The 54,517-nt window shown below is 33.6% G+C and overlaps 7 protein-coding genes across 10 annotated transcripts; 4 read left to right on the plus strand and 3 right to left on the minus strand.

Moving 5' to 3' along the window:
* The first annotated feature begins 3,062 nt into the window (after positions 1 to 3,062).
* LOC109021094 (RNA-binding protein 38-like) lies at positions 3,063 to 13,371 on the plus strand. 2 transcript variants are annotated; one of them, XM_035682759.1, is made up of 8 exons: positions 3,065 to 3,801; positions 4,094 to 4,217; positions 4,850 to 4,979; positions 10,205 to 10,241; positions 10,363 to 10,600; positions 11,513 to 11,623; positions 11,710 to 11,808; positions 12,870 to 13,371. In XM_035682759.1, exons 1-6 carry the CDS (start codon positions 3,571 to 3,573, stop codon positions 11,608 to 11,610), a joined length of 858 nt encoding a protein of 285 aa, XP_035538652.1. In that variant the 5' UTR covers positions 3,065 to 3,570; the 3' UTR covers positions 11,611 to 11,623; positions 11,710 to 11,808; positions 12,870 to 13,371. The 2 variants fall into 2 exon arrangements, with proteins under 2 accessions (XP_035538653.1, XP_035538652.1); XM_035682760.1 differs by having other exon boundaries at positions 3,063 to 3,801; positions 11,513 to 11,808.
* Positions 13,372 to 25,066: 11,695 nt separating this feature from the next.
* LOC108984949 (SWI/SNF complex subunit SWI3B) lies at positions 25,067 to 29,213 on the plus strand. The gene is made up of 6 exons (XM_018957060.2): positions 25,067 to 25,476; positions 25,605 to 26,035; positions 26,782 to 27,189; positions 27,857 to 27,995; positions 28,432 to 28,559; positions 28,786 to 29,213. The coding sequence occupies exons 1-6, from the start codon at positions 25,164 to 25,166 to the stop codon at positions 28,969 to 28,971; spliced, it is 1,605 nt and encodes a 534-aa protein (XP_018812605.2). The 5' UTR covers positions 25,067 to 25,163; the 3' UTR covers positions 28,972 to 29,213.
* Positions 29,214 to 29,805: 592 nt separating this feature from the next.
* LOC108984941 (psbP domain-containing protein 3, chloroplastic) lies at positions 29,806 to 32,378 on the minus strand. The gene is made up of 9 exons (XM_018957051.2): positions 32,111 to 32,378; positions 31,904 to 32,013; positions 31,761 to 31,826; positions 31,158 to 31,238; positions 30,994 to 31,076; positions 30,831 to 30,906; positions 30,520 to 30,638; positions 30,366 to 30,410; positions 29,806 to 29,971 (listed from the first exon to the last, which is right to left on the minus strand). Exons 1-9 carry the CDS (start codon positions 32,335 to 32,337, stop codon positions 29,945 to 29,947), a joined length of 834 nt encoding a protein of 277 aa, XP_018812596.1. The 5' UTR covers positions 32,338 to 32,378; the 3' UTR covers positions 29,806 to 29,944.
* Positions 32,379 to 34,867: 2,489 nt separating this feature from the next.
* LOC108984947 (AT-hook motif nuclear-localized protein 10) lies at positions 34,868 to 40,522 on the plus strand. Of its 2 annotated transcripts, none has more exons than XM_018957058.2 (6): positions 34,868 to 35,035; positions 35,618 to 36,166; positions 37,025 to 37,077; positions 38,369 to 38,500; positions 39,488 to 39,649; positions 39,928 to 40,522. In XM_018957058.2, the coding sequence occupies exons 2-6, from the start codon at positions 35,650 to 35,652 to the stop codon at positions 40,168 to 40,170; spliced, it is 1,107 nt and encodes a 368-aa protein (XP_018812603.1). In that variant the 5' UTR covers positions 34,868 to 35,035; positions 35,618 to 35,649; the 3' UTR covers positions 40,171 to 40,522. The 2 variants fall into 2 exon arrangements, with proteins under 2 accessions (XP_018812603.1, XP_035538687.1); XM_035682794.1 differs by lacking the exon at positions 34,868 to 35,035 and adding an exon at positions 35,371 to 35,527.
* A 318-nt stretch (positions 40,523 to 40,840) lies between these two features.
* Positions 40,841 to 43,958, minus strand: LOC108984948 (short-chain dehydrogenase/reductase family 42E member 1). Its single transcript, XM_018957059.2, has 5 exons — positions 43,687 to 43,958; positions 42,926 to 43,268; positions 42,225 to 42,496; positions 41,800 to 41,996; positions 40,841 to 41,399 (listed from the first exon to the last, which is right to left on the minus strand). Exons 1-5 carry the CDS (start codon positions 43,874 to 43,876, stop codon positions 40,965 to 40,967), a joined length of 1,437 nt encoding a protein of 478 aa, XP_018812604.1. The 5' UTR covers positions 43,877 to 43,958; the 3' UTR covers positions 40,841 to 40,964.
* A 1,320-nt stretch (positions 43,959 to 45,278) lies between these two features.
* Positions 45,279 to 46,613, minus strand: LOC108984946 (heavy metal-associated isoprenylated plant protein 28-like). The gene is made up of 3 exons (XM_018957055.2): positions 46,339 to 46,613; positions 45,972 to 46,044; positions 45,279 to 45,755 (listed from the first exon to the last, which is right to left on the minus strand). Exons 1-3 carry the CDS (start codon positions 46,342 to 46,344, stop codon positions 45,559 to 45,561), a joined length of 276 nt encoding a protein of 91 aa, XP_018812600.1. The 5' UTR covers positions 46,345 to 46,613; the 3' UTR covers positions 45,279 to 45,558.
* A 2,178-nt stretch (positions 46,614 to 48,791) lies between these two features.
* Positions 48,792 to 52,670, plus strand: LOC108984950 (increased DNA methylation 3). 2 transcript variants are annotated; one of them, XM_035682932.1, is made up of 3 exons: positions 48,792 to 48,955; positions 50,170 to 51,119; positions 52,037 to 52,670. In XM_035682932.1, exons 2-3 carry the CDS (start codon positions 50,186 to 50,188, stop codon positions 52,270 to 52,272), a joined length of 1,170 nt encoding a protein of 389 aa, XP_035538825.1. In that variant the 5' UTR covers positions 48,792 to 48,955; positions 50,170 to 50,185; the 3' UTR covers positions 52,273 to 52,670. The 2 variants fall into 2 exon arrangements, with proteins under 2 accessions (XP_035538825.1, XP_035538826.1); XM_035682933.1 differs by lacking the exon at positions 48,792 to 48,955 and adding an exon at positions 49,650 to 49,693.
* Positions 52,671 to 54,517: the final 1,847 nt, after the last annotated feature.

The raw sequence follows: 54,517 nt of genomic DNA on the forward strand, positions 1-54,517 counted from the left end.
GGGTGTCAAATCGTGTTAACGGATCGTGTTCGTATCGTGTCAAGATATATATATTATATTATATAGATTAATTTTAACTCGATCTGTTAAGCTTATCGTATCAAAATCTTAAACCATAATACGATCCAATAATATAACGGATCGTGTCGTATCAACCCGTTTTGACCTATTTATGTAAATAAATTGAAACAAACCTAAAATTAATCTCTTTAATCTAGTTAAGTTTAACATAATTTTATATAAATGTTAAAATCATAATATCTATAAAAAATATAAAACTAACTACAAATCTAAAATTACAATCTAAACAATAAAAATATCGAAATTAAAATCCTAACAATTTTATTTTTTAGGTATAATGATATAATTATAATTTTAACTTTCTTAACGGGTCATAACGGGTTGACTCGTTATCAACCCATTAAGCTATCGTGTCTTAACGGGTCAACCCGTTTTTATCCGAACCCGTTAAGGGTAAATCCTAACCCGCTTTTATCGTGTCGTGTCACATATTGACAATCCTAGTTGGACAGGCTTGAGTAGTGAGTTTATACGTTTAGATGAAAGTTAAAATTTAAATAAAATAAAATAAAATTATATATTATGTTTTGTGTAAAAATTTAAAATAATTATAATAATTAAATAAAATGAATTGAATGAATTTTTGTATTCAAATTGAAAATTTTGCTCTCTTTCTTTAAAATAAATAGTTAAATATAGAATTTATATTATTTTTTTAAATGGTAGACTTTAAGGTTGCGTTTGGATGTTAAAGTGAGTTGAGTTAAGTTGAGTTGAGATGATAAAATATTGTTAGAATATTATTTTTTAATATTATTATTATTTTAAAATTTGAAAAAATTGAATTGTTTATTATATTTTATGTTGAGATTTGAAAAAATTGTAATGATGAGTTGAGATGAATTGAGAGATGTTTGTCATCCAAACGAGAATAGACAGTACTTACACAACTTAAGACTGTATATAGTATATCCTATTAATTGTAGCCCTTTTTTTTTCCCTCATTATCTGATCCAATTACAAAACTAAAAAAAAAAAATAATTCTTAAAAAAAAAAAAAAAAGTCTGATAAATTTATTTGTTGTCACATTCAATACAATACAATGAAGTCGAGCACTTGTGATGTCTGAGTTGATGAGCATTGGCTGCCAGTTTCATGGAGGAAAATAATGAATCATGCCACAACCTGCATCGTCCAGAGTAAGGGAAGTCCCTTTCTTGACTATGCTTACGTGGACAGATCCCATTCCTCTGCATTATCCACTTTCTCGTTCTGATTTTTCTCTTAAATTATAGGAAAATGATATTTTCAAATCTTAGATTGTTGTTAATTTTTTTAAAAAATAAAGTGTACATTTCAAGACTCTATCTATCTAACATTACTCTATTATTATATAATTTTTCAACAATTCGGACCTTTTTAAGGATTGATTTAATTACACAAAATTAAATTATTTTATTTTATCTTATATCATATAATTATTATAATTTTTTAAATTTTTACATAAAATATCATAAATAATTTAAATTTTAAAATAAAAATAATATTTTATTTAACTTTCAATAAAATATTTTATTTTATTTAATCTCCACGAGATCTTAGAATTCGGATTCGGTTAAGTTCAATGCCAAAGAATTGGTGGAGATTCATAAATAGACGAGAGAGAATCCAAGTCATCCAGTGACATAACAAAACAGACTATTTCATTTTCCTCCCTTTTGTCGCTCACGTTTTTTTTTCGAATAAATATTTCAAATCTCTTAACACTTTACGTTTTACATTATTTTTAATTTTTATTATTTTATCAAATATTTATTATATGAATAATGAATATAAAACTAAAAATAAATTTAAAAGAATAAACTCAAAAAAAAAAATTTAAAAATTTAAAATTTAAAAAATTTAAAAAAATTTAAAATGTGAAGTATGGTAGAAGTTGTGTAGTAAAACTCTTTTTTTCTACCAATCCGTAGAAGTTTATAAAAGACAACCAATTAGAAATAGTTACGCTTAGTTTAGATAATAAATTATTTTAATTTAATTTATTTAATTATTATAATAGTCTTTAGTGGTTTTATATTTAAAAGAATTTATTTGTGAGTGAGTGCGGGGGACACACTCCACATCGTTAACATGTAACATCTCATAGATATTAAAGTTACAAGAAATAGGAAAAGAAAAGGAAAGTGATTTTTTCGTCAAATTCGAGTTAGGTCCATTCATACCTCTCTAATTAATGATTGTACTTATGTTTGTTTGTTTCATTTAATTCGAACAAATAATTGGAAGTTCATCCATTTATCTCAGTGCCATCTCCTTTCTTAGGTCTTGCAAGTTACACACGCGACGTCTCTTTATAGTAGTAGTAGTAGTAGTAGTTAGCCTTCAATATCTATGATACGCCTAAAACAATATATAAATATATATATATATTAGTTAGCCTTCAATATCTATGATACGCCTAAAACAATATATAAATATATATATATATATATTAAGTTGGTGTGGATTGTCTAATTTAATATGGATGGTGCTACGTACCGATTGGAGCTATCCTTAATATAATTATTTTTATTTTTATTTTTTTATATATATATTTTTATTTTTAAATATTTTTTAAAAAATTAAAAATTAAAAATTAAAATATTATTAAAAAATATTTATTTAATCACTAAATAAAAAAAAATTTAAAAATACAATAAAAAGTTTTAACAGTAATATCGAATTATAAGAATCAACGGTGTGAGAATATCATTTTCTTGATTTTCACCAGTTATTTTCCTGTATTTTTTTTTACGATAATTCTTTTCAAATTAAATATTAAATTCATCATTTAACTTAAAGCATAACGATCAGGATTAGTTTTTCAAAATCGAAGATCGTAAAGGGAAATCAAATGCCGTAATTTTTTCTCAGGACGAGAGAAAAAACCAAACCTAAAAGATGATTGGGTCCCACATCCTGAACCCTCTCCGAACTAGTTGTCGGCTACTGTTTAGAAATCTCCAAGACAAAAATGGGTCCAACTTTTTTCCATTCTCTCTCCTCCCTCTTTCAGTGCAAATCGATGACTCTCCTCCTCCTTCACCAACAATGAAAAAACTAAAAGAAAAAGAAAAATCAAAATCAAAATTTAAAACCCTTCCTCTACTTCCGAGATTCGTTTCTTTTCCCTAGGGTTTTCTTTTCCCTTTCTACTTTCTTTCCGCCTTTTTTTTTTTTTTTTTCCTTCCTGTAATTTATTTTTGTCATTAATTCTTTAGGGCTTATTCCCTCCCTCACTGTGCTCCTCGATCTCTCTTCCTTCTCATTTAAGATTAGCTCCGCCTCCTGTTTCTTGGATTCCTTCAAAAAGTTCTATATGGGATTCCAAGGATATCTCGTCGTAATCTAGGGTTTTTCCGTGTTTTCTCTTTTAATATGTGGCTTTGTGTTTACTGGGTCGACTTTAGTATCAATTAAATAGATCTCCCTTTTGTCAAGAATCTTGGTCTTTTTTATCTGAATTTGAATTGGGTCTCTCTTTTTTAAGTTGGAAATTGTCATTCATGGCTTACCAGCCGGTGCCTGGTCCGGGCTCGGGATCGAGTTCGGGTTCTGGGTATCAGTTCTTGAACTCCCCCTTCGGTGATACTACCTATACGAAGGTGTTTGTTGGAGGACTAGCCTGGGAGACGCAGAGCGAGACTATGCGACGGTATTTCGAGCAGTTTGGTGAGATTCTAGAGGCTGTCGTGATCACCGATAAGAATACCGGTCGATCAAAAGGCTATGGTTTTGTGAGTATTTATTATTTTCAGTTTCTGGCTTTTTATTATCTTCCATCTTTCATTTGAAAAAAGAGTATTATAGTGTCGTAGATGTCCGTTATAGTCGTTGTTCTTTGACGATCCCGGGATTGATCCAAACCGTCTGTATGCCACTTCATATTTGTAAACTTGAGCTGTTAATATATGGTTGATCGAATTTATTGGTATTATGTATCGTTAGCATTGGTCTGTGTCAATGGGGGAGTACTTGTTTGACTACTGAGTGACTTGGTTTTCCTTCGTATTTACATGGAGGGTTTAGGTGACTTTTCGTAACCCTGAGGCTGCTAGCAGAGCCTGCGCTGATCCGGCTCCAATTATTGATGGCAGGCGGGCAAATTGTAATTTGGCTTCACTTGGACGGCCTCGGCCTTCTATGCCTTATGGTATGATACTTTTGCTGGAACTTATCTTATAATTTCTCTGTTTATGATTTCCTGGCCAGGTCATCTTTTTAGATATTTGACGCAGGTTTGTTTGCTTTTTTTCCCAATAATATTGTTATTTTCAGAAGGTTAATGACCATGTATGTTATCTGATATACTTGAAAACTTTGCCAATCTGATTAACCTTGTGCCAAAAACTTTGCCAATCTGATTAACCTTTTGCCAAAGTCTTATCTGAATTCTCCCTCACGCTCAACTTCTCCAGAGTTATGAGGTTTTTCCTGATAACTTATTTTTGTGCATAGTGGTCAATGTAATTGAGTTTACAGTTTTCTACAAAGCAGCTATGCAGATGGGTTCATTCCTTATTGGTTTTATGGTGTTGAGCTGGTTTATTTGTTGGGGCTCGGGCAATGATAGTTTACATGCAATTTGTGTTGCCATGTCAAAGGTGACTGTATTTATGTTGAAGCGATCTGTTTATAAGCTTCTTGTATGTTCATGAAGTAGCAACTTCTAGTGTGATTATGGTGCTTTCCATCTTGCTTCATGTCTTTGAATCATCTATATCAATTAGTCCACTTAATTATTATTATTTCTTATGTTTTGATCCTTGCTTTTGTTTATTATAGGACGTTTGAGACCAGCAGCCCCATATTCTGGAAATGTGCAAGTTTCTCGAGGGGCTTACGTTGGAAGTTTTGGCTACCAACATCCACTCTCTTATGGCTACCAGCATGGGTTAATGTATCCTCCTTATGGGTAAGCAGTGAATTTCAAAGGGAATAGTCAGTTCATATTGGATAGGTTTGAATGTGAAGTTTGAACTCGTTATTTATTAAAAAAACTATAGTTTTTCCTTTTTGATATATTCAATTTTCAAACCACATCTGGGCCAATACTCCAAAGGACCTGTTAATTTTATAACTAGAGTGGAATCATTATAAAGGGTTTGAGTTTCTTCCTCCCAAAGCAATGTGGGATCTCATTCACCACTTTTCTATACACAATCCGTGTATTACGAGGTTAAGTGAAATTTATATTTTAATTTGAATTCCTTGACACTTGAACGGCAATGCTTTGATGGATATTTGCGTAACACCACCTTTCTGGACAGTTATGAATGCCACACCATAACATTTCATAGCATCAGGTATTAAGAGAATCCATAAACTTTGAAACCTCAAAACGTAATGAAAAACTTGTTATTAAAATCACAATATCAAATGCTGCAAACTTAAAGAAGCATATTGTAACGCTCTACTGGAGGCCCAAACCACATCTAGGCCCTACACCAAAAGGATTGGTTAATGGTACAATTGGAGTCCCATTGGGAATCGTTATAATAATCAAGATCTTCGCCCTCAGCAATGTGGGAACCGGCACCACCTATACTCATAATTGAGTATGGGGTATCACACATGCTAAACAAATTCCTTAGTTTCATCTTGTTAACGTAAATCAAATCCTAAATGCTGCATTGAACACTTGTTAAAACTTGGCCAGGTTCTGGTCTCTATTACTAGTTTTGGCCTGCGTATTCATCATCATTACCACAATAACATGACATTTTATTACATAAAAACAAAATGGGTTGAATACTCAATAAGTAAACTCGTCATTTAAGCAAGATAGAAACACGCAATATTCAAATACTCAAACCAACATTCATAGATATCATGAACCTTTTTACTTTAATCTCTTGGCTGGCCAACACTCTTTTACACCTTGTGTGTAAAGGTTGACGATCTCAAGGATATCGGTTTTATTCTCATGGCCATAAATGGAACCGCATTTAGGATAGGGTGGTTTTTTTTCTTTATAAGTATATTTAGGATAGGGTTGTTTGGATTGAGAGATCCTCTCAACTCATTTCATCTAATCGTTACAACTTTCCCAAACTCCCACACAAAATATAATAAACAATTCAACTTTTTTAAATCTCAAAACAAAAATTATATTAAAAAATTATATTGTAACAATATTTTATTCAACTTTCATCTCATCTCAACTCACTATCCAAACCTCCCATAAGAACATCCCTTGATAAACTAAGTGCACTTAGGCGAGCCATTCCTGTTGGAGCATACAAGATGGTTGCTCCTGCACCATTAGCTTGAGTACCATTGCACATCAGTCACGAGGCCAAGAAAATGTTTGAAAACCTTTTAATGCATTCATAGAGTCACTTCCTTAATTCCTTTCCCCTTTCCTTTGCTTCTCGTCAGTCAAAGTATTTATAACATTACCTATCACATACTGGAAACATGCACCCAAAATCATTTGTATTCAAGCTCTTCTTCACACATATTATTTTGGATGCATAAAGGGGGCTACCAAAAAAAGGCCACGTTACATTGTATTACTTGAAAAATTTTGTAGGAAAACATGGCATTGACATTTTGAAGAAAGTAAGGGGATGTTCATCTCTACTTATGTTGCTTCTTTAGATTGCAAACTATCAACACTCTTTTTTCAACCTAGAAAGGAAAAAATTCACAGCAGTTATTATTATTCGTTTTTTACTTTTGCCAAGGCTAGAATTTCTTTCTATGCATGTTTTCCTAAATGTAATGAGATCCGTTTTTATTTATTTGATTCTTGTATTTTCAATGGAATCAACACTTTTGTCCGTGGACGATCACATCAAACCTAGTTGGTTAACTTCTTCCTAACGTAGTGAGCATTTGGCTTGTTTTCATGCATCCCAATGTGCTAAATCTAACATCACTCTCCTCCAACTATTTTACAAATAGGTAGTTCCCTAAAAAGGTTACATGGTTTCGCGTGCTTGAGCTGTGAAGGCTTCTGTCCACTACTACACATTCAGCCTCATGGCTTAATGATGAAGGGACATGTGCTGGAATTTCCAGCAAATATACACCTGTGTTCTTGGTGACTTGTAAGGCCCTCTAATATGTGATTTGTATGTGCACTTTGTAGGGTTTAATGACACTTAAGGGCCTCAGATTTGGTCCTAACTTAGGCTCTAACAGTAAGCCTGAAGACCTCAAAATGTTACCAAGTGTGTGTATGTGCATGGCCGTGCAACCAGCCTTGTGATTGTGACCTCATAACTCCCAAGATTTTGCCTACATAGGAGATTTGAGTCATTGGTGTTAAAACTACGTTCACCAATTCTTAATGAAGCTGCTAGGGATTCCAAATAACAACCCTTTTTTTTGTCACAGTGCTTTAGAATTCTTTGCAGTGGCCATTCTCACCCTTAACTACATCTATGTCAAATTATACCACATGTGAAATGCATCTCTCTTGAATTCAATTATGTTTATATGTCGTGATCATGCCAATATATAATTTTCAAACTAAAATGCACAGTAACCAATTTGTGTCATTCTTGAACAGCATGTATAAGTTTTTCAAAACATTATACACCCAGTGTACTTGGTTATGCCTATTAATATTAAATTATTAATAAATTTTTACTTATAAAAAAAAAGTTTTTCAACAATTGACTTCAATTGCTTTGTACTCTTAGGTGAGGTTTGGATAGTGAGTTGAGATGAGATGAAAGTTAAAAATTGAATAAAATATTGTTAGAATATTATTTTTTAATATTATTATTGTTTTGAAATTTGAAAAAGTTGAATTGTTTATTGTATTTTGTGTGGGAATTTGGGAAAGTTGTAATTATTAGATTAGATGAGTTGAGATGAGTTAAAGCCATCTTTGTATCCAAACCTAGCTTATTCTACAAAATCTTTTGACATGCAAATCTCATAGAGACTACATATGACACTACAGGACCTAAAGGGAATCATTACCTAGAGGATCTTAGCTATGCACTATAGGAATCATTCCACTTGGATTTCCTTGATTTGAAATTGTTCTTTGCACCTTCTAGCCTTAGAAGTTCTCTGTGTAGACATTCAGAAACAACTTTGCACCTTCTAGCCTTAGAGTTCTGTGTGTAGACATTTAGAAACAAGAAGGACAAGTTAGAATCACAAAAGATTAGAAAATTTGAAATTAAAATGGATGATCATTGAAACTAACTCTGAATTTAACTTAGAGGTTGCTTGCAGCCTCTAGGATCCGTTAGGACTGTAAATATTGTGTTGTTAGAGGGTGAAGGAAGTAGAAACTTAGGGTTAACACTATATTCTAATTGCTGGAACAGAGACATAGGTGCCAGCATTTGAAAGAGGAGAAAAAACTTATTTTTAGCTACCAGGAAGTGGCCGTAGCAAGAAGAAAAGGAGTTGTATACTGGGGTTTTGAAGTTAGGAGTCTCTTATTTGGATAGCTGCATCAATTTTTTTTTTTTTTTCCGAATTTGAGAAGTACCTGGGCTTATGCCTATTTGTCATCAATAATTTTTTTCTTTTTTTAAGTAAACAATTGTATCAATAAGAATAGGTTTAGCCCAAGTACAGAAGATGGTATACACGAGGTAACACCTATCTAGGAAGAAGAAAAGGAAACAAGAAGGTCATGAAGACTAAGGCCATTAAAATCTACAGCTATGGCCCATAAAAATAATGTTCTAACAAAGAGTGATCTAAAGTTCCTCTAGAGAGCATTCCTTGTCTTCAATAACATTCTTATTTACTGATACAAAAATAAACAAATAAAACTGAGAGATGTTGCTTACGTATGGCTGCTGCAGACCTGGAGGATGGTCTCCTATGCCTTCTGCTGAGTTTCTTGATGAACAACTTAGGGTAAAGTAGGCTGAGGCTGGTGGCACATTTAGGAGAAAGAAGGGCAGACCTCTTGGCAACACTTGCCAGGGTTAAAAAGAACATGATGTGACAGGTAGCCCTAATTTGATCCAGAATTCTGCATCAAATCAGGAAAATTGTTAATGGAGTCGGGGATTTCCTGGAGCTCCATTTTGATTTTTAATTAGGAAATTTTTTTCTGTACTTAAGGGAGGCTCGACAGAACTGGTGTTAGGGCTCTTAATTCTGGCCTTAGAGCTGTTCCAGTTTAGGGAACTTTCCTATTCCCATACCATTCCTTTTAGGTGTCAATTTCCTTTAGAAAAATACTCCTACTTTCCATATATATCACTGTCAGCAATTAATTCAATGAATTAACACCTTAAAAAAGTCAAAGAGAAGCTGAAATTTTCAAATATACGAAATTGCACAAATCAAATGAAATATGAAAAAGCCCCTAGATACTCGGGTATGACAAGTTGCATGAGTGCTTTTTTCCCTCTTGTTTAGATGTTTCACTTGGAGTAGGCAAAATAACTAGTTGGTTCGAAACTGAAAAGTTTGCTTTCATTTTTTTTTTTTGGCTAGTTGCCTTGACGAATGCTTGTTAGTTTTTTTTTTGTCGGTTTATTAGTTTCGCACATGGGCTCGTGTGGACACACTCATGGTTGTCACTAACCATATAATTAAGCTATTGTCATTGGGTTAATGTGCACTATAAGCTGAAAGTTTTTCCACTTATGCCCAATGCATGCTTGTTGACGTTTATTCTTGGTTTGCTAGTGATGTTGGAATAATTAGTGATCAATTTGTCCAATTAGGTACATCCCCTAAGCAACTACCTTATATTTTGTTTTTTCTATTGTATTGTAAATACCAATCACAAGATCACATGAATATGGAAGCAAGAATAAACAGTATTTCCTTGGGAAATCAGGGTTGTTTTCATACACCTTACAGTGATGTCACATGTGATTGGTAATTGAAGGAATGCAAACTGTGGTAGTTTCAGAGGATATGCCTCCCAGCTCAATGCTAATTAGGCAGGCAAGAACATGATAGGGCCATTGGTTAAGGACCCAAGATCGGGTTCCTAGTTTCTGTATTTATTGATTTTTTCCTTGGGCCTGCGTGAGATTGCTCTTGATAGAATAGGACCGCATTAATCTCTGGTTAACTGGGAAAACCTTGGGCATTTCGATATATCAATGGTGTTATACGTTGTTCATCTCACGTGTCAAGGTTTGTGCATACAAAAAACCTGGTTTGGTGGTAGTTTTAAATTTCATTTTTATCCTGCAGGTATCAATCATATGGACCTGAATATGTCTATCCACAGGTCAGCATTGCTTCATAAATTGCAGCAGTAATCAAAACCTAGACCTTTTATGGGTTACTTGAAGTGCGAGTATACTGTGTTTTTCTTGCAATAATTTGTCGTGTCATTTTTCCTTCTGCAGGGTGTTTACAACCCTTATGCTGGTCAGCATTACCTTCAGATTTATGGTGTACCTGGGACAGTTAATACTGGAGTTTATCCTTATGGGCAATTGGGTCAAACTATTCCTGGTGGTCATGGTTATACGGCAGTGACCAGTTATCCTGTGCCAGGTCACCAGGTAGTACAGTTTGGTGGACCTAGTGTTAATACAATGACAACTTCACCTATGCCTACTATTCAATCACCGTATCCCACAGGTAGTTTTTGTTTCTTTGTTTTTTTAGTAAGTATGAAATTTATTAAGAGTAAGCTAGGCAAAGACAGGTTTTATATAAGAGAAGACACCTAGTTAGGAAGAAATAGATGCAAGGAACTCATGAACATTATGATGTTGAAATCTATTGCCATCGTCCAAAGAATAGTCTTTGTTCCTTTACACGTGAATAGCCACTTGCATTAGGCTAAGAAGACCATGAAAAAATAGTCTCTGTTTCTTTATGCTCTCAAATGTCCAGAAAGAACATCTTTGGACCTTTTTTGCGAAACAATTATTTATTGATCCTCCCAACGGTTCCTCTATTTCATGCAAGCCTTCTTGAAGAACCTCTCAATTGTAATGTCAAGTCTTTAATGCTTAATTCTGCATGCTGCCGTAGAAATCAAACAGTTCAAAAAACTGTATTAAAAAAAAAAAAAACTAGAAATTATTATGAAAAAAAAAAAATTAGAAATCAAATGATATGCCACACCTTTTGTTGATGTGAATGTATCAGTACCAGCCCATAAGATTGGGAAAGCAGGATGCAAATAGTTGTAGAACACCATGAATTGATGCAATTGTTTGATTGGAATCTTGGGAATCAGTTTAAAAAAGATCCAGGGTGAAGTTATGATTCCCCGAAAATGGTGATGGATACAGCACTAAAATTAGACTTATGATGAATAGATGAAATAAAGGTGTGTGGAAAGATCAATGATTAGAAGAGGAAAAATGTATGGGGGGTTATGTCTAGGAAAGAAAAAAAGATGAAGAACCGAGGCCACAAATCACGTCTTCCACTCTCGACGCATCAGTGGGGAGAACCTCAAATTGAATTTTTCCTTGTAGTTTCTCTTCAAGATCAACATGTTGGACAGACTTGACTAGGGAACGTCATTGGTTTTGTTAGGTATGGCAGCACCTGTTGCAGCACAACCACAATTTATAGTTCCTGCTCCTTCTCCTCAGTATATGCAAGGTAGCGGTTCAGACCAAACGGCTGGGTGAGGGGCTGATCAAGGTGAGTGCCACATTGTGGGGTGGACACTCATGCCTATCCTTGCTATTTGTATGATATTATTGTTGGAGACTGTTGTTTGCTTTCAGGTATCCTTAGATTGCAGCAGGACTAAGAGCAGCGGAACTGCTACTTGAGTGGCGGGCTTCGGATCTAGCCTTGCAAATTATATATTTTGCATTCTAGAGGTACAGATTTGATATTTATTTATTTATTTATATTCCCTTCAAAATTTCGTCCTCAGTCTTGTTATTATGAAATAGTGGAGAAGACAAGCTTGCACGGGACCAGGGTTTACTCTACAGGGATGGGTCCGTAGGGACCTGCCTTGGAGAGGTTCCCTGGTATTAAAAAAAAAAAAATAGTGGAGAATTAGAATGCATCATTTCTGCTGGGGTTAGGGGTGAAAACCGACTGTATCGGCGCGGTTTTGGGGTAAAACCGACGCCGACAGATAGTTTATTTTTGGGGGAGGAAACCGGCCGAAACCGATCGATGGGGAGAAAAACACCGGCCGTCTCGACACCAGCAATTCTCTGGCGGTTCACGGTCGGTTCATCGGCGAGTTTTGTCTGAGAGAGTAGAGAGAGAGAGGGGATGAAAAATGCGATGCGTCACTGGGAAGAAGACGCCCGAGGAAGAAGACGACCTAATTTCAAAACGACGCCGTTTGGTCTAATACGTTATGAATAAAACGACGCCGTTTGGTTTAATACAAACGGCGTCGTTTCAGTTATGTTAAAACACAACTACAGACTTAAAACGACGCCGTTCCACTTAAACTTAAGTGGAACGGCGTCGTTTTGAATACAGAATATATAAAAAAAAAATAACATTTCTTTAATCGGCCGGTTCAGCGGTTTGAACCAGGTTCGAACCGACGCCGAACCGGCCGATATCTGTTTATACTATTTTCTGCTGCACGCCGACCGGTTCTTCACCGGTTTCGGCCGGTTCCAAGCTCCGGCGGCCGGTCTGAGTCGGTCTAGGTCGGTTTATCGGTTTTTTGTACAGCCCTAGCTGGGGTGGGTTAGATTTTTCTATAATTTTTTTTTTTTTGTCTCGTTCACACCTTGATTTGAATGAGGTTCTCTTCAGCCCCACCTACATTGTTTTAGACTGCAGGACTTGATATTCCAGATTTTACTTTTTTCTATACCGAGAGAATAAAAAATATTCCAAAATTGCACTTGATCTAATTTATGTACTTATGGTGCAGGTGGTCTTATATCACTCTCATGTTTTGCAGGTCATACATAGTCATGCTCACCAGAGAAGTCAAATGTTGAGTCGCTCCAGATGGTGGAGAAAGGATTTGGAAGATGCGGGCTGCTCTTCCTTTGGATTATTTTTCCCTAGTGTACTTAAAAACCCACATATAATGTCTCTGCTCAAGTTGAGTAGGCAGTCATGGATTGATGGGTGCTAGAATCGGTTTCTAGCAGCCACGTAGGAATAAACCTGTGTAAAAATCATCCTCATTTAGAATCAACATATGATTCTTTTGTAGTCTAGTCCCTGCATTTTGGGTGTATAGATAGTCTCTGGTGTTCTGTTTGGTGTTGGGTCCATTGTATTAAAATGTGATTCGAGTTCTGTGCATATTAGTGCTAGGATTATTTTATTTTATTTTATTTCTTTTTGTTGAAAATTCAACTCCTGCATCTTGGATGATTTTGAGAGCCTGGCTTCAAAACATGGAAGCTGCAGGTATCTATCCTATTTAAGAAGAATTCTTGTGTGTTTCCTAATAGTCGGTTTTATTCGAAGGCCAGCCTTGGAACAAGATTTTCATACATATTAGATTACTTATTCATGTTCATGCAATCATCCCTTTCTCATGATTTTTTTTTTTTTTTAAACTTAATTTGTAACTGAGTCAATGTTTACTTAGTCCTGGTGAACTGGCTGCAGAGTGGGTAATTTTTAACTCTCTTTAACCGATTTTGCCCATATTTTAATGTCCATGACTATGAGTTTGGTGTCTTTGTTAACTGTTTTTTGGAGAACTATTGATAATGCGGCATAATTACCTTGTCGGACGATGTCCTCTCATTGTTTCGTTGTTCTTTTCTGGCATCGAAAGGGGCATCATAGATCTTGCATATCTTCTTTTGAATGATCCACTTTTCTTCTTGATTCTGCATCTTTTTCTTATATTTTAAGTGGCATTACTTCATGATATTTGTCTTAGAATTCTTTCAACGTGATATGCCCTTCTATATATATATATATATATATATGAAGAAACGTCCAAGGGACGTTTGCCCACTGGAGACAAAATATATGGTCATTATATATATATATATATATATATATATATAGATAGAAATAAAAATAACATAATTGTATTATAAAAAAAAATTATATTTTCTTACAAATTCATGAAAAGGAATTTACCTAAACAACCAGATAATATAATTTCAACCAATAAATTTTAAATTTTAAATCAAACATCCTGAATACCACTTGAAAAATCAAATATTTTGGATTGAATTTTGCTAATCGAACTTTCAAATCGTTTTAAAGACTATTTTATCGTTGTATGCCCATAACATAGCCGAACGGGAAATATTTGTACAGAAAAATAATAACATATAAATTATTAAGAAATTGAAATTATAATCAGATTTTATTCTCAAACTCAACATTAGTTTTAAAGTCGTTGACAGTTTGATGTTTAAACGAAAATTTGTTTAAGGAAATATAAACAAAATCTAAAAGTTGACAAGAACTTGAGCACTAATAATCTTTGTTGTATTAATCATAACGAAAATTAATATTATTACCTATGTTGTATTAATTATAACGAAAATTAACCTTATTTTCAAACTCATGTAAGTTCATTCATGCATATTTAATTTTTGCGACAAACAAAACAGCAAATTGTGCAACACAACTAATAGTCATGCACTTTAAAGCAAAAGAAAATATACACATTTAAAAAAATTAGAGTGCATATTAAAATTTCAATATCATATAAATTCCAAATAAAAAATTGCATTAAATACTAAACCAAAAATAAATAAATCAAATATTTACAGATCTGAAAATTTCCAAAAAAAAAAAAAATATATTACATAAGATAAATAAGACCTCACAAAATGATTCTTAAGAACAAATGAACAATTACATGGAGGACAAAAAGATATTAAAAAATAAAAAGATCAAACAAAACAATGGAAAGCTTAAAAAAAAAACCTTAAAATTAAATAACAGAGAATTCTAATTCTTTCATATTTACATAACAACACAACCTTGATACTTTCATGTTCACATAACAACATTTGATAGTTAATATATAAAAAATTCAAACAAAACAATGGTTAAGGTTTTTCTATCAAATTGTTAATTCCAATACAAAGAACACAAATGAAGAGGATTTTCATCAAATAATGGAATAAGACCAACTTCTTCTTTTATTTGAAGATTATCACTGCAGGCAATTACACTAAAAAACTTCATCATCTCATGAAAACTCTCATCATCTAAATTCTTTTTTTTTCAGAACAAACAGAATAACAAATGCTATCCTTTATTCGATTGCAATAAGATATCACACAATAACCATAACATACAAACCAAAGCATACACCACGCACCATCCAACTCATCAAACTGTTAATCTCAATACAAAGAACATAAATAAGGAGGATTTTCATCATATCATGAAATAACACCATAACAATTTCCTCTTTCATTTGAAGATGATTACTACAGACAACTATGGTAAAAAATTTCATTATTTTTTGAAAACCCTCATCATTTAAATTCTTTTCTTTTGCATCAAATAGAATGACATGTCAAAATATAAAAACTTTAAATTGCTACAAATTACAGAACAAAAAAAACTTCAAAAAGAAAGACAGCAAAAAATCACAAGGGAAAAAAACCTAATATTACAACAAAAAATACACAAATGAAAAAAATATACAAACAAGGAAAAAAAAAAGACATCACATAACCAATATAATAATAATGAGCAATGAAATACAAAAAAAAAAAATCTCGTGTCTCATACATGACGTTGCCATCAGAGTTGATTACAACAAGTGAAATGCATCAAAACACTCACTTAAACCGACATTAAAAAAAAAAAAGCTTTAAATCTTAAAAAAAACAAAGCGGAATTATCTTTCATGGTATAGCAAACGAAAAGAATTTATATATTTCTTCCACAAACAAACAAATATTATCCATTAAATGATAAAAAGATCACAGTCTTTTAAAAAATAAAAAATCATACATTTCATCAAAACTTCTACAAAAAAAAAAAAAAAAAAAAACACCACAAACATGGGACGCCCGGACAAAAATCTACTTATCTATTTTCAGAAGAACGAAGTGCATCATCGACAATGGAAAAATAACAAAAAAAAAATGCAAGTCTTAAAGCAACATAAAAAATGCCATAAAAAAAACACAAAAAACAAAACAAAACCACCACAAAAAACAAATCAAATCAAATCTTCAAACACGGTAAATAGAATCCAAATCACAATAATGTTAAATAAAACTCCACCCAAACCCTGATTGCTTTCTGCATAAAGTACCACAGACTGCAATATGGTCATCCAAGTGAGGATTACCTTACCATATCGATGGGGTCCCATTAAAGCAAAACCTACAACCCCTTTAAAAAGACTAAATTATTCCTATATAAACAGAAAAACACAATGCTGCATTGTACTTGAAAAAAATAACTTCACACAACTCAAACTCCACAAAACAAAATGAATCAAAGTTGAAAAGAAAGTCCTTTAAAGAATTAAACCAATCAAGTACATAAATTCAAAGAGAAGCAAAAACCAACAATAGAATCACAATATATAAAAGTATTTTCATTAACAAATAAAAATATAGAATATGTCTTTTCTGGTCCATAGTTAACAATTATATTTTCTATAGTTACTACAGGAAAATATATTTATAGTACATGTTAGCATCCAACAATGGCTTTTTCTGTTACGTTATTCCCATCCTTTGTAAATCCTCAAAAAATGAAGAAGTTAAAAAATGCATGAAACAAAAAACTAAACACATAAACCCATAATATCCAAATCCACAACACAACCCAAATTCCTTAAAAGAACTAAACAATTAAGTGCATAAATTCAAAGAGGGAAAAAAAAGTATGAACAGCTAAATAAAAAAATTAATGAAGCATAACTTAAAAAATGCATGAAAGGAAAAGGCAGAGAGAGAGAGTTAAAACTGAAGAATAAAGAAAGAGAGATATAGAGAGAGAGAGAGAGAGAGGGTTTTAACTTAAAACCGAAGCAGTCAAACGGACAAAAAGGCTAAAACAGAAGGATAAAAAGGAGAAAATACACAAAAAATGGGCAGCTATACAGACGAAAAAAATCATTGTTCATAGCTATCCACACTTATTATATAGAGTATAGATAAATTAATAATCATATGTTATAACGAAATAATTGAGAAAAACAAACCTTAAAGTAAAACTCCAATGTGAATACTATTGTTAGAAACTCTCTACAAAAAAATAAACAAAAAGTTAATGTGAATACTATTGTTAGAAACCTTCTACAAAAAAATGAACAAAAAGTTAATGTCACAAAATGAATATATTCACAATAAAAAATAATAAAATAATGCAAACAAATTATAAAAGATTGTAAAAAAGAGATAACAACCTGAAATAGAGACCAAAACCAGTTAGTCAAAAAGCGAAAACCAGTTAGTCATCATAAAATTAAATGAAAAATACAACAATTTAATAAAACAAAAATAATATAAAACAATTATATACAGGAAATCTATTTATTAAAATCAGTTCCATACTATATATTAATTTTATAAATGCAGTTATAAAATTATAACAAAAAATCACACAATGAATATATTAACAACAAAAAATAATAAAATAATGCAAACAAATTACAAAAAGTTGTAAAAAATGGGATACCAACTTGAAATAAAGACCAAAACCAGTTAGTCGAAAGGCCAAAACCAGTTAGTCATCATAACATCAAATGAAAAAGACAACAATTTAATAAAATAAAAATAATATAAAATAGTTATATACAGGAAATCCATTTATTAAAATTAGTTCCATACTATATAGTAATTTTATAAATGCAGTTATAAAATTATAACAAAAAATCACCAAAGATTTATACAGAAATGAAAATAATTTACAAACACAATCCCCAAACTAAATAGCTCAAAAAATTTACATGTAGTGCAAGAAATTAATAACATACATGTAGTGCAGAAAAACTACAACATGCAAGCAAATAACATACAAAAGGAAATCAAATAACCAAACATAAACTGACTTCCATCTAATTACACAACAACAAAAAAACCACCGACACACAATATGCAAATCTACGGAAAAAAAAACCCCATCAAGCATAAATATATATATATATTTTCAAAAATATTTGAATAACAAAAACAAAGAATAAAAAATAAACAAAAATAAAAAAAATTTACAAACACAATTCTCAAACTAAACAGCCCAAGAACTTTACATCTAGTGCTGAAAATTGATAACGCACATGCAGTGCAAAAAAAGCCAGAAAAACCACAACATGCAAGCAAATAAAAAATTAATAGTGCACAAGCAGCTCAAAAAAAGTCACAAAAATCACAACATGTAAGCAAATAACATACAAAAGGAAAGCAAATAACTAAACATAAACTGGCTTCCATCTAACTACACAACAAAAAAAAACCCTGACACAACATGCAAATCCACAAGAAAAAAAAAATCCATCGAACATTTAAAAAAAAAAAAATCAAATATCTTTTTTTTCAAAAACATTTGAATAACAAAATCAAAAAATAGAAAATCAAATCCACAGGGAAAAAAAATCAACAAAGACAAATCCAACGCTGCGAATAACAAACACGAAAAGAGAGAACCCAAACTCAAAGAACTCACAACATGCAAATCCACAAAAAAAGTCATCAAACAACCCAAAAATTCAATGATAGACCATCAACGAAGAGAAAAAATAACTCATGATATGCACATCCACAAAAACAAAAAAAAAAACAAAAAAAAACAACAACAACAACAACAACGAAGACAAACCCAATGCTACAAAGCAAATCCACAACCAAAAAAAAAAAGGAAAATGATTTACCTACAACACATTTTACAATACATTGTACAACAATGTGTTAAATGAGGGGCATTATTGTAAAATCATCTTATAAAAATAAGATGATTTTACAATAATACCCCTCATTTAACACATTGTTGTACAATGTGTTGTAAAATGTGTTGTAGGTGTATCATTACTCAAAAAAAAAAACCCATCATACAACCAAAAAAATTGAAGACAAACCATCAACAAAGAGAAAAAAAATAACTCACAACATGCACATCTACAGAAAAAAAAATCAACGAAAACAAACTCAATGCTATAAATAACAATCCCGAAGAGAGAAAACTCAAAAAAGAGAACTCACAACATGCAAATACACAAAAAAAAAAAATCATCAAACAACCAAAAAATTATATATTTAATAACGAAATCACAAAAAAAAAAACCATCAACGAAACCAAAAATACGAAAAAATAAACAGCAAACAACATAAAAAAATAATAATAATAATAAAAAAAAAAACCTAACAAACCCATGGAAAAAAAAATATTTTTTCGCAAAAAACACAAAAACCCACAACATGCAAGCCTGCAACATGCAAATCTAAAGAAAAAAGTTGATGTTTCCATAAAAAACAAAAAATCCACAACATGCTAATGCGAAGAGAAAACTTTATTTCCTCCCAAACAAATAACACCCAACATGCAAACTCATATGAAATCTCCAAATGAACAACACCCAAAAAAAACCCAGCAAACTGTTGTAAAATCTCCAAACCAACAGCATTGAAAAGGGAAAAAAAATCGAAAAAAAAAATCAGAGAGAGAGCGCCGCTTTCAAAGAAGAGATGAGCCGTGAGAAGACGACCCAGATGCAGACAGAGCGTCGCTTTCGAAGAAGAGAGAGCTTTTGAGAATGGAAAAAGCGCAGAGAGAGAGTTAAATCGAACAATAAAGACACACATATATATATATATATATATATATATATGGTTTTAAGTTAAAACGGAAATATATATCTTGGGATAGGAAAATATAAAAATAATAAAATACTCCGAAAGACCAAAATAGTCTAGTTAAACTGACAAAAATACTAAAACAGAGAGATAAAAAGGAGAAAACACATAAAAAATGAACAGCTGCACGAAAGACGATAAAATTATTGTTCATGACTATCCACACTTATTATATATAACATATAAATATAAATATCTACCTATTAATTAAAAGTGTCTATATGTGTACCTTTCATTATTGTTCATCAACAGTAATGAACAGTAAAGATTTTTTTTTCTTCTTCGCATGTTTTTTTTTCGCATATTCTATTACTGTTCATCAACATTAATGAACAGTAAAAAGTTTTTTTTTTTTCCTCACATATTTGTTTAGTTTTTTTTTGGTTTTTCCGTGTGAATGCCAATGTGTGACGTAATACCACAATCGTGCGTGGGGAATGAGAGAGAGGAAGAAAGTAAAAGTGGAGAAAAATATTAGTTTTTGGATTTTAAATTTCAACCCTTCATCTTTAATCTTCAGATTTAATCTATTGGTAGAAATTCAAATATTAATTTAAACTAACATAAAATAGATAATTAAAATATAAATATTCTATCATACACTTAAAATTAAATTAAATTTATATATATATCTGCCTATATCTTAAAAGAGGTTATCCTATTACTGTTCATCAACAGTAATGAACAGTAAAGAGACTGTGTGGTTTTTTTTTTCGCATATCCCTATATTGTTCATGACTGTTCATCAACAGTAATGAATAGTAAATATATATTTTTTTTCATGTTTGTTTGGTTTTTCTGTTTCTTATTTGGTTCGTTTGTGTGAATGCCAATGTGCGACATAATACCACAATCGTGTGTAGGGAATGAGAGAGAGGGAGAAAGGAAAAGTGGGAAAAAATATTGGTTTATAGGTTTTAAATTACAACTCTTCATCTTTAATCTTCAGATTAATTAATCTAACGATAGAAGTTTAAATATTGATTTAAACTAACATAAAATAGATCATAATTAAAATATAAATATTCTATCATACACTAAAAATCAACTTCAATTTATAAAATACTAATTTTTTATCATTAAATAAAAGATAAAGTTTTACTGAACATTTTTAAGAGAATAATATTATATCATATATTAAAAATCAACTTTAATTTATAAAATACTAATTTTTCATCATTAAATAAATGATGAAATTTTACTGAATATTTTTAAGAAAAAAAAATTATCTAATTAATTTAAATTTTTAATATAATTTAAATTTCATAATAAATGATGAACATAAATAAATAATAATTTTATTTTTATACATTAGATTATTTCAATTTGACAGATGTGGCACCGCTAGTATATATATATATATATGCACCATACGTGAGCATGATGATGCTATGCGTATTGAGCTAGTATGGGAATCTGGTATGTTTGTTGTCTGGGACATTGTCATCAATATCAAATGGGGGGGATTGTTCATAAATCTTGTGGTCCTGTTATGGATGATGATGGTGTTGACAACTTGACATTGAGCGTGCATTTCCACGTATACGTGAGCATGATGATGCTGTGCGCTTGCAGCTTACCGCTGCAAGTGACGCTAGTACAAAACTAGTATTTTTTTTTATTCAGTTTTTTATTTATATTTATTTATTATTTTTAAATATTTTTAAAAAATAAAACATATATATATATCAATATACTTAAAATTATTTTTTAAATAAAAAAAATGACAAGGGGATAAAGTTAAATCATGTGTGTTTAGATATTGAAATGAGTTGAGTTGAGTTGAGATAATAAAATATTATTAGAATATTATTTTTTAATATTATTATTATTTTAAAATTTAAAAAAATTAAATTATTTATTATATTTGTGTTAGAATTTACAAAAATTATAACAATTAATTAAGATAAATTGAGATAAATTTGAAATCTAAACTCTTAGCGGTTTGGTTGGGACGGCAGGCTAGCTTTATTGTTGTTCATTTTGTTTGCGGTGTCTCACGGATAATTTTGTGACGTGATTGGCTGCTCTAGTCATTCTCTTTCTTTTTAGGCATTGCGTGACGTTTGTCTTTATTGAAATGAGTAATACTATATGTAATTATAAAATATGTAAATGTTATATAATCACTTTAAAAATAATTAAAATTTATTATTTTTTTATATAGGTATGTATTTATTTATTTTTTTTCAAAATAATTATATGATACTTTCGTACTCACGACTATAACTATTATTTCTCTATTAAAATTTCATATATATATAAAAAAATTCTATACTCCATTTTTACAAAAGAAAATGTATTTTTCAAATAAGAAAATATATTTACAATTATGAATTGTACAAACGTGATCATTTAAAAAAATGAATAAAATATGAGACCTACATGAAAAAAATTAATTTTTTAATAATAAATCCTACTCTTTTTCAAAGTAATTATGCGGCGTTTACGTACTTCAAGGTTATATGTAAAATTACTCTTTTAAAATTGGAGTTATTTTATTTTTTTATTTTTTATAAACAGAGTTATTTGATTCTTAAATCAATATGTGAAGTACACTATTTATATTACTTGAATAGAAAATTTTGATTTGTAATATTTAAATTTAAAATATATATTTCAAATTAAATTATATTGTGTAAGCATTTTATTAAATGTATTCTATATATCAACTTGATAATAAAATTTTTATTGTTCAAAAGATGCTTATAACTCTTTTAATACAAAATATATTATAGTTATTTATACAAACTTTTAAATTATAATGCCTATTGTGTTCGAGGAGAGTTTCGCGTATGTTAAACTACATAATAGTTATTTTTATCAGATTACAGTTGTGGCCTTCACTTGGTGCGAAGAGATATATGCTTGATTCATGTTCTTTAATTTGAATTCTGTATTTAAATATAGATTCTTCTACATAAGTTTAAGGTTCTGTTTGAATAGTAAGTTGAGATAAAATAAATTGAAATGAAAGTTAAAAGTTGAATAAAATATGGTTAGAATATTATTTTTTAATATTATTATTATTTTGATATTTGAAACAATTGAATTGTTTATTATATTTTATGTATGAATTTAAAAAAATTTTAATGATTAGATAAAATGAGATGAAATACTTTTATTATCTAAATGATGCTTAAGTTGATCTTTGAGGTTTGAATCGTTTGATCCCTAAGAGAGCCAAACTATAACATAATATGAATGTGAAGCTATTTCAATACTCACCTTATCATTATATACTGATAAATGAGTTCAACGACGGAAATTCAAAGATTATTAAGGCCCTGTTTGAATGTAGAAACACTCAACTCATCTTATCTCATCTCATAATTATAAATTTATCAATTTTTCATGTAAAATATAATAAACAATATAACTTTTTCAAAATTTAAAATAATAATAATATTAAAAAATAATATTTTATTCAAATCATTTTATCTCATCTCATTTAATCTCATTATCAAAATCAGCGCTAAAAAAACAAAAGCATTTGACCATTTTGTGATATGTATATAAATTAGGGGTGCTACCCGCCCACGCATGGGCGGGGTCACACCCCACCATTGGGATGCGAGGGTAGGGTCTCCCACCCTGATGCTAGGGGGTTGGGGTAGACTCCTCATTCGCCCCACCCCCGCCCACTCCAATAGTACTTATGGTTTATTGGGCTAAAAAATTATTCTTAGGATCAAAAGTAACCAAAAATATTTTTTTTTACCCAAATTGTAAATTTAAACTTGTAAATATGATCATAATTTAAAAACAAATAACATATTTTTCAAATTTTATAGTGCATATTTTGTACAAGTTATAGTATGAGATAGTGTGACCTTTATATAGGGAGAGAACAAGGCAATACAGGTGTCTCACTTAAGCAATGTGAGATTCTTGTTTTGCCTTGTCATAGTATGTATATCACATTGCTTAAATGAGACACTTGTATTACCTTAATTTCCTATATAAATATCACACTATGACACACTATAACTTGCACAAAGTATTAAGTAAAAATTATACTTAATACATATTACTATATTTATATATGGTAAAACATTAAAATTATTAACATATATATTTATATAAAATATATGTAAGTAGGCGGAGCAAGGGTTGGGGGCAGTGGGGCAACCCTAATATAAATTTTATATAAGTTTTAAGTTTATCTAAGATTTATATTATTTTAAGATGGAAGGTTGAAGAAATATATAAATATTAAACAAATACCTAATTTGTTAAGGTCTTGTTTGGTTACATAGATAAGATAAGAAATATGTGAGTAATAGTACGATAATTTGTGAATATTAGTGAAATAGTTTGAGTTAAGATGTTTTATAAAGTTTTAGAAAATTAGAGAGGAAGAGTTAAATAAAAATATTATAAAATAAAAATAATTTTATAATATTATTTTGTTTTAAGATTTGAAAAAATTAAATTATTTTTTATATTTTATTTGAAAGTTTTGAAAAATTGTAATGATTAGAAAAAAAAATTAAAAATTTGAAATTAAAAAGTGTTTGCATTTGAATGTTGAGATGAGATGAGATGCGTTAAAACCATCTGATTATATTTTTTTATCTAATCGTTACAACTTTTTATAGTTTATATATAAAATATAAAAATAAATTCAACTTTTTTAAATCCTGAAATAAAAATTATATTTTAATAATATTTTAATTTTATAATATTTTATTCTCATTTTTCAAAATTCAATAAAATCTTAATTCAAATTATTTAACTCGTATTCGTAAATTAGTTCACTTAGAGCATCCTCATTAGCTTGGCCAAATGAGGAAGTTGGTTAAAATTTGCATAATTGATGTCAAAAATATTCCACATTGAATTGGGCAAATCTAAAATAATTTAGACTTTTGTTACAGTGGTTGGCCAAATATGGAGAACCACAATTGATTCACCAAATATTAAAATACTAATTTATCACTCTGAACAAATATTAAAATATTAGTTTCTCACTCCAAATAAAAATATTATTTGATTTTTAATTAAAAAATTTAGATATAATTTTAAATGAGTTTAATCAAATATTTTTTATTAGTATTAAATGACTTTTGAAAATATGATTTTTTAATATTAATTTAATTAGAATATAATTATTATTAATATTTAATTGGTAGACATATAAAATGTGATAAAAATAAATTAAATAAAAAAATTATTAAATTAATAATATTTATTATTATATACAGAGTAAATAAATAATTTAATGTGGGGATTAAATTTAAATAGAATAGATAAATTTAAAAAAATATGATATTGACTAAATTTTAAAGATGAATTTAGTGAATGCTCTTAGTTAGATATTGGCTAATTCAGAAGAGGTCGGTGGCTGAGCCAATTGCCGTACAGATCTAACCCATGGATCCCAATTCCAATTTCCAAGGTCCGTTTCTTTGCCCAGTTGAAAACCCCCTCGCTCTCTCTCTGTGATGGCAGAGGCTAAGACAATGGCGGCCATTTCACCACCGAAAGACCCCCTCGGCCCCTCCGATGGAACTCCATACAAACCTGCCCTTTCCTCCCAAACCCACTTCACCACCGCAGCCACTACGCCGCCTGTTAAGCCCGAGACGCCCACCACCCCAACCCCAACCCCAACCCCAACCCCAACCCCAACCCCCACAACTACCATCTCCCGAGAAACCCCTCCTGCTACCACCACCACCACCTCTTCGAAGCCTCCTGATCCACTGCCTCCGAAATCCTCCGATGCCGGCGTCGTTCACGTTCCCAGCTACTCCCGTAAGTCCCCACCTTGCCCAACGCAAAAAAAAAAAAAGAAAAAAAAAGCTAAGAGAGTTTTCGCCTTGTGAATGTCTTGTATGATTAGGTTGATTTTTATTTGGTTCTGGCTAATTATCGGATCTCAGGTTGGTTTTCATGGCAAAAAATCCACGACTGCGAGGTCCGGTTCCTCCCGGAGTTCTTCGACTCTCTCTCTCGCTCCAAGAACCCTGGGGTTTACATGTACTACAGAAACTCCATCGTCAAGCAGTTCAGGGAGAACCCCTTAAGGAAGCTCACCTTCACGGACGCCAGGAAGACGCTGGTCGGCGACGTGGGCTCAATTCGGAGGGTCTTTGATTTCCTTGAGGCTTGGGGTCTGGTCAACTACTCCCCCTCCGCGCACAACAAGCCGCTCAGGTGGGACGACAAGGAGACCAAGTCCGAATCCAAAAGCGGCGGCGGCAGTGGTGCGCCCCTCGACTCTTCCGCGGCAGGTCCCAATAGAGAGAGTTCCAAGGTGGTGTGCAGTGGGTGCAAGCTCGTTTGCAGTATTGCTTGCTTTGCTTGTGATAAGGTGAGTATGTGTGCAGCTTTTAATTTACTAGCAATGAGAAAGTGTTCTGCTTTCAATCACTAATGTGCTTATCGTTGCGAATTTCATACATAGACGGTAAAAGCTTTATCTAGGAGGAGTTGGATCTCAATCAATCGTTGGGTACTCGTAATGCATCTGTAATTGACCTAAGTTTGTTCCTTTCTTGGTGAGGTAGGGTACTCGAGAAGTGTGAAGGTTGTTGATTTCTTGGTGGAGGTTCATAAGTCATTGTTTACAAATGAACCACTACTAGTGATTAGATTTTTCTAAACTGAATATTGATTCTAATTACGGTAGATTTGTCGCTGATAGTTGGTGTATACCTACATGCATATTAAGTATGCTTAATTGTGTCTGATGATTCCTTACTACAGCCTCCGGCCACTTTAGGTGCAACCTAAGAGATCTTGTTCCCCCCCCCTCCCCTCCCAACAAAAGGGTTCAGAACAGCATAAAATATAGATCATTGTCATATGTGGCTTGTAGTGTAAGGTTGGGCCATGATGTTGCAAGAATACGGTGACCCTAGTTGATGCAAATCATAAAGTTGTGGATGCACGAGATCCTGCTTGCTACTGATCTTTACCGTTCCTTTCTGTTCAGTCAGATTTGTTATGTATCTGTTCACTAATATTGTTCTGTTTTTAAGTGGTTTTCCCCCCTTTTAACTGTTTCATGGAATGGTACCAAGTTTGCTGATCCTAAAATATCCCTTTGTTGAGCAGTATGACCTGACTCTTTGTGCAAGATGCTATGTTCGTGGGAACTACCGGGTTGGTGTCAACTCCTCAGATTTCAGACGGGTTGAGATCAGTGAAGATATGAAGGCAGATTGGTCGGAAAAAGAAACTTTGCATCTTCTGGAAGCTATAATGCATTATGGTGATGACTGGAAGAGAGTTGCAAAACATGTTGGTGGCAGAAGTGAGAAGGAATGTGTCAATCAGTTCATTAAGCTTCCTTTTGGGGAGGAATATCTTAAATATCCGGACTCTGGGGATGTTGACAACAAGTACAATCCAGTGAAGGATCAAGTTACTGAATGTGCATTAGAAAGTTCTGGTGCTTCATGCAACAATAAAAGAACGCGTCTCACACCCCTTGCAGATGCAAGCAACCCAATTATGGCTCAGGTACATTAGTTAAAAAATTGATATGAGGTTTTCTAGAAGTTCAGCCTTGGGTATGGGGTTATTCTTTCAAAGACTTGGTTACAACTCAAATAAACAGGACCTGAGGATTAGCAATTTGGGTCACGTGGATGCTAGCACCCATAACGAGGGTAACTTTTTCCATGAGCATTGAAGCAAAGTCTTGTCCCTGAGGACATTTCCTTAGTTGGGTCATTCTGCTATAGGTTTTTTCTCATGAAAGTTCTCTAACAATTAACAACGATAAGGTTTTCATTATGACACTTATCTGCAGCATGGCATGGGTGCACCTGGGGTTCACTTCTAGTCTACCTATGTTAGTATTATGTCCTGAAGTCTAGATGGATGATCCCTTACTTCATCAGATGGATTGAGATGATGGCTTTTTGAATGAGTGATTTTCTTTAGTTTATGGTTATCTGTTGATATTGAGTCAATCAATACAAGTAGAGGGTTTAATCAAAGATTCAGAATCATCTCTCAAGCCTCCTTGGAGAGACATAAACATTTATATTGATGTTAACTTATTGAATGTTACTTGTGCTTATCCAAGTAAATGAGTTTTGCAGTAGAATGCTTTCTTTCCTTCTTTTTGACCAATGTTCTTGTAAGGGTCAGTTTTGATATTTATACTTGGAACATATATCAGGCTGCATTTCTGTCAACTTTGGCGGGTGTGGACATTGCAGAAGCTGCTGCTCGTGCGGCAGTTAGGAGTCTCTTGCAGGTGGACCATGGAGCAAGTAGAGAGCATCTTGGTACCCTTGCCAGGAATACAGAATTGCAAGGTATAAGTGATTCTTTTCAGAACTTGTCTCAGCATTTTTTAATTGAATTTACTTATCTGGCTGCATAGGAGTTGGATTGGTCATAATATATGTTAGTGTGTTTCCTTTGTAATTGACATGAAGTAGACCATTTTCCAATTGGTGTTTTTTAAGGGTTTCATTTGGTGTTCAAAAGGTGTTAGCCAAGTGATTTGTGAAATAAGTCGACTGGTCATTTGGAATTATGTTCTGGTTTTTACTAGTATGCACTATATAGCAACATTCAAGGTGTTGGGGTTCTCTAAGGATTACGAAATTTTTGAGGCACCTGTTTCCTTTGGTGTATGTATTGAGCCAAATATCGTGAAGTAAGTGTTACTGGGAACCCAAGTTGGGGAATATCCCAATGCTAAGACCAACCAACATTCAGAAGATTAATGGCTTATTTGTACTGTAGAAGCTGATGTTGCATCTAATGGTGATGCCGCACGGAATGCATCAGAAGGAGCTTATGTAGAAGCAAATTCACAACTTCAGAACGAAGAGCTAAATGTGGAGAGAGTGGTTTCTGGGATTACTCTGCAGGTTTGTATGCTTCTAGATTGTTGTTTGTTTATACACAACTAGCTTTAAAAAATAATTATTATTTTTAGTTTTGAACTATTGATTGTCAGATAATGTGTTTGAATTAAAGTAAAAAAAATTATTTTAAATGCTAGATGTGTATGAGTTGTACCTATCATTGCTCTTCTTGTTTTTATGTTCCTGTACCTAATTTTTCCAATATGTTAAAAATTATGTGTTTATGCAGATGAAAGAGATACAAGATAAGCTTGTTCATTTTGAGGAGCTAGATCTACAGATGGAGAAAGAATGGCAACAGTTGGAGCAAATGAAGAACATGCTCTTTGTTGATCAGCTCACCCTCTTATTTCATAGAAGTTCTGCACCAAAAACTGATGAACGAATGGAACAAAAGAATATAAGAACAGATTGATGTTACATGATTTGTGTTGTCTGTATACATTTTTTACTTCCCCCGGCCAGGCTCTAGCTGCCTATTCGTTTGGAAATAGAGCTGCCAAACTTACAAAATCAAATTAGTTTAATTGGAGTAGTTGCAAAGCCTCTTCCCCTGTCCTTGTCCATTTTTAGTGCGGGTGGCAGATGTTTACCCAAAAACCCAAATGTGTAATAAACTGCCCATTGAGATGAAAATGGACTTAGGTGTTTGCTTTCTGTCTTCGCATCTTCCTTTGTTAGGATTAGGGGTAGTCTTGCGTGCAGAGGGGAATTACATAAATCATTTTATATTTGTTTTTCCAAGTGTATAAATTATTATTATTATTATTTATAATTCTCTTTGTAAACTTGGATCTCTTTTGGTTAGACAGATAAATTAAAAGTTAAATAAAATATTATTTTTTAATATTATTTTTATTTTAAAATTTAAAAAATTGAATTGCTTATTATAAAGAGATGGATTGTATAACCTAACCATACCTCAGAGTTTCCCTTAATTATTTGTGTAATAATTCGGCACAATGATACTTTCAACCAGTTTTCTTCACTTCAGTTATATGTATATTACTATTTTTCTACTGAGATACAACCGCTAGGATTCATTACGCACTAAAATTTGTGGAAGTTTAACTGTTCGTTTGATCAAATTCCAAAAAGGTTTTGTTGTTTGTGAATTATATCGAGTGTGCGCTACTCGTGTTCGGTCCCAACCGCAGATGGAGTTCTTCGTCTGGTCTTACTGCTTCAGGTATGCAATATTGCAAATCAAGGATCACTTGCATACCAATAGCAATTTGTATACAAATTGAGTCAACATCATTCACTGTTACCAATTAAATATATATATATATATATATATATATATAATTTGGTGTTGACATGTTTGATATACAAAGCCAGGGAGCCAGAACTTAGAACCAAAACTGTTCGTTCTGGCACATATCTTTTCAAATGAACCTGAAGGATCCTACTGCCTGCAAAACCAAAATAATAAGAGATGCATTTCAGTTGTTAATAATAAAGCCACTTTCGCGGATGATGTCTCTGCCCACAGAGTCTAAATGCTTAGACCTTATGCAACTAATATTTGACAACAGTTTCATCTTATCTCCGAAGCGGTTCGTCATTCCAAAAGCTTCAACAAAAATTCCGTTGAACATTAGGAAAAAATTTGGTTATGGTATGCCAAAACTTTCAGAAATGCTCCCAAATACTTTGGGATGGCTTGATCTAAGTTTCCCTGAGCGACATCCAGCATTGCTGGGCCACGATACAGGCTTTCTTTTCAAGAACAAAAGCCTTAAACCTACAAAGTAAAAACAGGAAACAATGTGATGTATTGGGAGCTATAGGCCTACATTACTTCACCTTCTCAATTGTGGAGCTGTATTTCTCTGTTTCTTCCTCCAAGAACTGCAGAAAAATATTGAAATATCAGTACTTGGTGTTGACTGTTGAGTGTGCCCTGTGTTCTTTACCGCCAGCTCCATAGAAACAAAAACTACAATGTATCCAGATCTACCTGTCCTGTCACAGTGTATAGTCTGTTGTACCAGCCATTGGATGCCATCCCAATAGCTGTAAACAAATGTCTCCGACTTTCGCCAGGATTTTGTAGTGAATATTCAATGTAATATATACCTGTTTTTGAATGAGATTAAGAAATAAAATCACTACATTAATGTAAGCAATGATGTGTAGTATGTGTGCACAATTGTGTCTAGATGTTGTCGAATGTCGATCGACCATTAACCAAGTGTAGAAGAGTAATGATGATACATATAAATTGCAGGATGGAAATCCACCTCTGGCTGCAAAAGGATTAACAATTACCATTTGCAGCTTTACAGTCTATGAGTTTTGCAGCCACACCTGGAGGCCTTTGCCAGCTTCTATCCAATCCATTAACCTGTTAAAACACATTTAGGCTGTAAAAGTTGGCAAATGAGCTGCACAAGCTTTCTACTTCAGTAAATTAGATCATGTGAAATCCCACCAGAGTCTCAGCAAAAGCATCGACTTTGCCCAAAGATTCCATCTGGGTAAAATCTGCTCCAAGACCCGTAATTACGACGCTGACTGCAGCAACCCATAAAGCAATTACAATATAGAGGGATAAAATTCTGAATGATGGATCCATCAGGAAACTCTCGTGTATACCATTTGAATTGGAGGTCTCCTCCGGGTAGAAAGCAGTAATTGATTTAAAACCATTAGGCTCTCCTGCACCTACTTGCCAATCTGCATAACCAATATTCCATCCACCAATATGCTAAAATTTGCTCTTATTGCCTTAACGATAAAACAATTTTACCACAAGTATAATTTGTAGCAGCATTTTTCTCACATAAATCTGATAAAAACTACAATTGTATCATCAAACCATAATCTGTGAAGGAGATAAACTTTTGTGAGCCTTGTGGGCCCTTGACATATCCAAAACTTAAACTTTTGGTCTATTTATATTTTAATCCCTCACATCTTTGACTTGATATTCTCCTGGTCTATTTATATTTTGACATATCCAAGCATAATTATCATTTGGAGCGATGTCCGCTCGATCATTGTCTCCATGAGAGAGAAATTGAAGAATGCAATCACTTGACTAAAATGATACACGTGAGAGGGAGACCCGGGCCAATGATAGAGGTTAGCATATACCTTGAGAACAAAGAAAACACAAAGTATTATTCAAGCAATATCAGCAGCAATCATTATTCAAACTTATAATATTCTTAGCTCAATTAACAGTGACAAATTCACCTTGGGGAATCAGTATCTTGAACTTGTTCACATCGTCCGTAAAAACGCGAAAATTCTCCGGTACATCTGAAACCCATATTAGATTGAACTTGAATAACAATTTAGTATCAGGTAGAGACTTAAGAGAAAGAAAGGAACTTTACCGCTCTCAGTCAATGCATGCGAAATGATCGCTGGAAAAGAAAATGCAGTAACTGTTGTCTGAAGCACAAACTCTCTTCTTTTAGCACCGCATCGTTCTTGAACCCGAAAACTAAGAAAAACAAACATAAATACAGACAAAATTAAAACCCAGTGAGATGACAAAAAAAACATGGTTTGAATAAGAAACAAGTTTTTATTTTTTTTACCATGGCTCTTGGTTTTGATGTTGTTCTTCACTGTTCTTGCAACAAAGCACATTATGTTTTGTGCCTGAAGAAACCGAATTAGGAACCTCAGAAGCTCTGCCTCGTACCAGAACAAGTAAATTAGTAACAGGGTTCGGATTTCGTGGATCTTTCTTGTACGATGAAGCTGTCCAGTGGGAGATGGAAGGTCGCAGGGGCAAAGAATGTTGTGAGAAAACAGACGCCATGCCTTTTAGATGGGCTTCTGTTGGCACTTCTCTTTTTTCTTTTTCCTTTTCTTATTGGCTATTTTGTTTTAATTTTGTATGGATCTCTTTATTTGGATATATTAATATTATTATTTCTTTTTATTTCAGACCTAAAAAGATTTCATTGTCCTTCCACTTTCAAGTTTCAACGCTTCGTTTGTTTTTTAAACCCATCTCTAATTTATTGTTATAATTTTTTTATATTTTAAAATAAAATATAATAAATAATTCTAATTTTTTTAAATTTTAAAATAATAATAATATTAAAAAATAATATTTTAAAAATATTTTATTATCTCAACTCAATCTAAACGCAGCTTAAAAATCTACCCAAAATACTTTTCATTTTCCATAAACAATTTCATTTTTTTCATTAGAAAAATCCCATTACTTTTACAAGAACAAAAAAATAAGATATAAAAAATCACTTCTATAAAAATTAGTAAAAATACTCTTAATTTTTTTTTATATGCAAGCATGCTTTTTACTTGCTTGACCTATTTAGCTGCAAGTAGTTTTACTAAATAAAATAGAAAAGACCCCAACACTAGTTGTTAAACAAAATAAAAACAAAATGGTAAAAATGTAGATAAGACTTTTTTCCCCTTTTGGTGACAAGTTGAATATTTATAAATTATATACTGAAATTTGAATTAGGGTGGCTCTACAGCCACGGCCACGGAGCTCCTAGAGTATCGTTAGTTATATTATTATTTTTTTAATTTTTTTTTTATATATTTTTTAATTTTTTTAAAAAAATAAAAAATTATGATATTATTAAAAAATACTTATTTAATTATTAAGTAAAAAATTAAAAAATAATAATAGTAACTCTAGACGGTAAGAATAAGGTTGCGTTTGGATGTTAAAGTGAGTTGAGTTGAGTTGAGTTGAGATGATAAAATATTGTTAGAATATTATTTTTTAATATTATTATTATTTTAAAATTTGAAAAAGTTGAATTGTTTATTATATTTTATGTTGGGATTTGAAAAAATTGTAATAATGAGTTGAGATTAGTTGATAGATATTTGTCATCCAAACGAAGCCAAGTAGTAAAAGTAAATTTTTTCTTTAAATTATCCTGCCATGTCATTGTGGGCATTTTCTGACAAAACAAATAAGACTAATGCTATATACTATTTTAAAATATGCAAACTCTACACATTTTTATTGAAAAAAAAAGTAAGATATATTATTAATAAATATATATATTTTTATATAAATTATAGATTTATCAACATTTTACAGAATGAGTGCAGAGGCTGGCTTGCTTGCTTGCATAAGTAGAATGGTACAAATTATTTTTCTAACAAATAATGACTTATCCATTACTCATGTCTCAAATGTCTTTATTTTATTATTTTAAGGAATAAGCACATTTCCTCCCAAAGTGGATTGAAGCCTAAGGAGTAATTAAAAGTCATATTGTCCATTACTTGTGTCTTTTTCCTTCCTACTAAAAGATTCCACTGTAATCATGACATCAAATAAAACATTAGCCGACCTCAATTTCTTCTGGTCTTTAATTGCAATCACTTGTCCATGGGAAACTCTTTTTCACTTATCGGAAATCCACTCTTTTAATGCATTTTCCAAAAAAAGTATGATTCATTTTTCAAACAAACCTCTAATTTTGTAATTTACAAACATTTTTTGAACAAAAAAAAAATGTAGAAAAACCTCTAATTATGACATGTCATATCATAATTAATTCACAATTAAAATTTGTATATTTTACTTTTATAAATTTCCAATAAATTAATTTTTCTATTTTTTTTGTCGATAATTATTAAGCATCAATATTATTAAATCCGTTAATAATAACTAGTAAGATAATTTTTTTACTAATCACTATTTATTGTCTCATACTCTACATTCTATTAATAAAAAAAAACTATAAGATATAAAGTATAAAAATAAATAGTAATCGATGTATAGTAAAATTCTAACCGGTAAGTCAATATAAGTATAGGATGTTAACAACTTTTCTTAGCCTATGATTTTATTATTTGCCTATTGATATTTATATACTTTTATGGACCAACTACCCATCACCAACAACCTATCTATTATTATTATTATTATTATTCTGATTACTCCTATAGTTTTTCAATCTCTTTAAATAGGAAAATAATTTTTTAAATTGATATTCTAATTCGAAATTTTAACATTTATTTTATTTTATGAAGATAGCTTAGAATGGAAAAAAAAACAGAGAAAAGTACAAGAGCCTAAGTGACATAAATCCCATGAATCCCTACAGCACTGCGCCTACAGAAAATTTACTACTCGCTCTGGGAGGATGAGACGTGTAGTTCTATCCGATGTCTCGAGCTTATCTCAAACGTGGCACTGAAAGCAAGCGAGTATGTTCAAGCAGTACTTGTATGGTAGTCGAATTAAAATGAATATTTTATTTTTTTTGTTTTGTCCGAAAGCAAATTAGGGGTGGGGGAGGCTGCTTTTTACCTGCCCGTTTTAAATTAAAGCTTCCCTAAGAAGAGGCACAAAAAAAGAAATAAATAAAAATAAATATTCAGAATTCTCGCATTTCCTTTTAGAAAAAGCCCTCCGGAGCTCCTACCTCTTCGTTTCCGTTCAGGAACGCCCTGGAATTTCATCCTCTCTCTCCAATTTTCGATCTGTGCTGTTTTTAATTTTCTCGGAATTATTGGTGAGTAACAGTGATTTTTCCAGTTATTTTTAGGGATTCCTTCATTTTCTGTATTTTTTTTTTCTTGCAACTCTTTTAACTTCTGAATTATGAAAATATTTTTTATTTTGCATTTTTATTTTCTCAAAAATAGCTTCTTCCCGCATTATGTCCAATTATTCTTTGCTTTAATCTTTAATTTGAAATAAAATTTTCTCGATCCAGGTTGAAAAAATTCGAGTGTTTAAAAAAAAAAAAAAAAAAAAACTCTTCAGTCCCGTAAAATTTATCCTAGTTTTGCAGTAATTATGAGGATATTTTCGTTGTAGCTTTCACTAGATTTTCTCTAAGGTTCTCGTCCAGGATTTTAATGGCGGAGCTCAGTTTGAGCTTTACATTCTTAATCTTACAATTAAAGATCAGTACTTTAACGTCCCCCCACAACTTTCTCTGGTTTAAATTCACTCACAGGACAGGAGTGCGAATTTTATTTACTTATAATGATTATTATCGGTATGAATCATCCTCATCTTGGTAAATTAGGGTTTTCTCTTTTAATAACCCAACAATAATTTGCAATGTTCATCTCCTTCTGTTTTGCAGATTAGGGTTTGCAGGCAGTATTGTATGGAAAGATGTCAGGATCAGAGGCAGGAGTGATGACGAGTAGGGAGGCCTTCAGCGTCGGGCTTCAGCAGAAGACTCAACCGCTCGTACAGAACATGCGGTTGGCGTTCAGTACCGACGGCGCTGCCTTCTACAATGCAGTAGGCGCCGCATCGTCAGCAACGCCCTCAGTCTCAGCCTCGACCTCGCCCACTTACCAACCCTCCTCCGGCGACGGTGGGTCCGCCCCTGCCGTAACTGCTGTTGGGGCGTTGATGAATGTGAACGTGGGGAGCATGGGCGGTAGTGGTGAACCCGTGAAGAGAAAGAGAGGGAGGCCCAGGAAGTACGGGCCAGATGGCACCATGTCAGTGGGTCTGGCCACTGCGCCTCAGTCTGTCACCGGAACCCAGTCAAGCGGAGGCTTTTCTCCTCCTGCTCTTCCTGCTCCACCTCCTTCTGGAGGGTCAGCCTCGCCCTCTTCGTTCAAGAAAGCTAGGGGCAGACCGCCTGGTTCTAGCAAGAAGCAACAGTTGGAAGCTCTGGGTAAGCGTTATTTTCTCTGGCAATCTAGATGGGTTTTGCTTTGAACTTGTGCTGGTTTTTGTTGGGTTTGGTTTCTTTTGCAGTTTATTGGTCTTTCATTTGGTCGGTGTACCTGATCCTTTTGACTTGCTCTCATGCTTAATTTGATTATCTGAGTGCTTTACTTGTTTTTATCCGCCTCAGCTGGCTTTGGTTGGATTTCTGACAGGGAATGAAATGGTTGGTGTTGGTATTGTAAAGGGCACACGACTCTCTAAAAAAAATAGGAAACCAATGGTCCAATATAGTTATGCTGGAGCTTGGGATCTGTTCTCAATTCAAAATTACTGATATGCCCCTGTGTGGTGTTTGCCGTTTGCTACCCTTGGCTATTGGAATTTTCTTGATTTCCTGTTAATTTCCGTGTCACGTGAGAGATATATTTGTGAGTTGTAATATTTTTAAAATTAATGTTCTTTAATTGCAAAAATTTCTGTTAGATCATTTCTTATATTGTTTTTGAGCATGTTCAGTATATGACGCCATTTTGAGTTTAGTCAAACTTTCTTCTCTGAAAAATCTCTCTCCCAAACCAAAATAATAATAATAATAATAAAAACAAAAACAACAACAAAAACAATAATAATAAATAAATAAGGACAGAAGATGCTCGCTAGTATTTATACAGGAATATAATATGTCAAACAAAAAACAACAGAAAATAAGGAATCTTTGTTTGTCTAATGGGTTCTTTTTGTGCAATGTATTGAAATTCCCCTTTATTGGTTTCATATTTAGTGCAATATAGTTTTTATGTGCTATTGAGCTATTAAATTACTGTGTCATATTAAATATTTCATGGAGATTTTCTGTTTGCAGGATCAGCAGGTGTTGGGTTTACTCCCCATGTTATCACTGTGAAAACTGGAGAGGTCTGTCCATCTGTTTTTATCTTTTCCTACGTTTTCATAGATCTTTACATTCTTTTTTATGTTTCATTCGAGCATCATTGAAGTATGGTCTTTAATTATTAAGTTGCGTTGGAGTATATATGTTGCCCTGTGCCATTTAACTAACTGTTATATGCATCTTTATGTTTCTTCTAGTAGCTCAGTCATCTTAATTACATCATGATATACTCAACATGAGTTGTAGATGAAGGCTTGATTTATGTGTCTTTTATTTTTTGGAACTAGCAATGACTATATGGAAATGAAGTAATGTGGTTAATACTCCCCAAAAAAAAAAAAAAAAAAAAAAAGAAATTTAGTGTGGTGAATTGTTTATTTAGTTATTTAGAGTGTTATGTCTTATAGAGTGGGTTAGACTGTTAAATAGGAGGTGGATCTTGGCAACTTTGAGCAAATTTTCTCTGCCTAAATACCAAAAGGAAGAAGAAGAAGAAAAAGAAGGAAACACCAGAATAACATTCTGTTGTATCTAGGAATAGTGCAAATTCAGCGTGTAAGTTTCTTTGTACGAGTGGACTATGGTCCAGGACAACTCCTGTTTTGAATCCTTTATAGATTCAACTAGCTCTTGCTTCCCTAACTTTCCTTATATTAGGCATTCCCTTCTGTATGCCTCCAGTGTACTTGGGTTGTGCCCCCAATGCTTTACTAATAAGTGGTGTTGTTACTTATGAAGAAAAAGTACCATAAAAATTCTCTCAAATTTTCTCTCTGTATTTGCCACAGTTTCCATGACTGAAAAAAAAAACTTACTCAAACACAATTTTAGGAGACCCCACCACTTTTTCTAAAACCAAAATAACATTTCTCAGAAATAAGAATATGTCTCAAAATTTTGCTCTTACAAACCTATTTTCTACAGGTCCCACTGCTTCCACAAATGAATCTAGGTGCTGCTAGTTCATGAATATTAGGACCAGTTTTACTAATTCTGGAACCAAGCAAAAGAAGAAGCTTGAACCATTCTCTTTGTTCTATCATTAAGGGTGTGGTGTTGGTGATGTGATGACCAGATTCCAGTGACAAGTTGTTCTTGTCAAGTGTTAGATGCAAAAATAAATGGGTTTTCCCTAACACGTGATTCTTCTTTACATTTCAGAAATTCTTTACTATGCTGCTTGAGTAATTAGATCATCCTTCTTCATATATTCCAACTTTTACGGTGCTTGCATTTTGTAGATTTATATATACTTATATTCCTGAAAGATTAATCAATTAGAGGGAATTCAACATTGCATATTTTGGTTTCCAGGATGTATCGTCGAAAATAATGTCATTTTCTCAGCATGGTCCTAGGGCTGTCTGCATCCTGTCAGCAAATGGAGCCATATCCAATGTGACGCTCCGCCAACCGGCCACTTCTGGTGGAACTGTAACGTACGAGGTTTGTGAGCTATCTAACAACCTATCTGCTGGCATTTCCCTTAATACGAGGCGGACTTGTAATTTTTAAGTGCCAGCATCTAGACCTGCTAACTATTTCTAGAAGTGACATGAATATCCTAATATTGATGGGGTTTGGCAATTGCATTGGTATTTATGCTATTGATGACCGGCAAAAAAAAATTAAGGTATTGATGGGGAGAAAGACAAAATACATCTCCAAGAGCAGTTTTATCATCAAACCCATTGCTTCTATAACCAAGCATGTTTTACCTAACAATATTCCTCGGTGGTTTTCTATGTGATGTAGATTAGTGTATAGTAGAGGAAAACTTGAAAACAAAGAGAATTACATAATATGTAAAGCACATTTTACCTGGTAACAATCTTTTTTTTTTTATAACAATCTTCCTTGGGAAGGGTCGCATAGGTTTCTCTGGAAATTCTTGAATACTGTTAAATGTAAATAGAGCACCTATTTTTTTTTTTTTAGTTTTTTTTAAAGATTCTTTCCCTCATTTTGGGTCCTTCCTGGAATCAAGGTTGAAGTATAATCTTTGATGCGATCTGTTCTACTTTATTGGTACTTTGTTTTTTGGGTGGGTTTTTTTTTTTTTTTTTAATTGGGGGGGGGGGGTTGTCTCAATATCAGTCTTTGAAACGTGGTTACCAAAGTGCTGCATTGTATACTCTGGGCAGAGCTTGGTAATCTGTAAAGGCTATACTGAACATTGGCATATTCAATTTTTACTTAGATGGCTGTAAATAGGGTTAAACTTACCTGTACTTTTTGGTCAAAAGTAGAACAAATCTTTATATTTTTTTAGCTCCTTGGCCTTAGCTTAGCTTCACTTAGATATTATTGCCCTCCAATTACATGACCCCTTTGCCACACATTTACAGTTATGAGGGGTTTTGGGCTCATTGTTTGCATATAGCCAGATGAATAGCTTCACATCTTTTGAATATTTTGTTTTGTACCACGCAGGGGCGATTTGAAATTCTGTCCCTCTCCGGTTCATTCTTGTTATCTGAAAATGGTGGTCACCGGAGCAGAACTGGGGGTTTGAGTGTGTCTTTATCTGGCCCTGATGGGCGTGTTTTAGGTGGTGGCGTGGCAGGCCTTCTTACGGCTGCATCACCTGTTCAGGTGCATTATATTTTTGTTTCATTTATTCATTTGTTTCTTAATTCTCAATTGTTGGGGGTACTTTGTAAGAAATACTAGTGCGGTGCCAACTGTTTTTAATCTCATTTTGCAAATCATGTGAGACACAAATAACAAATGAGATGATTTTTTATGCTATGGTAATTTGAAGAATTCACACCATTAATAGTTCCTCTCGTTTTATGTGCCCTTATGTACTTTAAGCATATAAGGTCTTTCACTATAAGGGAACCAGTGATATTAAGCCTTTCCCATTGCAGGTAGTCGTCGGGAGTTTTATTGCAGATGGTCGGAAGGAATCAAAGTCGTCAAACCAGATGGAACCCTTGAATGCCCCATCAAAGCTTGCCCCCGGTGGTGGTGGGCCTACTGGGGCTAGCAGCCCACCATCGCGTGGGACTCTCAGCGAATCCTCTGGTGGACCTGGTAGCCCTCATAACCATAGTACAGGAGCCTGCAATAACAGTAACACGCAGGGCATGTCTAACCTGCCATGGAAGTAAACACCCTTGTAACTCTTGTATTTCCACTGATTTGTGTAGTAAGCATGGACTCTGATGTTGTGTTTAATTTACTATTAGGCCTTTAGACCCCAGGCCTTGTGTAGTAAGTTTGGTAGAATAAGGACTGTAGAATGGTTTCTAGCATGGCATTCTTGGCTTTTGCCAGTGCCATCCAGTTAGTGATAGGTGCCCTTTGCACTTTGAGGTTGTAAGTTAGAAATTAGAGGGAAGCTCCTCTTGCTTTTAGGAATTTCTAGGTTAATGTAGTTTGTTGTTGGCCGTCAGTTGTAATTGACTTTCCAGGTGTTTCGTTATTATGGTTATAAAATTGTACCCATTTTCTCGATCTGAACGTGGCGTAGACTCTGCTTTTTATTTGCCTGTCCTTTTGTTTGTGGGTTTGGTCCGCGAGTTGCTCGCATCTAATACAGAAGCCTGGCACACAACAACTCTCTACACCATGAATGATGTGTCTGCGCTTATGTGGGAGATAAAGCATGCACGTGTCACGAGAATGTACAGGATTTTTCTCCAAAATAGGTTGGAGGAAACTCCCTTCAAATCATCTATTTAAGTTTAAATTATCAAGTGTTCCTTCGTTAAAAAAACATGCGATTCTCACATATTAAAAAGGCATGTCAAATTCCTATTAAAAAAAAAAAAAGAGGCATGTCAAATTTTGATGCTGCAGCTTTTAAATGTATATCAATCACGAGAGGATCACATTTGTTTCTATTATGTTTAAAACTAAAGAGGTTGTCCATAACCATACGATAACACGATTAAAGTGCTCTTTATTTCCTAGCTCTCTTCAGCAGCAAACGCAATGAAAAGAACCCAAGGACACAAGTCTGCCAAAACCACCCTCTTGAATTTGCGGGATCCACCCTTTTTGCAAGGTACCATGCGTATATGGCCTCACTGACGTGTGCTGCTGCCGAGAGAAGAAACACCAACCTTACTGTCCTCATTGACCGTAAGAAGGTAAGACTGATAGCTCTGAAGAGTGGCACAGGTCCTATGTCTGGTAGGAAAGCAGCACAGAACAGTATGCTCATTCCAATAACACAGACTAGCCACGCATATATAGAAGGCCCATCAAGAGTTTTCTTCTTTCTCTCTTGCCAATAAGATATGGTTGCAGACATGCCCTCTCGAGGAGTAACCATTGGAACATAGCCAAGCTCCTCCTTTGCTTTAAGGAAGGAGAAATAATGGGTAACACCAACCTGTCAATGGGTGACAGATTCAGCAAATATGTCATAAAAATATAAACAGGCACAGTAACCAAATTCATCATTACTTACTAAACCAAAAAGAAAGGAACTCCATGGTATCTTTACAGTTAAATATTGAAGAAGAATAATGATATAAACTACCAACATTCAATAGCAATCGATTCATCCAGGTTAGCATAGAATGATGACCATCTTAAATGCTATACTGAAACAAACTCCTAATCTAGATTCTACCGCATTATGCTTTATCAACTATATGACCTACAAAGGGAGCCAAAGATGAAGCCTGGACTAAAGAATAGTCAGATCTCATGAAAAGAGTACGACTAGAATACAACACTGGACCCATATACGAACCAGAATTTGAGTACGCAAGAAAGATGGAACAAACCTTGTATACTTCAGCAGGAAGGATCAATGGCTGAGGAAGCCACCATCGATGCAACCATGGATACAATATCGTATAGACTGCCCAGAAAATCTTCCCTAGCCGAAGTGCAAGGGAAACAGACAAGGAAGCTTTTGGCAGGTCATAATCCAAACTTCTGAGCAGAGGTTGGATGAATTCAAAAGTGTTCACCGGAGAGCCTGTGAAAAGAGTTCTTCCGTTCACAGTTTAAGCATCGTTCTCATGATCTATATAACTTAAGATGCAGTTAAAAAAAAAGAAAAAGAAAAAAGAAAAGCTTCTTTAATTTCCAGCTTATGAGAAATTTTCCCAAGGATAAAGCGCCAGTTTACCACTAGTTCTAATTCAGGTGTTGGAGGAACAAAGGCAAAAAACTTTGAAAGCATAATTGGGTTCTTAGTTCTTACCATCAGATACGAAGTATGGCTGGCCAGCAGCAACAGGATGTCTTTCTTTCCCCGGGATGTCATCCAACAGTCCCATGCTTGCCAATATTAGTGCAAGTACAAGGTTATCCACATAAATCCAGTCTGTTTTTACTCTTGTTTCACCAATTTTGAATGGCAGCAGACCTAACTTTGCTAGGGATACTATCCTTGGCAGGTGTCTTTCTTCACCTGGTCCATAGATAGCAGCTGGACGAATAGCACAGGTATAAAGACAATTTCCGTCCTTTTTCCTACACAAAAAAAACCGCAACTAAGATAAAAGGCTCAACTTAATTAAAGGAATAACCCACAAATGGTATTAAACATCACATGATATTGCAGAATACTAGCAATGCTACAATACAAATTCTCTCATTTGTTACCATGTTTCTTTCCTACAAATCGATCCTCAGCGATATCATCAGTTGATAATTGTATCACCACAAAGTATGCTCATTACTTTATAGAGTAATGCTACTTGTAATGCCACCAGGGTAATAGCCAAGTAACACCACTATTGTGACAGGTGTGCATTATCCATAAAAATCTTGAAATGAATATGGCTCTGCAAGTAGTCACATGCCTGCCCGATAGCAACATCTAAATCAAAGAAGCCACACCCAAGCACAACTCATGAGGATGTCGGAGAGAGAATTCAAGCATAAAAAAACAAAACTTACTTAAAAGGACGACCATTGTTCTTCAAAACAAACTGTTCCGCAATTGATTTACTACGTCCATATGGATCAACGTGATCATCCAATGGGAAATAAGGTAAGGCCTCATTGCCATTCACAATCTCCTTTCCCCCGAATACAACGTTGTACGTGCTCACATAAACAAGCCTTTTGATCCCATACTCGAGGCAAGCGTCCAAGATATGACAGGTTCCATTTATGTTGACCTCATCGACGCGACCAAATTGTAGCATTTCTTTCCCGGACATGCCGTATGAAGCCAGGTGGAAAACGCAATCCGCACCACGCAGAGCTCTATCAACATCCTTTTTTCGGACAACATCCCCTACATTACCATTATAAACATTTTGGGTCAAATTGACTCGCAAAGACCATAGAGCTATTATTTCATACAAGTTTAAGAAAACAAACTGTAATCAAGAAAACAAACTATAATCAATTCAGCTTAAAATCATCTAGATATCTTAAGATAACTCCAATAATTAAAACTAATTAACTCGAAGGTTCAGGTTTTGCTACCCCAACATACAACTTAATCCATATCTTCCTGAATTTTATGAAGTCATATATAGCCCAAATCTGAAGCATTTAATACCTACCCCGTAATTTTTATTTTTCAAAAAATCGACAAGACGTAAATTTCAAAGTAGTCACTAGTCAATCAATACAGGGCTCCAAAGGACAATTGGCGGATAAGGCTTGCAGAGAAAAGAACAAGAACAAGAAAAGGCAGAGGATCGGACCCTGGATGCAGTGGACGCCACGGTTGCTGAGATGCTGGGACCAAGGGGATGAGGTGCGGAGGTCAAAGGCTCGGACCTGGCGAGCACCTCTTCTCACAAGCTCCAAGCAGAGCGCGGACCCCACGAATCCGAGCCCACCGGTCACCACGAAGGTGTTTCCTTCGATTCCTTCATTCTCGCTCAAATGCATTCTCTCTCTCTCTCTGGGAGATCCGTTTACTCACACAGAGAGAGGGCCTCTGTCTTTCGCTTGTAGACGTGACAAATGGGGGAGCCAGCTGTTGTGTTGTAGACATGCGGCGCCACCTGGCTACTTGCCACCTTTGAAAAGTTGTCCAGGTTGTAGATTTTCGTGTCGAAGTGTTAAAATGAGAAAGATAAACGCAATCTTTGGAACACAAATTCAGCTAAACTAATGAGATTTATCTTATTAATTTTTTATAAAACGTTAAATCTATCTTAATCTATTTTTTACATTTAAATACACATTTCAATCTATTTATATTTTAATATATTTTAATAAAAATTATAAAATATTATTATTTACAAATAAATTCAAATCATCTAAAATCATTTACATTCAAATGCAGCAAAAATCTGTTTAAATTAAAAGTCTTACTTTTTACATATTGAAAGGATTACATATTAGTTATGCTAAAAAATATTAATGTTATATTTTTTTTAATTATAACTAAAATAAAAAACTAGTTCCTCAATTTTAAATTTTTAATATTTACAAAAACAAAAGACTAATTTTACGTTTAATCCTAATGGTCTTATTACACAAGAAGAGGGATAGTATGGCGATGAGATTATTATTTCCTTCTTTCGTTAGGTCTCGTTTCGTCTTTTAAAATGCTTTCTTTGGTATTTTCTTTGACTTTTTATTTAATTTTAGAGAAATACAAGTCTCGTTCACTCTCGTTAAAAAAAAATAAAGTCTATTTTTAAAAAATAAATTTTTTATTATAAATTTAAAATTTTTTTTTTTATTTTTTTCAAAAAGAGTGTAGTACTAGACTAACATACCATAAAGATTGTTTAATCTTAATTAAGAAATCTGATAGTTTCTCAAAATGGATATAATTAATCCATAAAATTAAGAATTTTGTCTATTCATACGAAAGAAGGGATATATTGTACAGGAAAATGTTAGTATAATTTTCAAACACGCTCACTCATATATTTTATTTATTTATTTATTTAATGATTAATTATGTTTAAAAAATATTTAAAAGAAAAAAAATAAATAAAAACGAGAGAATAAAAAGTCATTTGCACTAGTGCATATACTTAGAGTGGGTGGTTTGAATAATGAGTTGAGATGAAAATTAAAAGTTGAATAAATTTTATTAAAATATTATTTTTATTTTAAAATTTTATTATATTTTATTTAAAAATTTTAAAAAAATTATAATAATTAAGATGATTTTAAAATCCAAACCATCCAGGTGGCTTCGCTTCGTATATATGCGTGAGAAAGAAGTTCTCGAAGACCCGGAGGCTGGAGAGGCCAGAGAAAAGGTTGTCCTACGGAAATCTTCTTTTCATGTCTATTCATAAAAAAATAAAATAAATAAAAAATCCCTCAATTCCCAGTACATAATTCAAAAGGCTTTTTAATTTAATACCATATCAGGTCTACATCACTTGGCAAAGCAGCAAAACTTGAAGACTTCCATTTCACTCTATGTATGTATCTTCATTGAACATGGGACAGTTCTTTTGTAAAAGAAAAAGATGACAGATATTTAGAAGAAAAAATGGAAAAACGAAGACATGACTGATAGACATGACCTTCGTATATGATGCAACAAAGAGTATAGAAGAGAAACGAAACGAAAAGAAAGGAAAATGGGGAATAAAAAACTTCTAAAACAAGTTGAAGTTGTTGAATCTCAAGCTTCCATAACTGGCACTGGCATAAGCACTGAGAAGCTCATTTTGGGCAGACCAGAAGTCAGCTTTCAGACCACCTCTCCTTACTGCTTTAAGGATTTTGTTCCGATGTGCATATCCTGTGACCACCACCTTATGACTGTTTGCATCAACTTCCACCTTCTCTATACCTATTATTCATATGATCACCAATCAATCAACCACACAACCCAGATCATTTGATGAACAAAAAACAAAATGGGCAATTAATGATTCATGAAACCAATGTTTGTGGGACTTGTTCTGCTAAATCAAGACTGCAATCTTGAATAAAATGATTGCCATGCAGTTTGATTATCTGCATGATTTGGCTGTTTTCAAAACGCTTTACTGAATAATATACGTACCTTTCAATTTTGACAAGCATTTCCTCAATCTTTTCTCATGTATGCCGACCATATCCACCTTCAATTCTACAGTCTGCATGCAAAGCTATGCATTAGGCTAAACTTGGGCATGCTACAGACACAACAATTGTAAAGGGTATTTAATGCAGTGGAACGTAATTTAAATCAGTGTATGCAAGACCATATAAATGGCCACTGCAAAGTCTTGAGTGGAGTGACAAGAGAAAAAGTGCATCTACGTGCAAATATGAAGGGAAAATCAAGGAAAACGCTTCTTTCACACACTAGTTTCGCATCCTAGCTTGTATTACATGCATGTAAACTGTGACATAAAATGCTGTGAAACTCCACTTTTGCAATAATTTACCTCCATTCAAAACTCTAGATTGGAAATATGGTAAGTCGATGAGATACTGCTGATGGGAGTGGTGCAATAAAGTGAAACAAAGACAAGGGATTAGGCTTAGGTGGGGAATTAATGAATGAGACAGACAGGGAATGCCAGGGACTTATATACATATAGGAGAGAAGACAAAGGAGTTAAAGTAGTTGGAGTAAACAATAAAGTCGGTCCTGGTTTTGGGGTCTGCTACTAGAAGTCTAGAACTAGGAGAAATCATCTGCTTTGTCTGCTTTGCTTTTTCAAAGAGTGAATCACAACCAGACACAAAACCAGAAAACAAGAAAACGGTTAACATGGAGAAAGGGTTTAGTAGTACTTGTGAGAGCTCAAGCTTCAAGGCTTTCGCGTCTGCGCAAAGCAATGTGAGTCTCAAGCATTTGAAATGATTGGCTTTGACGGGTCCAACTTCACTTTTTCTTGGGGATATATATGGGTTGGGAATTTAGGATTCTTTGTAGGAAAAATGTAAACAAGTATAAACCCACATCTAGATCAGATGCTTCATTCCTGATCAGATGATCTAATCCCTCCATTTTAAGCCAACAGATTGGTAAAGTTGCGACTAAGTCATGAAATATGGCACGTCTTCACCGTTCTTTTCGTGATAAAGTGAACTCTTTCCTTGTTGGGTTACACTCAGCGTATGACACACACAGTGAATCAGTGATCGTCCACATTGCAAAATGGAAAAAAGGAAAAGGGCAAATCATGAAAAGGAAAAGAGAATAAAAACTTCAACAAGCTCAAGAAATAATAAACTACACAGCAAGTTTGGTATTTTTGGGTATTGTATGAGTATCCTTAGAGAGCAATGATGAACAGAAGATGATCTCTGGCTCTCTGCATTAATCCCAATGATAAATAGTCATTCAAACACAGATTGCTTCTTAAAAGTCAGGAACTAAAGACACTGTGCGCATGTACTTGTGTGGGGGATTACTCTTTGGTCTAAGTAACCCTACAACAATCATCGATCAACCTGATAAAATATATGTCATTTCCAGCTACGACTCGGGATAATATTGATCATCAGAAACATACAAAAAGCTGGATGGATAGGGCCCGACAAAGATTCAAATCCCGAATGCTTGGGAGTTTGGGATCAACAAGAAGAATGAAGGAGTACTTTCTTTAATTTAGAATGAATCTGCGTCTCGAACTTCTATATATACTGACATTTCTTGAGAATCACATCGCATGCATCATCATCATATCATGTTGGTCATACCTTGTGCTTTTTTTAAACGACTTGCTGTCGACGCGCCGCATTCTGATCTATTGTGGGGAATGCAGATGAGTGTGATGCACTCCTAAACGAACTAGTAGTAGACAAACGTGGGACAACTCTTGTAGACGGAAGTCATGAGGTTTGAATATTTCCCGGCGATAAAAGCAATGAGGGTCTAAAGTTTCAATTACACAGTATAGAAAGATTAGAATACAAGATAAATTCAAATCCCGGGCGTTCTCGTCAAAGTTTCGTCATGGTTCATGTTGTATGATAATGTAATGATATTTTAAGACCTAAAGGTATTACATTTCCAACGTGTTGAGTCGTTGACAGATGGTCAAGGGTATTATATTTCCATTAGGGGTACCTTAATGGATGGGCCTCACAGTTTCTTAAAGTTTACCATGTTTCCTAACTCAACTCAATGTGCTTTGAACCAGATATTGGGAACTAACATTGTATTCAATTCTATAATTTGATATTCTAATTCAACGAGAGATGTAAAACACTGTAACTTTTATCTCATCTCATCTCATGTTATTTTAACTTACTATTCAAACCTCTTCAGGTCTCGTTTGGTTATAAAAACTATTTCAACTCATCTCATCTCATCTCATCTCATATAATTATTATAATTTTTTCAAACTCTACACACAATAAACAATTCAACTTTTTTAAATTTTAAAATAAAAATAATATTAAAAAATTATATTCTAATAATATTTTATTCAACTTTTAACTTTTATCTTATTTCATATGTATAATCAAAAGAGGTCTAAATAATCTTGTAGAATCTAATATTATTAAAAAATATTTTCTATTTGAAAGTCAGTGTGGATAACAAGTTTTAATTTGTAATAAAAATTTATTTTTACGTCGTTTTGAATAACACATATTAAATACTTACGTAATATAGTTTGAATTGGAAAATAAATTTTAAAATTTAAATATTATAAATTAATTAATCTAATTATTTAAATAATATGAATGACATGTTTTAGAATAGAATAACTCATTTGCAAGATATTTTATTTTTAATTTTTTTATAAATTAAAATCATATCATCAACGATGCATCCTCTGGACCGATTGATCTTCTTCTGAAGTAGACCCGATGGTGAAAACCGCTAGTGGACCGCATGAGGCTCATATGGTCGTGAGTCGTGACAAACCGCACTCGGAAACCCAACTCGTATAGCCTCTGGACTCTGTAGAGACCAAAATCTGTGTGATTTTCGCAGTAAAACAAGCAAACACCCAAGCTTCCCCTTCCAACTTAGCAGCGGGACGAGGACAAAACCGTTCTGAGCCCATTCCGTGAATGCAAAACCAAATGCTCACCAATTTTCAGGTTTTCGCGCTATAGAGACGCTAAAGTTACATATCTCACTTTTAATAATTTTGTACGGTTCTTTTTAATGGTTTAGTTTTGAAATCCCGTTTTATCATTGCAATGCATGGATATATAACTAAATGTTGAATTGAAAAGGTTGAGCCCGTTTCCTCTGAGAATTTCTGCAGTTAGTGTACGTACTATTTTGTGTTGGAAAATATGTCTTTTGTATACGGAATTGTGGTCTGTGAAGGGAGACTATAGCTTTGACTTCCACTGAGTTTAGTGCAGAGCATTGTGAAAGCACAACTTGATACTTCCAAGTGAGATAGATTTGTGATAGTTTTATAGACTTGACTAGGTTCATAAGAAACTGGGTTTTTGGTAGGCCAACAGGTGTGTCTTTTAGAAGAAGAGAGGGAGCTGACACTAACATCTGCACCTATTTGGTATGAGTATGTAGTATATGGATTTTCATAAAGGAAAAGCCTAAACAGCTAGTGTACCACAATTCATCTTCATCATGGTGAGATTTTATCTAAAGATTACTTATCCATAAAAAGGGAGAGATTTGATCTACAAATCTTAGACTAAGATCATGAAGTTAGTGCAGATTTTACTTCTTAGTGAGACACACAAAAGGGATTGACTTGTTCAAACCCAGGGCAGAGGATGATGATGATCACAACCATCAAGCACTGGGGGGTAGCTGACTGGGGGGTAGCTGGTTTTCCCAATCCTAAATTTGCTCCTCTGGTAAGACTTTCATATGTTAAGTACCATCACTATTGTAGGTGGGATCTCACATGGATGGCTGACATTGATTTTCTTAATTCTTATATAAGCGACTACTTACCTGCCTAGGACTGACTGTTTTCTTGCTTGAAACAATTGTAGTACTCACTTCATCACGTCGTCACAGTACTTACGTATGGGCTAACAGGTCACACTTAGGCCCATGGTTGATACCAAACTTCCCTCTCACCTGGTTGACAATATAACATTTCTTCCATTATTGCAAGATTGCATTCAGTAAACCTAGAGGAATCATTTATGTTAAAGGAGACAAAGATAATCTACTAGATTTTTGCTGCATTTCAGTTAACAATAATGACAGTCAGAGTCAACATAAGATTGACATATCTTGACCAGAAATTGTAATCTTGTGCTTCTTGACAGGGAAAAAAAATACTGATCTTGCTTCTTTGTTTACGTGTTTCACAACCATACAGGAGGCTAGTTCAAAGAATGGGCTTGGAAGAGAAAAATGGAAGTTCTGAAAGCTCAGTCCAACAATCATTCGATGACCAGCACTTTGTGCTTAACTTCATAATGAGCACTTGCTTTGGCCCCGATGTCAAGTCTGATAACCCAAGGTGCTCAGCAGCTCAAAGATTAATCAAAGGTTTAGCACCATATACTTTGAGTGATCTGGGTGCTTCATATATCAGCATTTCTCTATTAGAGAGGTTATATTATTATATCCTGAGGAATGCTAATCCTGGCCTGGTCTTAAAACCAAATATGTTGCATATGTATATAAAGGGCAACCTTCCTTCATTAAGTCCTGGGTCAATAGAGGAACGTAAGCACTTCACAAGTATTTTTCCTTTGAATCTTCATAAACAAATATGGTTCCCAGCGAGCTTCAGGATTGTGAAAGGAATTGTACTTATTAATGATCCTATTATAGTACATATGAAAGAGGAGGATCTGGAAAGGTTCAAATACTTATTAGGTTTAGATAATTTGAAGATAGATATGGATGAAGCCTTGTGTTACAAATACGAGTACCGAGCTGGCAATGGCAATGGCGAGCAGAATTGCATGAATGGTATGGAGGCAGCCTCAGAATACACTACAAAGGGCAATGGTGATTCACCAGTAAGATTTCAACAAAAATGCAAGAGAAGGCACTGCTGTGACCCTCGGTCAATGCCCATATCAAAACATCAAAGTAAAAGAGGAACTCTCCAGAGGACTTATAAACTGGATGGGCCTGTCATGATGCCTCTTCTCACTATTCCAAATGTAGAAGATTGCAACTCCCCTGCTGCTATTGTTTTGACTGGGACTGCTAGAGGAGGGATGGTTGGGCCACCTGTTGGTACCGTGGACATTGGTATCAGCAAAGATGCATATTTATTCCGAGTTGCTCTACCAGGGGTCAAGAAGGACAATTGTATGATTGTCTTCTCTCCTCATAGCCCTTTAATTATTCCTGGAAAGATTTAATAATTATGATAGGGGGTAATTTGTATGGGCATTATGTTTGTGTGGTCATCCTAACAGGGGACCTCCTCTGAACTTATGGGTAAGGGAAAGCCAAAATAATCTCTAAGTGCACCTAGTATAACTTGGGTGCATCAGTGAGGAATTCTTTTTATCCACCATATAGCAAATTTAAATCATCTGCTTAGTGCTTTCTGCTTCTGCACATTATTTGTTTGATAAATTATGGATCCCTGTGGTTGTCCTGGTGGAGATGTCCTCTGAGGACTCAGAAGGTGAGATGGGACTTGCACCCAATATGTGCAGAGGCTACATTCTAGATTAGTCTGTGTATCCTGGTCAGTGATGCTTATAGTCTGTGGACAGCATTTCCTCTCAAGTGTTTCTTTTTAATAGAAGAATAAAACGTCCTATGGTCAGTCCAATAATGTCATGGGGTTCATATCTAGATATAAAAATCAATAAAAAATAGTCTTTAGTTCGTGACAAGCCCTGAGGGTTTAAGTGGCCTTGCGGGCTTGAACACAGACCTCACCTGTCTCTCATCCCCACACTTGGTGTGAAGAAAAGGAAAGCTATTGCTAATTTTCAATGGATAGGTGTTGTGTGCTTTTTTTCCAGCAGGGTATGGGTGGTATTTTAAACACAACAATTCCTTTTTATGTTGACCATCGTACTGACACACTTCCCTTAATGTTACTACAGCAAAGTGCTTGATGACTCTTCTCAATTCTATTATTTCCTCTCTTTTACACAATTTCTCAGATTTACTAAGTGAGAATAAAATATTGCCTAGAAGATGAGGAACAGCAGTCCCTGCTCCCATTTCTGTCATGCAGATGCGATTAATATCATTTGTTGTAGCAGGTCAGTTCAGCTGTGAGATTGAATCTAATGGGAAGGTTCACCTCCGAGGGATAACATCGGGTGGAAGAACTATAAAGAAACCCTGCCGTGTTTTCGAGATGGAATTCCAGCAACTATGCCCGCCTGGACCATTCACGCTCTCATTCAGTCTTCCAGGACCTGTTGATCCAAGGCTCTTTGCTCCTAACTTCAGATCCGACGGCATTTTTGAAGCTGTTATTTTAAAACAAGAGTGATGCAATGGTTTTAGGTACATGCTTTAGCTCCTGTGGTTTGTGTGCCATAGGAAGATGGAGGTTGCTCGAGTTTTGTTCTTATGTGTAATTACTCAAAGGTATGCTGATCATAGCATTCAAAGTTGCATGGGGACATTGGTTTCAAGAAGGTGAAGCAAAAATATGGAGATTTATTAAAATGCAGAGTGTGCTTACAAAGTCAACCGTAGGTAGTTTGCTATTTTGCATATGATGTAGAAGTTGTAACTTTTCAGTTTTTGCATACTAGTTAGTTATTCGATTATCTCATGGAGATTTTGGGTAATTTGATTTCAGCATTTGTGTATCCTTAACTATACCTTGTACTTACGTTACTGGCTGAACACCTTTGTAAAATGGAAAACGTCACCGTTTTGGTGACTGCCTTGGGAAGTCCACAGCTACACGGCCATGATTTTCGACTCGACATGACATTATCCATAATTAATGTGTACTTCATATTAAATATTGTGACAAAATCTTCTTGATTGTTTGTCGAATTCTAAAGTTTAATTTTAAATAAGATAAGTGTTCTAGGGATTTTATAAAAGTATATTTGTAATTTGATTTTTTTTATGTGATGTGTTAGATTTATTTTATAGTAAAAATATTTTTATAATATAATGTAGTACATTAAATCATATCAGTTTGTGAGTTTACTATTGTGAAATTGTATTTCTATTTAAACAATAGCAACAATATTTAATAATTAATTTAATAATTTTTAAGACAATATTAATTTTGACACGAATACTTTAATAATTTCTTCGTCTAACCATTGAAGCTATTTCATTTTAGAGTTTATAAAAAATGCTACTTATCATTCTCACACTACACATTAACATGTGATTTGTCATTTTTGTCATTCTATTTAAAAACGTACTTACACAAAAATGATAAATTACATGTTAGTGTGTGGTGCAGGACACACTATCCATCATGTAAACGTTTTACTAAATATACCTTACACACCACTTAAGAATAGAATTTTTCTTGGTCTTATCAACAATTAGAATAACCTCAATTCTAAACATTATGCTACAAAGTTGTTGGGTGGGTAAAACATCAGTTGATTTAATTTGCGGAGATCACTTCTAGCCAAGTAGCATCTTTAGTTTGTAAGATTCAAATTTTAGAATTTATATTTCAAATCAAATTATATCATGTAAACATTTTACTAAATATACTCTACACACCACTTAAGAATATAATTTTTCTTGGTCTTATCAATAATTAGAATAACCTCAATTCTAAATATTGTGCTACAAAGTTGTTGAGTGGGTAAAACATCAATTAAATTTAATTTGTGGAGATCACTTCTCGCCAAGTAGCATCAGAGAGACGGACTTTGATGAGGCAAACACCGATTTGTGTTAATTCCATCCGCTAGAGCTGCACTGACCTATGTAGTTTCTCTCCAACAACCCATACTCCTCTCGTGCGCACACTGAAGAGATCGTCGATCGGTAAAACGATCGTTTTACCCGCCTGCCTTACTCGCCAGTAATATTTTTGAATATCATAATTATTTGTATACGATTCTTCAACCTTATTTACTTGTCATCATGAACTGTTTTATATTCTCATTTCTTTGTCTTTTTTTAATAAATAACTGAAAAATACCTAGGGTTTTGATTATATCAAAGCTACAAAACTTAAAGAGAAATGATATTTGTAGTCATAAAGTGCATAAGCATCTCGCACTCTTTTTGAAAAAAGTGAGTAATATGGAACTCACAGGAAAAATTAAATTTTTAATAGTGAACCCACTATTTTTAAAAAGAGTGCGCGATACTTGCACAATCATTAACTGTATCTAGCATTACTCAAACCTAAATATGAAATATTTAGAGTATATTTTTGTACAATTTTGCTACCTACAGACGAACTGGCACACGAATTCTTGCACCCTAGCTGATGTCAGCTTGTTTTATTAAAAAAAAAACAAACAGAAGAAAACACGAAAACTCTTTTTTCCTATAGGTTTCGTGCTTATCGGCTTCATCAAAGCTCTTATTAGGCCTCCATCCAGTATTGCTTGCGGCTTCATCAAGACCCCCATCCCTTTAATCAAAATAAATAAAAATCAAGCATTTTGAATTGAAACCGAAGCAAACCCCAGAAAAGAAACCCAGAATGAAGCAAGCATAAAGCAAATAAGAGTGAAGATAACGATGGAGTTGTGATCCATGAATAAGAGCAAACAAGACCGAGAGAATGGTAAGGT

Source organism: Juglans regia, chromosome 11 (genome assembly GCF_001411555.2).
Source record: "Juglans regia cultivar Chandler chromosome 11, Walnut 2.0, whole genome shotgun sequence".
Classification (NCBI taxonomy): domain Eukaryota; kingdom Viridiplantae; phylum Streptophyta; class Magnoliopsida; order Fagales; family Juglandaceae; genus Juglans; species Juglans regia.

Excerpts from the sequence above, each read along its gene's own strand:
- LOC109021094 (XM_035682760.1), top strand. The coding sequence starts at position 3,571 with ATGGCTTACCAGCCGGTGCCTGGTCCGGGCTCGGGATCGAGTTCGGGT. Across the intron at positions 4,218-4,849 it reads TCGGCCTTCTATGCCTTATG|GACGTTTGAGACCAGCAGCC; the intron begins GTATGATACTTT and ends TGTTTATTATAG. Across the intron at positions 4,980-10,204 it reads TTAATGTATCCTCCTTATGG|GTATCAATCATATGGACCTG; the intron begins GTAAGCAGTGAA and ends TTTATCCTGCAG.
- LOC108984949 (XM_018957060.2), top strand. The coding sequence starts at position 25,164 with ATGGCAGAGGCTAAGACAATGGCGGCCATTTCACCACCGAAAGACCCC. Across the intron at positions 26,036-26,781 it reads CTTGCTTTGCTTGTGATAAG|TATGACCTGACTCTTTGTGC; the intron begins GTGAGTATGTGT and ends TTTGTTGAGCAG. Across the intron at positions 28,560-28,785 it reads TTTCTGGGATTACTCTGCAG|ATGAAAGAGATACAAGATAA; the intron begins GTTTGTATGCTT and ends GTGTTTATGCAG.
- LOC108984941 (XM_018957051.2), bottom strand. The coding sequence starts at position 32,337 with ATGGCGTCTGTTTTCTCACAACATTCTTTGCCCCTGCGACCTTCCATC. Across the intron at positions 31,239-31,760 it reads CAAGATACTGATTCCCCAAG|ATTGGCAAGTAGGTGCAGGA; the intron begins GTGAATTTGTCA and ends TTGGTTATGCAG. Across the intron at positions 31,077-31,157 it reads GGAGACCTCCAATTCAAATG|TCAGCGTCGTAATTACGGGT; the intron begins GTATACACGAGA and ends GGGTTGCTGCAG.
- LOC108984947 (XM_018957058.2), top strand. The coding sequence starts at position 35,650 with ATGTCAGGATCAGAGGCAGGAGTGATGACGAGTAGGGAGGCCTTCAGC. Across the intron at positions 36,167-37,024 it reads GCAACAGTTGGAAGCTCTGG|GATCAGCAGGTGTTGGGTTT; the intron begins GTAAGCGTTATT and ends TTCTGTTTGCAG. Across the intron at positions 38,501-39,487 it reads GTGGAACTGTAACGTACGAG|GGGCGATTTGAAATTCTGTC; the intron begins GTTTGTGAGCTA and ends TGTACCACGCAG.
- LOC108984948 (XM_018957059.2), bottom strand. The coding sequence starts at position 43,876 with ATGCATTTGAGCGAGAATGAAGGAATCGAAGGAAACACCTTCGTGGTG. Across the intron at positions 43,269-43,686 it reads TGGCGTCCACTGCATCCAGG|GGGATGTTGTCCGAAAAAAG; the intron begins GTCCGATCCTCT and ends ATGGTAATGTAG. Across the intron at positions 41,997-42,224 it reads GCCATACTTCGTATCTGATG|GCTCTCCGGTGAACACTTTT; the intron begins GTAAGAACTAAG and ends CTCTTTTCACAG.
- LOC108984946 (XM_018957055.2), bottom strand. Across the intron at positions 45,756-45,971 it reads ATGCTTGTCAAAATTGAAAG|GTATAGAGAAGGTGGAAGTT; the intron begins GTACGTATATTA and ends TATGAATAATAG.
- LOC108984950 (XM_035682932.1), top strand. The coding sequence starts at position 50,186 with ATGGGCTTGGAAGAGAAAAATGGAAGTTCTGAAAGCTCAGTCCAACAA. Across the intron at positions 51,120-52,036 it reads AGGGGTCAAGAAGGACAATT|GTCAGTTCAGCTGTGAGATT; the intron begins GTATGATTGTCT and ends TTGTTGTAGCAG.